The sequence below is a fragment of the Mytilus edulis genome, chromosome 1 (genome assembly GCF_963676685.1).
Source record: "Mytilus edulis chromosome 1, xbMytEdul2.2, whole genome shotgun sequence".
In the NCBI taxonomy this organism is placed as follows: domain Eukaryota; kingdom Metazoa; phylum Mollusca; class Bivalvia; order Mytilida; family Mytilidae; genus Mytilus; species Mytilus edulis.
In genome coordinates, this window is record NC_092344.1 from 2,707,844 (window position 1) to 2,779,358 (window position 71,515).

The following is a 71,515-nucleotide window of genomic DNA, read 5'->3' on the forward strand; positions in this document are numbered from 1 at the left end:
TTTGGTTTGAAATTTGTATTTAGTCTACCGTACGCGGAAAAAAAAGTAAAATCACCGAAATACTGTACTCCAAGGAAAATTCAAAACGGAAAGTCCCTATAATCAAATGGCAAATTCAAAAGCTCAAAGTTGAAACACATCAAACGAATGGAAAACAACACTGTCATATTCCTGACCTGGTACACACATGATCTTATATAGAAAATGGTGATTCAAACTTGGGTTTATAGCTAGCTAAACCTCTCACTTGTATTACAGTCGTATATAATTCCATTATATTAACAACGATGTGCGAACAAAATAGGTAAACATGTCAAAAATATAGGGGTACGACAGTTAGCAGTGTTGTAGTGTTAGTCACTATAAAAACCTACAAATATGTAACAAAGAAGCAAAAAAAAATCATACAGCAGGGGCGGATCCAGCCATTTTGAAAAGGGGGGTTCCTAACCCAGGATAAAAGGGGGGGGGGTCCAACTATATGTCCCCATTCAAATGCATTGATCGTCCAAAACAAAGGGGGAGGGGGGTTCCAACCCCCGGAAACCTCCCCCTGGATCCGCCACTGTACAGACAAAGCACATTGTCATATTTTGAGAAATTATAAAATACTGAAATATTGGATTCATATTGTAACTAATAAACCTCATATTGTATATGAAGTTTATAAACTTTTGTACGAAGATGAAAATAATGGTTAAGTTAATTGGGCGTCTAACGTAAAAAAATGGTTATGTAACCTTGGATTTTATGATGTATGGATTTCACAAGATACTAGTAAATTATCATTTGATTGTATAAAAACACGTATTAAAGATCAATTTTTACAAAGCTGGAATACAGCTTTAGAAGAATCAAGGAGGTTATATTAATATAACCTCCTTGGAAGAATGTAACAAACTTTGTATTTATAAACGATATAAACTAGTATTTGGTTTTGAAAAATACTTAGATTTTCATTGTAATGTATCTATGTTAACAAAACTGCGTAGCGGCACACTTAGATTAAATGTTGAAGTTGGTCGTTATCTAAATACTCAAAGAGAAAACAAAATTTGTATATGTTGCAATATGAATGTTTTAGAGAACGAATATCATTTTGTTTTATCATGTCCAGCGTATAGACCTGTGCGTATAGAACTTTTACCTTTATTCTACTGTTCTTGGCCAAATCGGCACAAGTTAGATAATTTATTACAAGCTCATTATAAATCTCTGACAATAAATTTAAATGCAGCTGGGAAAATTAGATCACATATATTGTCATAATATTATTGTATACTCTGTAACTACTGTTCTCTGCTGTTTTTTGTGTGTCATATATTGTATATATTTTTGTTTGCCATAGCATGTATATACATATGCTTCTTGCAAATAAAGTATTCATTCATTCATTCATTCATTCAAAAATGATAGTCAAGAAAACTAGTACAGAGCAGGGACTTTCTACCATATAATACAGAATAGATAGCAAGTCCCTGTACAGAGCCACGTCATATGTTTCAAAGTGGATACACAAAAAGGCATTATAGATACACCACGTTAGCAAGAATGAATGACAAGAATATAACAATTATCATGGATCAATAACAGGGGGTGTATGAAGAACGTCCGTACAGCACACGAGGCACGTCTGGGAAATTAATACACCCATGGAAGTATTATATTGTCAATATAATACTTCCATGTTAAACCACAGGAAATTAATATGGAAAAACTGCCCACTACGCCTTACCCCTAAACAGTATACACAAATATGTACAGCTCAGTTACATTGTAACACCGCTATCATTGTTGCAATGTAATTGGACATCCAAAAATTAATAAATGAATAACTAAAAATATTAATATAATAATAAAAAAAAAGATTAATTCTATTGATATTTTTATCAATACTATAAGTAATATCATTATAAATATTATTATTAATATCATCAAAATACTTATTAATATTATTATAATATTATATTATAAATATTAATTATATTTATTATATATCATTATTATTTATTATACATATTTATATTAATATGTTTATTATTATAATTATGTATTATTAATATTAATTTGTTTATTATTATAATTATATATTATTAATATTAATATGTTTATTATTATAATTATTATTAATATCATTATATATGCATATTACCAGAGACATATAATACAAGATATTCGCAACTCTAGTAATATCAGAGACATATAATACATTGTATTAATATAATATGTCTCTGATATTACTAATATGCATATTATCTTTCATTTTATTTTTAATATTATTGATATGATTTATTATTATTTTTGACATTATGAATATAATTATGATTGATTGATTGTTGGTTGTTTAACGTCCAGTGGCAAATAGTTCATGCATCTTCAGGACCACAATATTATAAAGAATATTATTATTTTTATTAATATCATCAATAATATTATTATTAATTAATGTTATCAATATCTTACTGTTATTGTTATAATTGTTTGCTGTATTGTTGTTATATATTTTTTATAATTTGTTTTCTGTGATTAATATTTCACAAATTAATCGTCATCTATAGAATATAGAAATCAATTATCTTGACTATGTCATCAGACACGTGAATATTTCAATGAAATATTACCAGTATGCAAAATTATCTTTTTCGGATCAAATTAGCTTATATAAACAAAACATCTATATAAAGCTTACAGATACTTGTAAATGTTTTTTTTTATCTCGACACTGTCGAAAAATAAAGCGTCGTATATCTCGACATAAGATTTGTGACGTCATCAAATTATGACAACAGCGAGCACCGACTCCATTCTATATCCGCCATTTTTTAAAAAGAAGCTTCAATGGGACGACATTATGACCGAAGACTTTGACATACATGCATGGATATATGTGCAAAATATGCATAAAATGTGAATAAATACAATAAGTGTGTCATACGAAAGGTGAGTTGTTTGTCTTTATGTAATAAAATGAGCCAAAACATTGTTCGAAGCGGGCGAAGCGGACATGACCTAGCGGCCATTCACTTGCTTTTGTTCTGGGCCCGATACGCAAACACTTCATATGATATACGTAATAGAAATGTAGGTCAATTGCTGTTTCAAATTTTTATTGAATTTTTCAGCAAATCTGTAATTATAATATTGTTAAACTTGTAACTTCCGGTTGCGATCTTCCGAAACGACGTTAGCGCCGGGATTGACGTGAGTTTTAGCGTGTCGTTTAATTGGACGTTTTCGGTCCTTTTTAAACTGAAATAGATTGAAAACAGATATGATAGAGCAATATAGTCAATTCCTTTGTTCTATCTCACAGATCTGTGTCATTGTCATGAAGTAAATACTGGCAAAATTGTAATCATATTATCATGGCAGCTGAAGTATGCTGCTGCACGATTCAATACACCTTATCGATATTTGTCCCTGTCATAATACAAAATATCTGACGCCACAATGGAAAAGTGATTGTTGTATGACGTCAATAGTTCAAGCGAGACAGATTTTCGGGTCAGCTGGGAATAGCGATAAGATGTATAGTTAACGCATCAATGTAAATATAACGGAATTTGATGAGACTGTCATCAAAGTGAGAGGGTAAGCGCTATAAAACCAGGTTTAATCCACCATTTTCTACATTTGAAAATACCTGTACCAAGTCAGGAATATGACAGTTCTTGTCCATTTGTTTTGATGTGTTTTGTTATTTGATTTTGCCATGTGATTATGGACTTTCCGAATTGATTTTCCTCTGAGTTCAGTATATTTGTGATTTTACTTTTTATGTATACACCTTATCACTATTTTGTAATCTGTCCCCGTTCCCCTGGAGAATCTGCCTTCTTGAACTATTGAAGTCGTACAACATGTACAACAATCACTTTTCTGTTGTGGCGTCTATATTTTCGGATATTTCGTATTATGACGTAATTAAATTACGGGAACCTTTGTGAATTCCAGTAATGGCGGACAAATATCGATAAGGTGTATTATAGATAAGATGCATTAGATGTATGATTCAATCATCAATTTAATTTAAGATTATTTATATTGTATTTATATTTTGGCACTGGTTTCTATGAATCCAGGTCCGTTCGCCCTGATACCTGTTCACCCTGATAACTGTTCGCCCAGGGTCAATTCGCCCGGATTTTTATTTTTTTTCTAATTGTTGTCCAGTTGCAAAATGTTAATTATTTGAACAGAATATGTTAAAGTTTGATGAAAAATTTACAGAATATTTGTATTGCCGCAACCAATTTTATTGTTCCCTTCATTATTTGCATAGTAGAATACTGGAATACAATGTATTAATTTATCTTAATTGATATTTGTTAACAAAATAATTGTTTTTAGTCCCACTATAACTGCATGATACATAATTTGATACTAGTCTCAGAATATGATAAATGAACTTGTTAATTCTTTTCATTTACAGTTCGTACATCATTGTTTTTATTAATTCCAAGCTGTCTAGTTTATCAAAACAAAATGTTTGTGTTTAGAATCTAATTATTAATCCATCAACAGACAAGTATCAATTGTATCACAACTATCAGTAAGAATTAATATGTCATTGAACAATTACCGATCCTAAACAAGCCATCAACTTTTAAATATTTCCATATGTTTTCATAAATTTCAACAATATATACCATATAAACATCTAAATAAGTTTATCCAACTTCAATGCCCTGAATATTAATAATTTTTTATTAGAGCGAACAGACTCTATGGGCGAACGAACTCAGGGCGAACGGACCCAGGTCGTACATGTAATTAGGGCGAACGGACCCGATACCGGTTTCTATGAAATGTAACAATAATTAAAAGTTATTGTTACATTTGAGTCTTATTTCTGGAAAGTAGGTTGTGTTGAGAACAGATAAGATACAAGTACCAATAAAATCTGTGTCTTCAGTAACGTTTTGTCATTGTTACATTAATGCACCTCAATGTATGCTGTGACCTACATTGTATCTAGGCTGTCACTAGTAATATTTAGAAAAATAGATAACATGTTTTAGTCTGACTTTGTGAAACTACAAAGACAGCCATCACAAACGAGTAGTGTATCAATGTTTGTGTGGGTTTTACAGATTACAGAGGGGTGGATTTAGGGGTGTGGGGGTAAGGGCCTGGGACTCCCTCTTTTGTGGAAAATTTCATTTCCTGTAATAGATTTTGAACCTGCAGTATCAATTGTTAACATGATGTTGTCAAATAATACATGAAATATATGGTGAGTCTTTAGTGCTTATGGTGAAGCTTGAAACCTTAAATTTACATGTATTAAAAAACCTGTTAACCAGTTTATGATTTGAAGAGCTTTTAAAATATCAGAACTGCTAAAAAAACTGAAGTCAATCCTGCTAAAAACCAGCCGGTCAATATTAGGATTATTATAGAAGGAATCATCTATTGGTACAAAATAATTTACATAGTAAACAATTAATTCCACTGTACTAGAATCATTTGTATGTTTGCTCTAAATGTGCATGAAATACTTGCAACTGGACAATAAGCAATTTTTGTCAAAAGTTGATTTTTATGTAACAGAATAAATTAACAATGTTGATAATCATTAACTACTGGCATTTAACAAACCCAAGTTAATAAATTACCATTTCATCAACTGTGTCCCCCATCATAGAATTGGCGTAAACTTTATTGATTTCATCTAGGACATACATGAATTAGCTCTAGGCGTTTAATAGTGGACACTTTTTGGCGAATATTTTAACAATTATTGGACACGTTTGTGGGTTATGAAATCAGACACGTTTGGGCAATATTGAATATATTACGGACACGTTTGAGGAACATAGACAAGTTTGGGGGAAGGTCATGTTTTAGGGTGTGTTACATACATCATGTACATATTTGCTATCACCTGGGCCTCTTCATCATTGTCGTATGAAAAGACATTTGGTTTCCGGACAATAACATTAGTTTAAGTGTATGGTTATTTAAGAAGGTTGGGATTCATTTTTAGGTAAAGATTGCATGAAATGCAATCAAAACCTTATGGGACTGACTTGAAATCTAAATCTTCCAAGGCTGATCACTACCTTTTTTGATACACAAAATATAGTGCATTGAATATAACATTCTATACATAGTATCCATGAACCTTTCCAGACATTTATCGATGTAATATATGCTCAGATATTCAAGGTACAAAATGATGTTTCACTCAACAAGAAAATTACATAACTTTTGCAAGGTGCAGGAATCTTATGTCTGTTCTAAAAATATGAATTATGTAATTGTTAACCTTCTCTTTAAAAATTGGAGTTATCTTCCTTTTTGTCCAGAATAGCTGTTAAATCAACAACAACGAATACAATATTTATAGAATAACTAATCGAAGAATTCAAATAGAGAAAAATATTCAATGAGTGACCGAAAAACACATTAATTCACGAATGCGCGTAGCGCATGAGTTAATTATCAGTGTTGTTCAGTCACGAATTGAATATTTTTCAATATTTGAATTCTTTAATTAGTTATTCTTTTTATTACATTGGAAAATGGCTTTTTTAGCTCACCTGGCCAGAAGGGCCAAGTGAGCTTTTCTCATCACTTGGCGTCCGGCGTCGTCCGGCGTCGTCCGTTGTCCGTCGTCGTTAACTTTTACAAAAATCTTCTCCTCTGAAACTACTGGGCCAAATTTAACCAAACTTGGCCACAATCATCATTGGGGAATCTAGTTTAAAAAATGTGTTCGGTTACCCGGCCAACCAACCAAGATGGCCGCCATGGCTAAAAATAGAACATAGGGGTAAAATGCAGTTTTTGGCTTATAACTCTGAAACCGAAGCATTTAGAGCAAATATGACAATGGGTTAAATTGTTTATTAAGTCAAGATCTATCTGCCCTGCAATTTTCAGACGAATCGGACAACCTGTTGTTGGGTTGCTGCCCCTGAATTGGCAATTTTAAGGAAATTTTGCCGTTATATGGTTTTTATCTTGAATATTATTATAGATAGAGATAAACTGTAAACAGCAATAATGTTCAGCAAAGTAAGATCTACAAATAAGTCAACATGACCGAAATGGTCAGTTGACCCATATAGGAGTTATTGCCCTTTATAGTCAATTTTTAACCATTTTTCGTAAATCTTAGTAATCTTTTACAAAAATCTTCTCCTCTGAAACTACTAGGCCAAATTTATCCAAACTTGGCCACAATTATCTTTGGGGTATCTAGTTTAAAAAATGTGTCCTGTGACCCGGCCAACCAACCAAGATGGCTGCCACGGCTAAAAATAGAACATAGGGGTAAAATGCAGTTTTTATACGACCGCAAATTTTGAAAAAATTTTCGTCGTATATTGCTATCACGTTGGCGTCGTCGTCGTCGTCGTCGTCGTCGTCGTCGTCGTCGTCCGGCGTCCGAATACTTTTAGTTTTCGCACTCTAACTTTAGTAAAAGTGAATGGAAATCTATGAAATTTTAACACAAGGTTTATGACCACAAAAGGAAGGTTGGTATTGATTTTGGGAGTTTTGGTCCCAATATTTTAGGAATTAGGGGCCAAAAAGGGCCCAAATAAGCATTTTCTTGGTTTTCGCACTATAACTTTAGTTTAAGTTAATAGAAATCTATGAAATTTTGACACAAGGTTTATGACCACAAAAGAACGGTTGGGATTGATTTTGGGAGTTTTGGTCTCAACAGTTTAGGAATTAGGGGCCAAGAAAGGGCCCAAATAAGCATTATTCTTGGTTTTCGCACAATAACAATAGTTTAAGTAAATAGAAATCAATGAAATTTAAACACAATGTTAATGACTACAAAAGGAAGGTTGGTATTGATTTTGGGAGTTTAGGTCCCAACAGTTTAGGAATTAGGGGCCAAAAAGGGACCCAAATAAGCATTTTTCTTGGTTTTCGCACCATAACGTTAGTATAAGTAAATAGAAATCTATGAAATTTAAACACAAGGTTTATGACCATAAAAGAAAGGTTGGGTTTGATTTTGGGAGTTTTGGTCCCAACATAATAAGGGGCCCAAAGGGTCCAAAATTAAACTTTTGTTTGATTTCATCAAAATTGAATAATTGGGGTTCTTTGATATGCTGAATCTAACTGTCATGACTGTGTATGTAGATTCTTAACTTTTGGTCCCGTTTTCAAATTGGTCTACATTAAGGTCCAAAGGGTCCAAAATTAAACTTAGTTTGATTTTGACAAAAAATGAATCAGTTAGGTTCTTTGATATGCTGAATCTAAAAATGTACTTAGATTCTTGATTATTGGCCCAGTTTTCAAGTTGGTCCAAATCGGGGTCCAAAATTAAAATTTGTTTGATTTCATCAAAAATTGAATAAATGGGGTTCTTTGATATACCAAATCTAACTGTGTATGTAGATTCTTCATTTTTGGTCCTGTTTTCAAATTGGTCTACACTAAAGTCCAAAGGGTCCAAAATTAAACTTAGTCTGATTTTAACAAAAATTGAAATCTTGAAGTTCTTTGATATGCTGAATCCAAAAATGTACTTAGATTTTTTATTATGGGCCCAGTTTTCAAGTTGGTCCAAATCAGGATCTAAAATTATTATATTAAGTATTGTGCAATAGCAAGTCTTTTCAATTGCACAGTATTGCGCAATGGCAAGAAATATCTAATTGCACAATATTGTGAAATATCAAATTTTTTTTTAATTAGAGTTATCTTTCTTTGTCCAGAATAGTAAGCAAGAAATATCTAATTGCAAAATATTGTGCAATAGCAAGATTTTTTTTTAATTGGAGTTATCTTTCTTTGTCCAGAATCAACTTAAATCTTTGTTATATACAATATACAATGTATATTCACTTTTTACTAGCAACTGATAAATTAAAATAATCTTTACCATTCAGTGATAACAAGCAGTTTTTTTACATCTTAATATTTTATGATGTATTTAAATGAGTAGTTATTGTTGCAAACTCCATTAGAAATTTTAATTGAGATTAGTTTTACTACCAACTGATAAATTAAAATAATCTTTACCATTCAGTGATAACAAGCAGTTTTTTTACATCTTAATATTTTATGATGTATTTAAATGAGTAGTTATTGTTGCAAACTCCATTAGAAATTTTAATTGAGATTAGTTTTGGAATAAGGGAAAGGGGGATGTGATTAAAAAAATTGGGTTCAATTTTTCTCATTTGAAATTTCATAAATAAAAAAGAAAATTTCTTCAAACATTTTTTTGAGAGGATTAATATTCAACAGCATAGTGAATTGCTCTAAGAGAAACAAAAATTTTAAGTTCATTAGAACACATTCATTCTGTGTCAGAAACCTATGCTGTGTCAACTATTTAATCACAATCCAAATTTAGAGCTGAATCCAGCTTGAATGTTGTGTCCATACTTGCCCTAACCGTTCAGGGTTCAACCTCTGCGGTCGTATAAAGCTACGCCCTGCGGAGCATCTGGTTGGCTTATAACTTAAAAACCAAAGCATTTAGAGCAAATCTGATAATTGGTAGAATTGTTTATCAGGTCAAGATTTATTTACCCTGAAATTTTCAGATGAATCTGACAACCCATTGTTGGGTTGCTGCCCCTGAATTGGTAATTTTAAGGAAATTTTACTGTTTTTATACGACCGCAAAATTTGAAAAAATTTTCGTCGTATATTGCTATCACGTTGGCGTCGGCGTGTCACGGAATATAAGTTCCTTCATAATATAAGTTCCAAAAGGAATAAATATTCTGGAATATTATTTCCACAGGAATATATATTACAGTATATGTTCCTAACGGAATAAATAGTATAGAATATTTGTTCCAACAGGAAAAGGTATTATGACATTGTTTATAATAAAGTTTCTAGTGGAACTTCTGTTAGGCGGAATAAATATACGTTGACAGCTCGGCGGCGTCGTCGTCGTCGTCCGAATACTTTTAGTTTTCGCACTCTAACTTTAGTAAAAGTGAATGGAAATCTATGAAATTTTAACACAAGGTTTATGACCACAAAGGGAAGGTTGGTATTGATTTTGGGAGTTTTGGTCCCAACATTTTAGGAATTAGGGGCCAAAAAGGGCCCAAATAAGCATTTTCTTGGTTTTCGCACTATAACTTTAGTTTAAGTTAATAGAAATCTATGAAATTTTGACACAAGGTTTATGACCACAAAAGAACGATTGGGATTGATTTTGGGAGTTTTGGTTTCAACAGTTTAGGAATTAGGGGCCAAAAAAGGGCCCAAATAAGCATTATTCTTGGTTTTCGCACAATTACTTTAGTTTAAGTAAATAGAAATCAATGAAATTTAAACACAATGTTAATGACTACAAAAGGAAGGTTGGTATTGATTTTAGGAGTTTAGGTCCCAACAGTTTAGGAATTAGGGGCCAAAAAGGGACCCAAATAAGCATTTTTCTTGGTTTTCGCACCATAACGTTAGTATAAGTAAATAGAAATCTATGAAATTTAAACACAAGGTTTATGACCATAAAAGGAAGGTTGGTATTGATTTTGGGAGTTTTAGTCCCAACAGAATAAGGGGCCCAAAGGTTCCAAAATTAAACTTTGTTTGATTTCATCAAAATTGAATAATTGGGGTTCTTTGATATGTCGAATCTAACTGTCATGACTGTGTATGTAGATTCTTAACTTTTGGTCCCGTTTTCAAATTGGTCTACATTAAGGTCCAAAGGGTCCAAAATTAAACTTAGTTGGATTTTGACAAAAAATGAATCAGTTAGGTTCTTTGATATGCTGAATCTAAAAATGTACTTAGATTCTTGATTATTGGCCCAGTTTTCAAGTTGGTCCAAATCGGGGTCCAAAATTAAACTTTGTTTGATTTCATCAAAAATTAAATAAATGGGGTTCTTTGATATACCAAATCTAACTGTGTATGTAGATTCTTCATTTTTGGTCCTGTTTTCAAATTGGTCTACACTAAAGTCCAAAGGGTCCAAAATTAAACTTAGTCTGATTTTAACAAAAATTGAAATCTTGGGGTTCTTTGATATGCTGAATCCAAAAATGTACTTAGATTTTTTATTATGGGCCCAGTTTTCAAGTTGGTCCAAATCAGGATCTAAAATTATTATATTAAGTATTGTGCAATAGCAAGTCTTTTCAATTGCACAGTATTGCACAATAGCAAGAAATATCTAATTGCACAATATTGTGAAATAGCAATTTTTTTTTAATTAGAGTTATCTTTCTTTGTCCAGAATAGTAAGCAAGAAATATCTAATTGCAAAATATTGTGCAATTGCAAGATTTTTTTTAATTGGAGTTATCTTTCTTTGTCCAGAATCAACTTAAATCTTTGTTATATACAATATACAATGTATATTCACTTTTTACTACCAACTGATAAATTAAAATAATCTTTACCATTCAGTGATAACAAGCAGTTTTTTTACATCTTAATATTTTATGATGTATTTAAATGAGTAGTTATTGTTGCAAACTCCATTAGAAATTTTAATTGAGATTAGTTTTGGAATAAGGGAAAGGGGGATGTGATTAAAAAAATTGGGTTCAATTTTTCTCATTTGAAATTTCATAAATAAAAAAGAAAATTTCTTCAAACATTTTTTTGAGAGGATTAATATTCAACAGCATAGTGAATTGCTCTAAGAGAAAACAAAAATTTTAAGTTCATTAGAACACATTCATTCTGTGTCAGAAACCTATGCTGTGTCAACTATTTAATCACAATCCAAATTTAGAGCTGAATCCAGCTTGAATGTTGTGTCCATACTTGCCCCAACCGTTCAGGGTTCAACCTCTGCGGTCGTATAAAGCTACGCCCTGCGGAGCATCTGGTTGGTTATTATCTTGAAAATTATTATAGATAGAAATAAACTGTAAACAGCAATAATGTTCAGCAAAGTAAGATTTACAAATAAGTCAACACGACCGAAATGGTCAGTTGACCCATATAGGAGTTATTGCCCTTTATAGTCAATTTTTAACCATTTTTCGTAAATCTTAGTAATCTTTTACAAAAATCTTCTCCTCTGAAACTGATGGGCCAAATTAATCCAAACTTATCCACAATCATCTTTGGGGTATCTAGTTTAAAAATGTGTCCGATGACCCGGTCATCCAACCAAGATGGCTGCCATGGCTAAAAATAGAACATAGGGGTAAAATGCAGTTTTTGGCTTATAACTCAAAAACCAAAGCATTTAGAGCAAATCTGACATGGGGTTAAATTGTTTATCAGGTCAAGATCTATCTACCCGAAATTTTCAGATGAATCGGACAACCCGCTGTTGGGTTGCTGCCCCTGAATTGGTAATTTTAAGGAAATTTTGCTGTTTTTGGTTATTGTCTTGAATATTATTATAGATAGAGATAAATTGTAAACAGCAATAATGTTCAGCAAAGTAAGATTTACAAATAAGTCAACATGACCGAAATGGTCAATTGACCCCCTAAGGAGTTATTGTCCTTTATAGTCAATTTTCAACAATTTTTATAAAATTTGTAAATTTTTACTAAAATTTTCCACTGAAACTACTGGGCCAAGTTCATTATAGATAGAGATAATTGTAAGCTGCAAGGATGTTCAGTAAAGTAAGATGTACAAACACATCACCATCATTAAAATACAATTTTGTCATGAATCCATCTGCTTCCTTTGTTTAATAGTCACATAGACCAAGGTGAGCGACACAGGCTCTTTAGAGCCTCTAGTTTAAAGAAATTAATGTAAAACATGAAAGATATATATGTTAACTTTTTTCTACGCATTCACAATTTGTTTTGATCTGCCGTTATCAACAACTTAACAACTCCTATTGTTGTATTAGGTCAGAGAGTGAAATAACCACGTGTGAAATTATCGGTTTTTATTATACGATTGCAAAATTTTTTTTTGCGTTTTATAATGGTATCATGACGTTGTCGTCGTTCGAAGACGCATTTAGTTTTTTCGGAAAATAACTTTAGATTTGATGAATAGATTTCTATAAATTTTTACCAGGATGTTCAATACCACTAAACATGACTAAAGGAAGGTTGGGATTGGTTTTGGGGGTTATGGTCCCAATAGTTTTCAAACATGTACAATAACTTGTGTTTTAGTGGATGAATCTCTCTGAAATTATACCACAAGTTTCCATACCATTAATGGATGGTTAGTATTGACTTTGGTTTTTTTTTGGCTAAAAATGTTTAGGAATTAGGGGCAAAAAAAAAGGGAATTAAGGGCATAAAAGGGGGAAACTGTTTTTTTCTGGTCAATGGACAATTAAGACAATTTAAAAGCATTGTAAGGGAGGTAATTCAAAAACAGTTAACATACAAAGTTTGGTATGTTCGGATTTACGTTCCTTACACTACTTGTAAATAATGTATAAAGAAATGTCAGGGACTTATTGCAAAAAAAGGAGGGGTGGTAGTAGTTTTCAATTTTTTTTTTTAAATTTCTCAAATTCCAAATTTTTGAAAAGTTTGAAGAAGAATTCTTTAATTGCACAATATTGCATAATAGATTTTCAAGATCTTGACATTTGTTTTGTGTCAGAAACTCATATTATGTCAAGAATTTGATCACAATCCAAATTCAGAGCTGTATCAAGCTTGAATGTTGTGTCCATACTTGCCCCAAATGTTCAGGGTTCGACTTCAAACATTAACTTACATTTAAGTGTATGAATCTCTCTGAAATTAAACCACAAGTTTCCATTCCATGGAGGGATGGTTAGTATTGACTTTGGGGGGTTATGGGCATAATGGCTCAAAATGTTTCGGAATTAGGGGCAAAAAAGGGGAACACCTAGGTATTTATGGTTAATGGACAATTAAGACAATCTAAAAGCAGTGTAAGGGAGGTAATTATAAAACATTTAACATACAATGTTGGGTATGTTTGGATTTTCCTCCCTTACACTACTTGTATATTATGTTTAAAGAAATGTTAGGTTTTGGACTAATTGCAAAACAAAAGGGGGGGGGGGTTAATTTTTTTTTCTTCAAATTTCTCAAATCCTAAATTTTTGAAAAGTTAAAAGAAGAAATCTTTAATTGCACAATATTGCACAATAGATTTGTAAGATCTTGACATTTGCTTTGTGTCAGAAACTCATTTTATGTCAAAAATTTGATTGCAATCCAAATTCAGAGCTGTATCAAGCTTGAATGTTGTGTCCATACTTGCCCCAAATGTTCAGGGTTCGACTTCTACTGTCGTATAAAGCTGTGCCTTGTGGAGCACCTGGTTATTGTTAATTTGGTATATATGTGAAAGAGCATTGAAGATGAAGATATGTTTCAAATTTCCAATTCATCTTCATCAGTATTAAATGTTGTTTTTAAAAGATTATAAATGTATTACAGTTGAATCAGTCAATAAATTGGTCATCTTTGTTTCACTTTAAATGTTAACATTTTTTTCCTTTTAATGGCTGAACACAAATTATGCATGTATAACAAATCTCTATCAAATTGCAGGTCACATTAATAAGGATTTATTGAGGTTAAAATATTCACTTGCAAGTGAATTTCTGCAGATATCTCAATTAACAACCATTCTTAACCTATCTTTAAAATTTTACAACAACCCAATACCAAATGTTTGTAAAATTCAATTTGACTTGTAAGATCTCCATATATACATGTATAGTCAATTGGTCCCTTTCTAATTGTAACATCTGAATGGTTATACATTTTTTGACAAATTTTTACCATGACTGTTGATTGAATAATCAATTGATCTTTTAGAGTTAATCAATTTACATTTAAATTTTACTTTTATTTTCTATTCATATATATTTTGGTCTCTAATAGTAAATTAAAAGTATGGAAATTAAAGGTTAAATTATTGCCCTTTTCAAAGTACAAATGTATTGTTATAAGTGTAAATAAAAGCAAATACAGGAGAGAAGCCTTATGCCACCTGGACACTGCCCTTTGCAATCATGAGGTGATAACATGTTTTGAAATATTTGTATATGTTCATGATGTTCTGCAGAGGTTTGTAACCTATTAATTGTGTAGATATGAACTTATCATACATATCTTATAATGTAAATTGTTTATTTTTAGATCAGATTATCTATAGTATCCTAGCAACAGAAATGGAGATTTGTTCAGCATTAACATAAAGATGATTGTGGAACCAGGGCCTCCTCCTGATATAGACATGGCTTCAGAGTTACCTCCCTTGTCAGTAGATACCATGTCACAGGTTAGTGTTATAGACATGGCTTCAGAGTTACCTCCCTTGTCAGTAGATACCATGTCACAGGTTAGTGTTATAGACATGGCTTCAGAGTTACCTCCCTTGTCAGTAGATACCATGTCACAGGTTAGTGTTATAGACATGGCTTCAGAGTTACCTCCCTTGTCAGTTGATACCATGTCACAGGTTAGTGTTATAGACATGGCTTCAGAGTTACCTCCCTTGTCAGTTGATACCATGTCACAGGTTAGTGGCCACAGACCACAATTAATTCCTCTATCAGTTCTTTATAACCTTTTGCATCATTAAAAAAATTGCACCATGCACTTTTGTCCAATTTTTTGTGTGTGTAATGTATTGTCCTAGTCCAAATATATATCCAAAATTCAGAAAGATTGAAGCAATCACTTTTACAAATTTAGCCAATACACATCCATACCCCTATTGACAAGTCAAGAGATGTTCCGAAAACTGTAAATATCACCTTTTTGCACTTGACCTAATCACTCATTCCATATCAAAATCAGTTAAAATACAACCTCCAAAAATTTATTTGACCTCTCTTCTTTCATTTCCACCCAAAAAGATTTAAGGAATGAGTGAGGAAAGGAAAGAAAAAAAATTAAGGAAAAATACACTCTAATTAAAAGGAACTATATTCGTGGACAACGAAAAGCGGGGTCATTAATTGTGGTCTTGGGCCAGTGTTATAGACATGGCTTCAGAGTTACCTCCCTTGTCAGTAGATACCATGTCACAGGTTAGTGTTATAGACATGGCTTCAGAGTTACCTCCCTTGTCAGTTGATACCATGTCACAGGTTAGTGTTATAGACATGGCTTCAGAGTTACCTCCCTTGTCAGTTGATACCATGTCACAGGTTAGTGTTATAGACATGGCTTCAGAGTTACCTCCCTTGTCAGTAGATACCATGTCACAGGTTAGTGTTATAGACATGGCTTCAGAATTACCTCCCTTGTCAGTTGATACCATGTCACAGGTTAGTGTTATAGACATGGCTTCAGAGTTACCTCCCTTGTCAGTTGATACCATGTCACAGGTTAGTGTTATAGACATGGCTTCAGAGTTACCTCCCTTGTCAGTAGATACCATGTCACAGGTTAGTGTTATAGACATGGCTTCAGAGTTACCTCCTTTGTCAGTAGATACCATGTCACAGGTTAGTGTTATAGATCAAGGGTCCCACTTGTCTAGCTGTTACAAGAAATTTTATGTTTCCATTATGTACCTAGAATTTTGATAGAACAGAGAATCGATAGGTAATGTTTCAAAGAGATTGCAACCAAAGAGCAGTAAACAGCCCAAGGCCACCAATGGGTCTTCAACACAACAAGAAAATCTAGCTCAGGGAGGCAATGTTCAGCTGGCCCTTAATCAAGAGTGTATACTTGTTCAGCAAAATCCAATATTTCTAAGGCAGTTTCTGTTTAGGTTCTTTACTGTCCCCTAATCAGGGGTCAACAGGACATGTTACCAATCTCATCAAACTGGATTCTGCTGTGTAAGTTATCCTGTTTTGTAGTTTAATTAATTTAGAAAAAAAACAAAAAAACACCAATAAAATGTTAGTTACTCATATTGAAAAGAAGATGTGGTATTAATGTCAATGAGCCAACTCTCCACAAGAGAACAAATGACACTGAAATTAACAACTATAGGTCACTGTACAGCATTTAACAATGCTCAAAGCCCATACTGCTATTTTGTATATCCTTCATCATTAGAGATTACCTGATGATTAAAATCCAATGAAATAAGTTATACTATTACACTCTAAGTTGTCGAGTACTATTTATATTTCACTTTGTTTTTATTTATAGAAATTTTGTTAGAGAGAACTATCTATTAAAGTTGTACAAAATGTACTGTATTTTAATTGATTGAAAAATTAAATCAAATAAATGGAGTTATTGCCCTTAAAATTAGGGGATTTGTTCCCTTTATTGTGATTGTGAAATCTATAACAGTCATATCAGGTACAGTGAAAAAAAGAAATATCACACAGACTGGCTAGACAGAACGTTCAAGTAAATAAAAAAAGATAGAAATGATCGGTTTACACCTGATAAGAGTACATTTTGACATTACTATACTATATATGCAATTTTAAGATTGATAAGTGAAAAGTTTTTAGATAATCAGTGCACCTATTATTCTACTGAAGCATTATTGTCTTATTTATTTATTTTTCATTTGTTTATTACGTTATGTTTAACAAAATTGTAATTAATTTGTGCCCTTTAAAAGGCATCTTTATTGGTCAACAAAATTGTCAGAATCTGTATTGTCATACACACATGATTTGTACCAAATTTGAGCTTACCTGACCCTCCAGTAATGGCCATGTGAGCCACTACCATCCACTATTGTTTTATGTCATTAACTTCTTTGTTTCTACAAAATCAAAATTTTAAATGTGATAGAAAAAACAGTAGCAATTAACTGTTTTTAAAGGAGTTATGCTCAAAGAAATGTAATTAAATGGAAAATTGCATTGTACATGTTGTAAGTATTCTAACACCATCATTTCTTTTCTCATAGTTATGCAAATTATATCACTGGTTGATACAGCATGTACAGTGAAAGTATGGTTGATTATATGAATATGAAGGAAGTATTTGAGGTTAGCTGAAATACTTTATTTGAATGAGTTGTTATTTTACAGATCCAGTTGACAGAATTTATTCCCCACTTAGTTTGTCTAGTCACAGGAAGGGAACAACCATACTTTGGTAAAAATCAGTACAAACCTGTCTGGTGGCCTGATGGAGTGGCATGGACAACTCCAGACGAAGAATCAGATAATACTTTAGCATTACAGGTATTAACAATAGCTTTAGATATGTGAACATGCTTTACTGAGTGATGTGTTTTGCTTCAAAATACATTTTATTAATATACTTGGCAAATAAACATGATAAATAAAAGTATAAGATGAAAATCATGAATAATTGCATTATCTATAGACTCCTTGCAAAGACCTTCATCACATACATTGTCAACTCATAGTTCTCGTACACTATTATTCAGATATCACACACTGTCAGCTTATTATTCAGCTATCACACACTGTCACCATATTATTCAGGCCAAAAAAAAATATATGTCTGTTTCCTGCTTCCAAGGCAAATAAATCAGGGTCGGTTTTTTTTTTTGCACTCCCTGTCAGATTTGCAGTCGGTTAAATGTCATGTTTGGTTAGGGTCCTGTATCCCAAAATGATTTAATCCCTTTAAAGAAGCTTTAATTGAATAATCCTCCCAGTGCTGACATTTTTTAAACCTTAATTGTAGCACATTTGTGCTGGGAGCAGCCATTTTGATTGTTTGGGCATAGTAAAATACGGATCTGGATCGGACCGGAAACGATTTTTTTCCGGATTTGAATAAAAAGATCTAGGGTCAGGGGGTTTGAGTCAGGGTCAGTCGGGAAACAGGAAACATACATATATTTTTTTTTTGCCTCAGCTATCACACACTGTCAGCATATTATTCAGCTATCACAAGCATATTATTCAGCTATCACACACTGTCAGCATATTATTCAGATATCACACACTGTCAGCTTATTATTCAGATATCACACATTGTCAGCTTATTAATCAGATATCACACCTTGTCAGTATATTATTCAGATATCTCATATTGTCAGTATATTATTCAGATATCACACACTGTCAGCATATTATTCAGATATCACACACTGTCAGCATATTATTCAGATATCACACAATGTCGGCTTATTATTCAGATATCACACAATGTCAGCTTATTCATATATCACACATTGCCAGCTTATTATTCAGATATCACACATTGCCAGCTTTTTATTCAGATATCACACAATATCAGCATATTATTCAGATATCACACATTGTCAGCATATTATTCAGATATCACAAATTGTCAGCTTATTATTCAGATATCACACACTGTCAGCATATTATTCTGATATCACACAATGTCATCTTATTATTTAGATATCACACATTGTCAGCTTATTATTCAGATATCACATTGTCAGCTTATTATTATATATCACACATTGTCAGCATATTATTCAGATATCAAACATTCCCAGCTTATAATTTTGATATCACACATTGTCAACATATTATTCAGATATCACAAATTGTCGGCTTATCACACATTGTCAGTATATTATTCAGATTTCATCACTTGGCGTCCGTCGTCGTCGTCGTCGTTAACAATTTTTCAAACATCTTCTCCTCTGAAACTACTGAATGGATTTGAATGAAACTTAGCATGATTGTTCCTTAGAGTATCCTGCACAAAGTGTGTGCTTTGATTTTTGATCCGTCAAAAAACATGGCCGCCGTTACTTAAAATAGAACATAGGGGTCAAATGCAGTTTTTGGCTTATATCTCAAAAACGAAAGCATTTAGAGCAAATCTGACATGGGGTAAAAATGTTCATTAGGTCAAGATCTATCAGCCCTGAAATTTTCAGACGAATCAAACAAACCATTGTTGGGTTGCTGCCACTTAATTGGTAATTTTAAGGAAATTTTGCAGTTTTTGGTCATTATCTTGAATATTATTATAGATAAAGATAAACTGTAAACAGCAAAAATGATCAGCAAAGTAAGATCTACAAATAAGTTAATATGACCAAAATTGTCAATTGACCCTTAAGGGGTTATTGTCCTTTAATGACAACTAGAACACACCCGCGAAATCGCGGGCATTCAGAGCGTAGTTTAAAGTATGTAAAGTGTTGTTGGAAGAATTTTGTAAAATATTGAATGACTGGAGAATTTCAGAAAAAGTATCATAAGTCATATATAGGTTGTTTGGGACAGGAAAATGCTTTTTTTTTTATCCCTCCTCCTTTATTTCCAAAATTCCCAATTTTTGGTTTTCTATCAATTTCAATATGAACATAGTTTTCATTTAGTATGTTATGAACTTTTAAGTAAGAAGCCTGTAATTCAGTGGTTGTCGTTTGTTTATGTGTTACATATTTGTTTTTCGTTCACATTTTGTACATAAATAAGGCCGCTAGTTTTCTGGTTTGAATTGTTTTACATTGTCAGTTCGGAGCCTTTTGAAGCTGAGTATGCGGTATGGGTTTTGCTCGTTGTCGAAGGTCGTACGGTGACCTGTAGTTGTTAATTTCTGTGTCATATTGGTCTCTTGTGGAGAGTTGTCTTAACATGGCAATCATACCACATCTTCTTTTTTTTTGTAATCAATGAATTTTGTAAAAGATTTAATGACTGGAGAATTTTAGAAAAGGTATCAAAAGTTCACATGAATATTTTTAGCGCTTATCTGTATATTATGAACATTCATTACTATATAAATATAGTGTATTTACTTTCAATTCTAAGTTTACTAATCGATCCATGGTGGTCATTGATATAGTATACAGACCCTCTCTATTTAATAAACTCTGTGACCGCCGTGGATAGTAAACTTGAAAATGATAGAAGATAGAATTCTGAAAATACACTTCATTCTTTGTATATGTATGTTCAAAGTATACAGAAAAACGCAAACCGGAAGTCTAATCTGACTTAAAATTTTGTCCAATGACGGGACAATATCCGGATGCCTTTTTTCTCGTTTTTCTCCCAAAATAACTCAATCTGAATAATCATATGAATGGATGACAAATGCAACTATGCACTGTACCTATAGGACACAGAGGCGTGTTGATTAATTTATTGTGGAAAGGAGAGAAGCGACACCAAAAATGAGGTCTTCTCGTTTAATAGTATAGATTTTTCACAATTTGTTCATCATATTTGCTAACTTTAAAAAATCTTCTCCTCTGAAATTGTTGAATGGATTTGGATGAAACTTAGCATGATTGTTCCTTAGATTATCCTGCACAAAGTGTGTGCTTCGATTTTTGATCCGTCAAAAAACATGGCCGCCGTTACTTAAAATAGAACATAGGGGTCAAATGCAGTTTTTGGCTTATATCTCAAAAACGAAAGCATTTAGAGCAAATCTGACATGGGGTAAAAATGTTCATTAGGTCAAGATCTATCAGCCCTGAAATTTTCAGACAAACCATTGTTGGGTTGCTGCCACTTAATTGGTAATTTTAAGGAAATTTTGCAGTTTTTGGTCATTATCTTGAATATTATTATAGATACAGATAAACTGTTAAAGCAAAAATGTTAAGCAAAGTAAGATCTACAAATAAGTCAATTTGACCAAAATTGTCAATTGACCTCTTAAGGAGTTATTGCCCTTTAAAGACTTTTTTCACAATTTGTTCATCATGTTGACTTACTTTAAAAAATCTTCTCCTTTGAAACTGCTGTATCAATTTCAGCCAAACTTAGGCTAAATGAGTTTTAGAGTTTCAGAGTATCTAGTATAAATTTTATATTTCATTTCCTTGTATGTCAAGAAACATAGCTCCTATGGCTAAAATAGAACATAGGAGAAAATGATTTTTTTTTTTGCTTTTGAAGAAAATAGGACGATTCAAAGAACATTTAAATAAATTGAAAAGCCAAAATAATCATTGATATGAGATTAAACCAAAAAAATTCAGGTGAGCGATTCAGGCTCTTGAGAGCCTCTTGTTCAGATATCATACACTATGAGCAAATTATTCAGATATCACACATTGTCAGCTTATTATTCAGATATCACACATTGTCAGCATATTATTCAGATATCAAACATTGTCATCTAATTATTCAGATATCACACATTGCCAGCTTATTATTCAGATATCAAACATTGTCAGCGTATTATTCAGATATCACACATTGTCAGCATATTATTTGGATGTCACACAATGTCAGTATATTATTCAGATATCACACATTGTCAGTATATTATTCAGATACCATACACTGTGAGCATATTATTCAGATATCACACATTATCAGAATATTATTCAGATATCACAAATTGTCAGCTTATCACACATTGTCAGTATATTATTCAGATACCATACACTGTCAGCATATTATTCAGATATCACACATTTTCAGTATATTATTCAGATATCATACACTGGGAGCATTTTATTCAGATATCACAGATTTTCAGTTTATTATTCAAAAATGACACATTGTCAGTTTATTATTAAGATATTACACATTGTAAGCTTATTATTCAGATATCATTCATTGTCAGCTTATTATTCAGATATCACACATTGTCAGCTTATTATTTAGATATCACACATTGTCATCCTATTATTCAGATATCACACATTGCAGAGCTCCAGATAAGCTGCATATTTGTGTAATCATGCAATAAGAATAATTGAAAACCCAATGCAATTGCCCATTGCAGAGTTTTAAAACCCAATTCATGCAAAGAAAAACCCAATAATTTGTCAAAACCATGAGTTCTTAACGCTTTTAGTTGCTATCATGTGGGTTATTTACCCTTATCTATTACATAGTCGTTGTGTAAATCTATTTTTGTTATATTAAAAATCGGAAAATGTCCTTTCGTTCTAAAAATAAATTGATGAAAGGGTCTATGTTGAAATGTTCCATTGCTTAAAGGTACGGTACACGTGGTGAGGAAAACATCTCGATCTTCTCTGTCTTTATCCTATTATGTAGCCATGTCGTCATAATTCTTTTTGTACTTCTCAGGACTTAACATAACACTTAGCAATGAATTAAAACGAAAGTAAATTTCCGGTAAAAATATTGAATAGAAGCATGTTTTAGTTTTCTTTTGAGAGGATTATGATGATAACAAGACTCAGCTAGTGTTGTCAGAAAGTGTCCCTTGAACGCATGGGGTCGTGCAATGGCGCGTCCAGGCGTGTTTGTGTGCCTTAACGATAACAGGGTTAGAACTTGTGAAAACTTAATCAATTGGAAACATGAAAGGCCAAATCACTTATGAAGTCAGCATCGGAATCCAAAAGTTCTAATAAGGGACAAGTACATCCAGATTTATGTAAATAAAATTAGGCAAAAACATTGTTTATTTTTAGTTCAAGAGTATATATAGTATATATTTCAATTTAGTTGATGAGTGAACACACACATTCAATATCGTGATAATGAAAAAAAACAATACATTAAGGGCATACGATACAGTTACAGGGAAGGTAATGACGTTGCTAACGTAAAATGATATTTTCACGACGTCAAACTACGACATATCGGGAAAAGATGCATTTTTCGACTGATTTTTAGCTCACCTGGCCTAAAAGGCCATGTGAGCTTTTCTCATCACTTGGCGTCCGTCGTCGTCGTCGTCGTCGTCTGTCTTCGTTAACAATTTTTCAAACATCTTCTCCTCTGAAACTACTGAATGGATTTGAATGAAACTTAACATGATTGTTCCTTAGTATATCCTGCACAAAATGTGCGCTTTGATTTTTGATCCGTCAAAAAACATGGCCACCGTTACTTAAAATAGAACATAGGGGTCAAATGCAGTTTTTGGCTTATATCTCAAAAACGAAAGCATTTAGAGCAAATCTGACATGGGGTTAAAATGTTCATTAGGTCAAGATCTATCAGCCCTGAAATTTTCAGATGAATCAAACAAACCATTGTTGGGTTGCTGCCACTTAATTGGTAATTTTAAGGAAATTTTGCAGTTTTTGGTCATTATCTTGAATATTATTATAGATAAAGATAAACTGTAAACAGCAAAAAAGATCAGCAAAGTAAGATCTACAAATAAGTTAATAATATGACCAAAATTGTCAATTGACCCCTTAAGGGGTTATTGTCCTTTAATGACAATTTTTCACAATTTGTTCATCATATTTGCTAACTTTAAAAAATCTTCTCCTCTGTAACTACTGAATGGATTTGGTTAAAACTTAGCATGGTTGTTCCTTAGATTATCCTGCACAAAGTGTGTGCTTTGATTTTTGATCCGTCAAAAAACATGGCCGCCGTTACTTAAAATAGAACATAGGGGTCAAATGCAGTTTTTGGCTTATATCTCAAAAACGAAAGCATTAAGAGCAAATCTGACAGGAGTAAAAATGTTCATTAGGTCAATATCTATCAGCCCTGAAATTTTCAGATGATTCAAACATCCAATTGTTGGGTTGCTGCCACTTAATTGGTAATTTTAAGGAAATTTTGCACTTTTTGGTCATTATCTTGAATATTATTATAGATAAAGATAAACTGTAAACAGCAAAAAAGATCAGCAAAGTAAGATCTACAAATAAGTTAATATGACCAAAATTGTCAATTGACCCCTTAAGGGGTTATTGTCCTTTAATGACAATTTTTCACAATTTGTTCATCATATTTGCTAACTTTAAAAAATCTTCTCCTCTGAAACTACTGAATGGATTTGGTTTAAACTTAGCATGGTTGTTCCTTAGATTATCCTGCACAAAGTGTGTGCTTTGATTTTTGATCCTTTAAAAAACATGGCCACCGTTACTTAAAATAGAACATAGGGGTCAAATGCAGTTTTTGGCTTATATCTAAAAAACGAAAGCATTAAGAGCAAATCTGACATGGAGTAAAAATGTTCATTAGGTCAATATCTATCAGCCCTGAAATTTTCAGATGAATCAAACATCCAATTGTTGGGTTGCTGCCACTTAATTGGTAATTTTAAGGAAATTTTGCAGTTTTTTGTCATTTTCTTGAATATTATTATAGATAAAGATAAACTGTAAACAGCAAATATGATCAGCAAAGTAAGATCTACAAATAAGTCAATTTGACCAAAATTGTCAATTGACCTCTTTAGGAGTTATTGCCCTTTAAAGACTTTTTTCACAATTTGTTCATCATGTTGACTTACTTTAAAAAATCTTCTCTTATGAAACTGCTGTATCAATTTCAGCCAAACTTAGGCTAAATGAGTTTCAGAGTTTCAGAGTATCTAGTATAAATTTTATATTTCATTTCCTTGTATGTCAAGAAACATAGCTCCTATGGCTAAAATAGAACATAGGAGAAAATGATTTTTTTTTGCTTTTGAAGAAAATAGGACGATTCAAAGAACATTTAAATAAATTGAAAAGCCAAAATAATCATTGATGAGAGATTAAACCAAAAAAATTCAGGTGAGCGATTCAGGCTCTTGAGAGCCTCTTGTTATCATTCAAACTGATTTAATTTGAAAACGAGTGCATGGACCCCTATTTTTTAAAACAGCAATTTGTTTCATTTTGCAAGGAGATTATGTGACCCAAATTTTATAAAACTGTAAATAGCGCAATTTTTTTAATTTTGATAAACATGCAGCAAAAAATGACGTTTTTTCCTCTATTCATGAACATTTGATAAATATGAGTTATTTCTGAATAAAAATTGCATAATTTTTTAATGATACTTTTAAAATACAGAAATTATCGATTATTTAACAAAAAACAATCGTGTTTATCGTTTAAAACAAAAAAGTTAAGTCTTTCTTTCGAAAAAGAAAATACGGACACAAATCAGAATTTTGAGCAAATATACAAAATTTCGACCTCATTTTACTCAAAAAGTAGCACATTAAGGTATATTTTTTATTACATATTTGATTTAATCAAGTAAAAAATAGCCTATATGCAAATTTTCATCAACTTGTAAATACAGGTTCAAAACTGTATCGTATGCCCTTAAGGAGCTTGGTGGTGAAAAACCCAATTTGATATTTGCTTGAGGGGTGACTTGGAATTAATAATGCAATTGAAAAACTATTTCACTCAATAAAATAAAAAATGGAGGGGTAAAAACTCCAATTTGTGAATTCTTATCTGGAGCTCTGCACATTGTCAGCATATTATTCAGATATCACACATTGTCAGCTTATTATTCAGATATCACACATTGTCAACTTATTATTCAGATATCACACATCAGCATATTAATCATATTTTGTACACTTTCAACATTTTATTCAGATATCAAACATCAGAATATTATTCAGATCTTGTACACTTTCATCATTTTATTTAAGACTCTTGCATTGCCTGTATATTATTCAGATCTTGTACACTTTCAGCATTTTATTTAGATATCAAACATTGTCAGCATATTATTCAGATCTTGTACACCTTCAGCATTTTATTTAGATATCAAACATTGCCTGTATATTATTCAGATCTTGTACACCTTCAGCATTTTATTTAGATATCAAACATTGCCTGTATATTATTCAGATCTTGTACACTTTCATCATTTTATTTAGATATCAAACATTGTCAGCATATTATTCAGATCTTGTACACCTTCAGCATTTTATTTAGATATCAAACATTGTCAGCATATTATTCAGATCTTGTACACCTTCAGCATTTTATTCAGATATCAAACATTGCCTGTATATTATTCAGATCTTGTACACTTTCATCATTTTATTTAGATATCAAACATTGCCTGTATATTATTCAGATCTTGTACACCTTCATCATTTTATTTAGATATCAAACATTGTCTGCATATTATTCAGATCTTGTACACCTTCATCATTTTATTTAGATATCAAACATTGCCTGTATATAATTCAGATCTTGTACACCTTCATCATTTTATTTAGATATCAAACATTGCCTGCATATTGTTCAGATCTTGTACACTTTCATCATTTTATTTAGATATCAAACATTGCCTGTATATTGTTCAGATCTTGTACACTTTCATCATTTTATTTAGATATCAAACATTGTCAGCATATTATTAAAATCCTTTGCACTGTCAGAATGTTATTTAGATGAGCATATCTATTTTTTTTGTAGATACAAGCCCAGGAATTAAGAGCAGTTGTAAGAAGTTGTTATAAACATCTGGGCCAGGAAAGTTTATTGGGAGGGGCTTCTGAACCGTCAGAGATAACCAAGGTAAAAAGTATAAACATCTGGGCCAGGAAAGTTTATTGGGAGGGGCTTCTGCACTGTCAGAGATAACAAAGGTAAAAGTATAAACATCTGGGCAAGGTAAGTTTATTGGGAGGGGCTTCTGAACTGTTAGAGATAACCAAGATAAAAGTATAAACATCCTGGCCAGGAAAGTTTATTGGGAGGGGCTTCTGCACTGTCAGAGATAACAAAGGTAAAAGTATAAACATCTGGGCAAGGAAAGTTTATTGGGAGGGGCTTCTGAACCGTCAGAGATAACCAAGGTAAAAAGTATAAACATCTGGGCCAGGAAAGTTTATTGGGAGAGGCTTCTGAACCGTCAGAGATAACCAAGGTAAAAGTATAAACATCTGGGCCAGGTAAGTTTATTGGGAGGGGCTTCTGAACTGTTAGAGATAACCAAGATAAAAGTATAAACATCCTGGCCAGGAAAGTTTATTGGGAGGGGCTTCTGCACTGTCAGAGATAACAAAGGTAAAAGTATAAACATCTGGGCAAGGAAAGTTTATTGGGAGGGGCTTCTGCACTGTCAGAGATAACAAAGGTAAAAGTATAAACATCTGGGCAAGGAAAGTTTATTGGGAGGGGCTTCTGAACCGTCAGAGATAACCAAGGTAAAAGTATAAACATCTGGGCCAGGAAAGTTTATTGGGAGAGAGTTCTGAACTGTTAGAGATAACCAAGATAAAAGTATAAACATCCTGGCCAGGAAAGTTTATTGGGAGGGGCTTCTGCACTGTCAGAGATAACAAAGGTAAAAGTATAAACATCTGGGCAAGGAAAGTTTATTGGGAGGGGCTTCTGCACTGTCAGAGATAACCAAGGTAAAAGTATAAACATCTGGGCCAGGAAAGTTTATTGGGAGGGGCTTCTGCACCGTCAGAGATAACCAAGGTAAAAGTATAAACATCTGGGCCAGGAAAGTTTATTGGGAGAGGCTTCTGAACCGTCAGAGATAACCAAGGTAAAAGTATAAACATCTGGGCCAGGTAAGTTTATTGGGAGGGGCTTCTGCACTGTCAGAGATAACAAAGGTAAAAGTATAAACATCTGGGCCAGGAAAGTTTATTGGGAGGGGCTTCTGCACCGTCAGAGATAACAAAGGTAAAAGTATAAACATCCTGGCCAGGAAAGATTATTGGGAGGGGCTTCTGCACTGTCAGAGATAACCAAAATAAAAGTATAAACATCCTGGCCAGGAAAGTTTATTGGGAGGGGCTTCTGCAATGTCAGAGATAACCAAAATAAAAGTATAAACATCCTGGCCAGGAAAGTTTATTGGGAGGGGCTTCTGAACCGTCAGAGATAACAAAGGTAAAAGTATAAACATCTGGGCCAGGAAAGTTTATTGGGAGGGGCTTCTGCACTGTCAGAGATAACAAAGGTAAAAGTATAAACATCTGGGCCAGGAAAGTTTATTGGGAGGGGCTTCTGCACCGTCAGAGATAACAAAGGTAAAAGTATAAACATCTGGGCCAGGAAAGTTTATTGGGAGGGGCTTCTGCACCGTCAGAGATAACAAAGGTAAAAGTATAAACATCCTGGCCAGGAAAGTTTATTGGGAGGGGCTTCTGCACTGTCAGAGATAACCAAAATAAAAGTATAAACATCCTGGCCAGGAAAGTATTGGGAGGGGCTTCTGAACCGTCAGAGATAACAAAGGTAAAAGTATAAACATCTGGGCCAGGTAAGTTTATTGGGAGGGGCTTCTGCACCGTCAGAGATAACCAAGGTAAAAGTATAAACATCTGGGCCAGGAAAGTTTATTGGGAGGGGCTTCTGCACCGTCAGAGATAACCAAGGTAAAAGTATAAACATCTGGGCCAGGTAAGTTTATTGGGGGGGGCTTCTGCACCGTCAGAGATAACAAAGGTAAAAGTATAAACATCTGGGCCAGGTAAGTTTATTGAGAGGGGCTTCTGCACTGTCAGAGATAACCAAAATAAAAGTATAAACATCCTGGCCAGGTAAGTTTATTGGGAGGGGCTTCTGCACCGTCAGAGATAACAAAGGTAAAAGTATAAACATCCTGGCCAGGAAAGTTTATTGGGAGGGGCTTCTGCACTGTCAGAGATAACCAAAATAAAAGTATAAACATCCTGGCCAGGAAAGTTTATTGGGAGGGGCTTCTGCAATGTCAGAGATAACAAAGGTAAAAGTATAAACATCTGGGCCAGGTAAGTTTATTGGGAGGGGCTTCTGCACCGTCAGAGATAACCAAGGTAAAAGTATAAACATCTGGGCCAGGAAAGTTTATTGGGAGGGGCTTCTGCACCGTCAGAGATAACCAAGGTAAAAGTATAAACATCTGGGCCAGGTAAGTTTATTGGGAGGGGCTTCTGCACCGTCAGAGATAACAAAGGTAAAAGTATAAACATCTGGGCCAGGTAAGTTTATTGGGAGGGGCTTCTGCACTGTCAGAGATAACAAAGGTAAAAGTATAAACATCTGGGCCAGGTAAGTTTATTGGGAGGGGCTTCTGCACTGTCAGAGATAACCAAAATAAAAGTATAAACATCCTGGCCAGGTAAGTTTATTGGGAGGGGCTTCTGCACTGTCAGAGATAACCAAAATAAAAGTATAAACATCCTGGCCAGGAAAGTTTATTGGGAGGGGCTTCTGCACCGTCAGAGATAACAAAGGTAAAAGTATAAACATCTGGGCCAGGAAAGTTTATTGGGAGGGGCTTCTGCACTGTCAGAGATAACCAAAATAAAAGTATAAACATCCTGGCCAGGAAAGTTTATTGGGAGGGGCTTCTGCACCGTCAGAGATAACAAAGGTAAAAGTATAAACATCTGGGCCAGGAAAGTTTATTGGGAGGGGCTTCTGAACCGTCAGAGATAACCAAGGTAACAGTATTGCCAGATATTTAACTACTGAGTAATTTCATGAATTCTGAACTGACAGCTGATCATAATGTCATCCTTCTTTATAAACTGGCTCAAAAGCTGGAAAGAATTATCATAATTTATTATATTACTGTTGTTTGATTACTTTTTATTATACGACCGCAAAAATTTTAATTTTTCGTCGTATATTGCTATCACGTTGGTGTCGTCGTCGTCGTCCGAATACTTTTAGTTTTCGCACTCTAACTTTAGTAAAAGTGAATAGAAATCGATGAAATTTTGACACAAGGTTTATGACCACAAAAGGAAGGTTGGGATTGATTTTGGAAGTTTTGGTCCCAACATTTTAGGAATTAGGGGCCAAAAAGGGCCCAAATAAGCATTTTCGTGGTTTTCGCACTATAACTTTAGTTTAAGTGAATAGAAATCTATGAATTTTGACATAAGGTTTATGACCACAAAACTTGAAAAGGAAGGTTGGGATTGATTTTGGGAGTTTTGGTTCCAACAGTTTAGGAATTAGGGGCCAAAAAAGGGCTCAAATAAGCATTATTCTTGGTTTTCGCACAATAACTTAAGTATAAGTAAATAGAAATCTATGAAATTTAAACACAAGGTTTATGACCATAAAAGGAAGGTTGGGTTTGATTTTGGGAGTTTTGGGTCCAACAGTTTAGGAATAAGGGGCCCAAAGGGTCTAAAATTGAACTTTGTTTTTTTTCATCAAAAATTGAATAATTGGGGTTCTTTGATATGCTAAATCTAACTGTGTATGTAGATTCTTAATTTTTGGTCCCGTTTTCAAATTGGTCTACATTAAGGTCCAAAGGGTCCAAAATTAAACTTAGTTTGATTCTAACAAAAATTGAATCCTTTGGGTTCTTTAATATGTTGAATCTAGAAATGTATTTAGATTTTTTATTATTGGCCCAGTTTTCAAGTTGGTCCAAATTGGGGTCCAAAATTAAATTTTGTTTGATTTCATCAAAAATTGAAGAATTGGGGTTATTGATATATGCCAAATCTAACTGTGTATGTAGATTCTTAATTTTTGGTCCCGTTTTCAAATTGGTCTACATTAAAGTCCAAAGGGTCCAAAATTAAACTAAATTTGATTTTAACAAAAATTGAATTCTTGGGCTTTTTTGATATGCTGAATCTAAACATATACTTAGATTTTTGTTTATGGGACCAGTTTTCAAGTTGGTTCAAATCAGGATCCAAAATTATTATATTTGTACATAAGTATTGTGCAATAGCAAGAAATTTTCAATTGCACAGTATTCAGCAATAGCAAGAAATCTTCAATTGCACAGTATTGTGCAATAGAAAGAAATTTTCAATTGCTCAGTATTGCGCAATAGCAATAAATCTTCAATTGCACAGTATTGTGCAATAGCAAATATTTTCAATTGCACAGTATTGCGCAATAGCCAGAAATATCTAATTGCACAATATTGTGCAATAGCAAGAAATTTTCAATTGATTGGAGTTATCTTTCTTTGTCCAGAATAGTAGTTGAGTCAACTTAAATCATTGTTTTATACAATATACAATGTATATTCACTTTTACTACCAACTGATAAATTAAAACAGTCTTTACCATTCAGTGATAACAAGCACCTTTTGTTACATTTTAATATTTAATGATGTACTTAAATGAGTAGTTATTGTTGCAAACTCCATTAAAAATTTGAATTGAGATCAGTTTTGGAAAAGGGAAAGGGGGATGTGAAAAAAAAAATGGTGGGGGGGGGGGGTTAAATTTTTCTCATTTCAGATTTCATAAATAAAAAGAAAATTTCTTCAAACATTTTTTTGAGAGGATTAATATTCAACAGCATAGTGAATTGCTCAAAGGCAAAAAAAAATTTTTAAAGTTCATTAGACCACATTCATTCTGTGTCAGAAACCTATGCTGTGTCAACTATTTAATCACAATCCAAATTTAGAGCTGTATCCAGCTTGAATGTTGTGTCCATACTTGCCCCAACTGTTCAGGGTTCAAACTCTGCGGTCGTATAAAGCTGCGCCCTGCGGAGCATCTGGTTATTTCTCATTGTTTGAAGCTGGACATAGCTTTTTTTATTGTAGCCCCACATTGCATATTCATATATTGTAGCCCCACATTGCATATTCATATATTGTAGCTCTTTATTGCCATTTAACTGTAAACCAGGATTTATTTGAATGTGGAATCATTTTGAATTGGGGAATACAGATTAGAAATTCACAGTGAAGTTAACCTGACTAAATAGTGTTACACACATGGCTAAGGTTAATTTTACTCCCAAACATGGCTACCTATATATTGTTGGGTTACTTATGATTATACATTTCTTATCAATTTTCCAGAATTCAAAATTATTCAAAATTCAATCAATTCCATGTTTGTAGCTCAACATTGATATTGCCTTCTAAAAGTATCTCCATCTTGCCTTTTCACAGTAGCTCCACCTCACCGTTTCACAGTAAGCATACATTGCTTTCTCATAGTTCAAAATTACATCCAACTGATTCCAACAATAGCCCAAAATTGCCTGCTCACAGTAGCTCCACTTTTCCTTACCACGTAAGCTTCACATTTTTACACTCAATAATAAATTTGGAACTATGCCATTCTTTACATAATGATATATTATAATCTTTAACAAAAGTGGACTATTGTACAGTACATATGTGTTGACATACATTTTGCATGGTAAAAAAATCAGAATAAGTCAACATTAACAATTTTTATCACACAAAAATAGCCAGACATTTTTTGTATTATCTGTTATGAGGGTTAGCTTCAATTTTAACTCCCTTTCATTAGTGGCTAATAAATTAATGTCAAATGATAGGCTTGATAGTACAAACTTCCATTATATGTTAGTTACTATTGTAGGATGAGGTGGTAGAATCTCCTGCTAGTCAAGAAACCAGTCTGCCTGATACTGGAGGTAACAAATGTTAGGCCAAGTAGGCATTATAATTAGTACAGTAAAATCTCTGATAACTGGTCATTGAAATTTTCTTTGATTTTTAAATCAAGTGGCCCATAAGGCTTTGTGAGCTATTTCAAGTAGGTCATCAAAATGGCCACCATTGCTAAAAATAGAACATTAAAGTAAAACACATTTATTGTCTTATATCTTTGAAACTATCTTAGAGGCGTTGTGGTTCTTTAGTGAGGATTATTGACATATTTTCATGTTTTGCCAATTATCTCTATAACTATACCAGATATCAAAAACTGTATGCAGCAAAAAAGATCATCAATGCAGGATCTCCAAAAACACCATTGTGATCAAAACCATTGTGTGTGACTACTTGTGTAGTTTTGGCCCTTAAATCTACATTTTGACTAAGACTATGAAATATAGATAAAAACTAAACAATAAAAAGTATCAGCAAAACTGCATATTTTTTTAGTGATCTTGAAATTTATGATATACATTTTGATAATAGACAATATGTTGAAAAAGGTATCAAAGATTTTTCAGTTAGAAGGAATTCTGCTTTAAGTGAACTAGTATCAAGGCAAGGCTTGGATTGCACTGGTAGCCAGTTTATACAATTTATTATAAAATAATTTTTTTTTTACCTTTTGGGGAACAATTTATTTACAGAATAAACATGTTGTAGTTAACGTAGGGGTCAGTTTTCACAGATTTTACTGTTTGAATTTATTCAGCATAATTATCAGACATATCCAGCTGTTTATTGCTTATTTTTGATTTTAATGTCACACAGCATATAAAGATATTGGTGAAAAGTAAATAAGACAGCAAGCCACCAACACAAGTATACATAAAGAAAAAAACATGAAAATATTAGGTAGAAAAATTATATTCACCCAAATCTAGACATCTTTCAAATAATTTTACAAATGACGGCGATCTTTAACTCACACTAAAAGTAGAAAAAATAATCCAACAATGCATTTGATTACTATAATTCAAAATGTCATCATCTACAATGAAATCAGGCCGATGAAAAAAATTTGTGCTACAAAGTAATACAAACAGGAGCTAATGGAGATATTATCAAAAAGAACTCCAAAAACAAGATCCTCCATTTTTATGCCTGTAAAAACTAAAGCTGCGTCTGTTATAATCAGATCTTGATAGTTGTTGTTTCTGTACAAAAGTATTCACACATTTTTTCTAAGCATTTGTAATGCTACAAATCTTACCTGATAGGATTCATTGATGTAGTTTTTGTTTTGAATTAATTGAGTATATTTTCATTGATATTTTCTACTTTTGAAGGTGGTTGTCAAGAAAGTGTTGAAGACCCTATATGGATATGTTTTCTGTGTGCTCAACAATTCGCTGATCAGGAGGAATTAATGACTCACCAAGACAAGTGTGAAGAAGAGGCTGAGAAGGAGGAGTCTAAGCCCCCACCTCCTCCTCCTCCTCCTCCTTGTCGTCCTCCCACACCTCCAGTGAGAAAGTTAAGACCACGTCGTACTAAACCAACACACATAGTTATACAGCCTCAAACAGCACAATATCAAGTCCAGCCAGTTAAATTAGTCTGCCATAGGAGGAGACGATTTACACCAGAACCTTATGTTCCTCCAAAAACAGAGGATTTTCTTAAAGCTCTTAATTTATACGACAAACCAAAGGAACCTCCAAGAGTTGTAACCCCTGTCTCAGATATTGATAGTGATTGTGAAATAATTGACGTCACATATGATGAATCTGCTGTACAAACACCCAGAACTCCCAAATCATTAATGTCACAGTTGAGTAGAGACACACATAACAGTTGTAGAAAACGACACTTAAGTTTTACTCAGGCATTGGAACTTCCTGAGGGTTATAGCTCAGAAGACTCCGAGAGTGAAACTGAAAGTGGATCTCAGAAGAACAAATTGAAAACTCCACTTGGAACTTTACTTTGTGGCGTTGATTTAACTTCCCCATTAGGGCAGAGGGTTAAGAAACATTGGAAGATTGATACTAATTATACAATCATAAGTGGAGATAAAATAGAACAGTTTTGTTCTGGACCAATGAAAAATGATTTTGTGGAAAAATTACGCCACAGAGGAGAATCTTCATACCCAATTGTATTCAATAAAAAGAACCGAAGGCATATGTCTAAACATAAACATTCATATAAATTTAACTCAGGACAAAGAAAGGAATTCATGATGCGTTTAAAAACTGGACTTACAAAAAGAAGCAGAAAATTATTGGAGGACATAGTAAAATGTTGTGTTAAACTTGACCGAGTGAAACCAGGAGTGATAAGGAGATGGTTAAGGCCTAAGCCCCCTCCACCCTATCCGTATGCATACATCCGTAGAATGTATGAACAGGAACATCCTATTATTAAGAAAATAGTACAGAAACCCAAACCTGGACCTAAATATGCCAAATTAAAACAAATAACTGATGGTCTGCGCAAACTAAACAGGCCTCACAATCTTCTTCCAAATCAGCGAATGTTTTCTAAAGTAGTTCATAACCCAGATGGTTCTACTAGTATGAGAATGGTTTACCAACATCCCACTTCCCAAGTTAGACCTCAGTTTGGTAATGTGCCAGGTAATCGGAGAAAACAAACATTTAATCAAAGTACAGTGCGGCAGATAGATCCCGATGACATTGAGATAATTGAACTGTCATCTTCTGATGAGGAGGGAGATAAAATACCTCAGCAACCTCCTCAGACAGCTTCACTTCCTCCCAAAGGGATGACCACATTTAAAAACATAACTGGGGTGGCAACAAGTCCTCAGATAGCAAGGAGGATGGCAGTTCCTAACTCACAAAAGCTATTCAGGTCACATCAGCAGCATTCGCCGGGTATGATGTCACCAAGAATGAATTTTTACCCAAGACTTCAGCAGCAAGTCTCAAGGCCTATAAGTCCTTCAAATACAAGAGAAAGAATATTTCAAGGTGTAAGAGGAATATTAAGTCCGTCATCATTACAAAATAAATCTCATACTGCTATACATTCCTCACCTCCGGGCGCAAGTACTTGTAAAGAACTAATGCAAAATTCCAAGCCTGTATCAGGTTTTGTAAATAGAGCAATGTTTAAAGAGACACCACAGATCCTTAGAACCTCTCAGAATAGTCCATCCAAATCAATCAACAAAAATTCACCAAAAGCAGCAGGTTTTCCTGGTTATGTACGAATGGACTACACAGTCCCTGCTGATTCCACTACTAGTTCTGTAGGTGCAAGCTTTAATGTTAAGTATACTAATGGATCCCCTGTCATATCTAAAACTATGGTCCAACCTGTACCGACCAACAGGTCACCATTAATTACACAGCCAAAACCACGAGATCCTATAATGGAGTCAGATGTCATTGTTATTGATGATGAGGATTGATTGTAATTAATTATTTATTTATCATAGTCATGCTGGTATTCATGTAAATTGTCTTTGTTTCTGAAAACATCATGTTCTATCATTCTATAGCAAAAACTATAGCAAAAAATGTTTTGCATCTAAGATTTTTGTATGTTAGTTCTGTATACTTTAATTTCTGATTTAAGCAATATACCTTGATGCAATTTGAACATGATCAATAAGGCATTCATTTAGCAAGTCATATTAGACTTCTTCTCTATGTGCAAAATTAGAATGTTCAGACATTAGTTTGTTTAAATTATCATCTAAAGAAAGCAGCATATAATTGTAGGATAATGCATGATTATTGGTTAAAATTTTCCTTATTAGATATTTATGACGTATAAAAATGCTTCTTTTGGTAATTTTATTGGGTCTTAAAGCTTTTACAGAATCACATTTTGTATGAAGTACAGAATAGCTTCAAACTAAATATCCTGCTTTCAACTCTGTCCAACCTCAAAAAATTAAAGAAGCATTAATTCTTATAACATTTCTATGCTACAACCATGAAATGAGGAATTTAATCTAGCCTTTTTTTCTTTTTTTTAATAATAATATTTAAATGTTGTCATGAAGAGTACATGCAGTCATAGAAAATGATTAGTGCTCAAGCTTGCAAGAAAATAATAAATTGTAAGAAGGACATATATTCACCAATATTCATGCAATATTCCTTTTATTGTAAAGTAAAGATAGAAAAACTGAGTACTCATATTTGTGTCACTGTTGAAGGTTTATTTGCACTAGTGCAATACAATGCATTATTACATTCTTAATTCTGGTACTAATCTGTATGAAATATGTTGTTGCTGTACTATGAATTATTGAATATAGATTCTTCCACTGCATTGAATGGGATACAATATTTCTGCTCTTGAAACAGCTCCTTGGAGCCTTTAGTTTGATATGTTCATTCCTGACTGACTTGTTAAAAGAATGCCTCAGATTCTATTTGTGGCCAAAATCTTGTATTTCGTCATTTAAAAATTATTGAAATTTTTTATACAAACGCAAAAAAATTTTGCATTCGTATAATGGTATGATGTGACGGCAATGTTGTCGTCGTCTGAAGACACATTTGGTGTTCGGACAATAACTTTAGTTTAAGTGAATGGATCTCTATGAAATTTAATAAGAAGGTTCAATACCACAAAAGGAAGGTTGGGATTGATTTTGGGGATGATGTTCCCAACCGTTTTGGAATTTAGGGGCCCTAAAAGGGCCCAAGATAAGTATTTTTCTACTTTTTAGCTCACCTGGACCTGGTCCCAAAGGGCCAAGTGAGATTTTCTCATCACTTGGCGTCCTTCGTCTGTAAACTTTTACAAAAATCTTCTCCTCTGAAACTATTGGGCCAAATTTAACCAAACTTGGACAAAATCATCATTGGGGTATCTAGTTTATAAAATGTGTCCGATGTCCCAGCCAACCAACCAAAATGGCCGCCATGGCTAAAAATAGAACATAGGGGTAAAATGTAGATTTTGGCTTATATCCCTGAAACCAAAGCATTTAGGGCAAATCTGAAATGGGGTAAAAAAATTTATCAAGTCAAGATCTATCTGCCCTTAAATTTTCAGATGAATCAGACAACCAGTTGTAGGGTTGCTGCGCCTGACTTTGTAATTTTAAGGAAATTTTGCTGTTTTTGGTTATTATTCAGAATATTATTATAGATAGCGATAAACTATAAACAACAATAATTTTTAGCAAAGTAAGATCTACAAATAAGTCAACATGACTAAAATGGTCAGTTGACCCCTTTAGGAGTTATTGCCCTTTATAGTCAATTTTAACAATTTTAACAAAACTGTTCAGGGTTTCGACCTCTGCAGTAGTATAAAGCTGCGCCCTGTGGAGCATCTTGTTTAGGGTGCTATAAACAGTTTCGTACTAAAAACTAGGGGTATTTCCCCAGTGAGATTTACATACTGATGGAATTCCCTGCTATTTATATACCACTAAATGAAAAAGTTGATTGTTTTTTATGTTCAATGTGAAAAACATATATTGAAGTTCAATTAAAATGCCACTTTTGTCAAGATTTAAAAAAAAAAAAATGTTTTTGTGACTTCCTACTATATGGGAGGCAACTCCATAAACAGCTGATTTTCACCTGTTGCAAAAAGCACTTTGATTTGTCAGGTAAGATAGCTCCTTTCGGAGCAGGCGAACGTAGGCTGAAACTACATTTTCTTAAATCAGCCGGATAAGCTCTTCGAAATGCATATTATAAGAAATCTCAAATATATGCACAGGTTACTGATCCGTGTGTCCAAAGGTGGTCTGTTTTTAAGGTTTTTTAGGGGGGAAAATGCCTAATTTCCAGCTGATAACTTGTACCAATTTGCATGTTTAAACAAGAGATGTTGGATTTTTTTTTATTTATTCAGAAAGTTCATAGAACTATCTTTCCATTGATGTATAGATATCTATATAACTATGAAATCTGACTTCTGCATGATGGGTCCACTATTACATGCCCTGTTACAGAATGACGTCACGTAAAAAACTGTTGATTGCACTCTAATGGTTATAAATGATCAAATTTAATATAATTAATTTATTAGCCAAAGAAGTAATTTAACAGCAATATGTGCTTGAAGAAAACTTTATATAGAAATTACTAGTCCAAATAATTATGACGTCTGGAAAGGCTATTTAATTTTTTTGCTTCGGCGCCTTCCCAGTACAGACTAAGAAATGACCAATAATGCATATAATATTCTTTAAGAAGTCAAATTCATATAAAGGCAGCCATGGTTACAAATTTTATAATCAGAACTTTGAAATTCTAGAGCTTTATTTGATGATGATAGCACTTTTAAATGATAAAATTAATGTGACTGGGGATTAGATATCTTGATTAGACCATTTAGTTTCTGAATAATGATCAAAATTTCTTTCAATGAATTTGCTTCTACATGGTTGTTTAACAACCTTGACCACCCATAAAGGTCTTGCACATTTGGCAATTCACGTATCAATTATGTCATCCAGTATGTTTCAAAAGTAAAAATTCTATAAAAATGAAATTTCATATGGGCATTAATAGCAAAATATCATTTGAGAACAGATTGGAAGTAAAAGGATTCACAAACTTATATTGATTTCTTTTCTCTTTTTCTGAAAAAATGTATCACACTTTTATTTGTTTAAATTGTACATACACATTGTATAACCTTATTAAAACCTCTTTTCATAGTGCTAATTTTATTTGAGAAACAAAAAGGTACAGATTTATTGCTAAAAGGGTGTGTCTTATACTAGAACAGTATTCCTTCTAGCAACTGTATTCCTTCTAGCAACTGTGGTCAAATTTAATTGGCTAACATGATGGACCTTTTTTTTGGTTACATCTTATGAGAAGCCAGTTAGGTTTTATAAACTTTATAGGAGGTCCAAAATGAAGTCTGTTCTGTACTTAACTTATTGCCTGTAATCACAATTTTTAACTTATGTATGTCCTTCAATCTGCTAAAATTCTATTCGTATTTACTTTTTGGTCTTGGAAAACTATTATGCCTTATAGATTTTATGAAGGAACCTTCAAATATTGAATTTATTCAGGGTTAGTAGTTACGCATTATAAACTTTTGTATATATTTAGTGTATTTAAGTTAAGTGATGTTTATATATCTTTTAAGATGAATTTATTGCAGCATTTTGTATGTAGTTATTTTTTTGCAAAATTTATATTCATAGAGTTTAATGACAATTTTTGTTATCAGAATCTGAATCTAAAAATCATTTGATTCATGGTAAGATTGTGTAGAGCAAACCCTATTTTCAATTAATGTCTTACTAAGACAAAACTTAGGCTTGCCATTTTGTCAGCAAATAGTAGTGTTTCAAAGCTTTATATTTACAGCTGATTGCATTGAGTGTGTAGGTAAAAGTATTATTTTTGGTTAGCTTGCTTGTTAGCTGAACCTTGAAGTCATAATTAGGTGAGGAAACTATCATCCTCTAAGAGTATACTAGTCTGACAGATAACCAATATATCTGTCTGTAGGACTAGACTACTTCGAAAAGGCAGATAGTTTACCTTACCTAATAATGACTTCACTATTCAGCTAGCAAGCAAGCTAGCCAAAGATATAACCTTTACCCACACACTCAATGCAATCGGATGTAAGAAGTAAGAAAAGCTTTACATTCTATATTTAATATGTAGCTCTTTTAAGAACCCATCAATCTATGTCCACATTACCTCAGTGGCCAGGTGGTCTAAGTAACTAATGTATCACTAGCCTGTCAGTACTGACCACTGTTTATAGTTTGAATCTGGTACCTGGTAGGTACATTTGACTCCAATCTTAATTTATTGTTGGATTTGGTGAAGTCTAGATATGGTTTGTTTTTGCAGCAGGTGATTTCAGTCTTGTTTGTGTACACAGCAGCATTTTCAATGGAGGATATCAATTTTATGTAATTAGTTACTTTTGTTTTCAACCAGTTTTCTGTGGTCTTCCAAGGTTTCTGGAATTTTGATGTGCAGATAAAAGATTTGCACCACTTTTTGTGAACATATATTTTTAGAAATTTTGTAAGTTTAAAACCTTGTTTTTTGTCGAGCCTGCAACTTTTGTTGCAGAAAGCTCGACATAGGGATAGTGATCCGGCGGCGGCTACGGCGGCGGCGGCGTTAGCTCACTTCTTAAAAGCTTTATATTTTAGAAGGTAGAAGACCTGGATACTTCATACTTTGTATATAGATGCTTCATGCTACGAAGTTTCCGTCAGTCACATGTCCAATGTCCTTGACCTCATTTTCATGGTTCAGTGACCACTTGAAAAAAAAGTTTAAATTTTTTGTAATGTTGAATTCTCTCTTATTATAAGTAATAGGATAACTATATTTGATATGTGCGTACCTTGCAAGGTCCTCATGTCTGTCAGACAGTTTTCACTTGACCTCGACCTCATTTCATGGATCAGTGAACAAGGTTAAGTTTTGGTGGTCAAGTCCATATCTCAGATACTATAAGCAATAGGGCTAGTATATTCCGTGTATGGAAGGACTGTAAGGTGTACATGCCCAACTGGCAGGTGTCATCTGACCTTGACCTCATTTTCATGGTTCAGTGGTTATAGTTAAATTTTTGTGTTTTGCTCTGTTTTTCTCATACTATATGCAATAGGTCTACTATATTTGTTGTATGGAATGATTGTAAGGTGTACATATCTAGCGGGCAGATGTCATGTGACCCTGACCTCATTTTCATGGTTCAGTGGTCAAAGTTAAGTTTTTGAGTTTTGGTCTTTTTATCTAATACTATATGCCATAGGTCAACTATATTTGGTGTATGGAAATATTTTATGATCTTTATGTCAGTCACGCAGGTTTTATTTGACCCTGACCTCATTTTCACGGTTCATTGCACAGTGTTAAGTTTTTGTGTTTTGGTCTATTTTTCTTGTAACTATAAGTAATGGGTCAACTATATATGTTGTATAGAAGCATTGTTAGCTGAACATGTCTGCTTGGCATGTTTCATCTGACCTTGACCTCATTTTCAAGGTTCATTGGTCTTTGTTTAGTTATCTTGGTTAATGTTAAGTTTATGTGACAGTTGTAATAAAGCTTAGCTTTACACCTAGGACTATCAACATAATATCAATGATTAGTATAGAAGGCGAGACATTTCAGCGTGTGCACTCTTGTCTTACTTTTGAGAATTTATAGAAATAAATAGTGTGAAGTTACCTTTGAACATGAAGTTGAACTCTAGTGTGAACATTTGTAGCTTGACATTGGCCTCAATGTATTGAAGATGAGGAGCAGCAATTAAGGTGCTTTGTTTTTGTGTTGGGTTTATTAAGAACATATATAAAAGAAATGAAGAGGATGTTAGCTATTACATACCAAAACATTTTGCAGTGTCATGAATAAATATTAAATATCCTTTTTATTTGAATTACCTTTCTATATTTTCAACTAAAGGTTCCTGTAAGTATATGAAATAGATGTGTTATTACTATTTATATTATTTCAAATTACAAACTGTAAGCTTTCCATTCCCTCTTTTAGAGTCTGGCAAGTTTTCATAAAGACAAATTTCTGGCTACATTCTTTTTTCTATTCATCAGATTGTTATAAAGCAAAACATTATCAGATGAAAAAGAATATAGAAGTCCAATGATTATATTTTCATACATCATACCTGTAAAATTTTCATGAAGTAGGTCGATTTTTCAATGAAAAATGTTCATTTTTTGATTTGATTCAAATCATATATATTTTTGTACAGATACATTTATGTATAAAATATTGATCAAGATTCATATTTTGTATTCACTTTCTGTGTCTTTATTGAAGTCAGAAAAGGTATGAAATATTGATCAAATTCACATTTTGTATTCACTTTCTGTATGTCTTTATTGAAGTCAGAAAAGGTATAAAATATTGATCAAGATTCACATTTTGTATTCACTTTCTGTATGTCTTTATTGAAGTCAGAAAAGGTATAATAAACTGCATATTAGAAAAGAATCTATATATTATTTATTTACTATAGCAGGAAACTTTTTGGTCCTACACTTAATTACTGTCTCTCAGAATCTATATATTATTTATTTACTATAGCAGGAAACTTCTTGGTCCTATACTTAATTACTGTCTCTCAGAATCTATATATTATTTATTTACTATAGCAGGAAACTTCTTGGTCCTATACTTAATTACTGTCTCTCAGAATCTATATATTATTTATTTACTATAGCAGGAAACTTCTTGGTCTTTCTATATATTGTTTATTTACTATAGCAGGAAACTTTTTGGTCCTACACTTTATTACTGTCTCTCAGAATGTTACAATTATCTTATATTTACAAATGTATGTTCTTGGGCAGAGTATGATCTGTTAACATATGTTATCTGTTCATTGTTTCTTTTGTAAGCAATGTTAAAGATAAAAATAAAAGGAATGTGGTATGACTGCCGATGAGACCACTCTCCACCAGACCAAATAAGTCTTCATTGGGTCATGTGCCCTTAATGAATTTAAGTAGCTGTATTATTTGTTTCAAAGGTGTATGAAAACAAATTCGATTAGCCAACCTAGGCTAGTTTTGTCATGCATTAGGCTGTTGGTGGTTTTCCCATTTCAATCTTTTAACATTTTGTCGTGTCTTGGTCTGTTATAGTTTTTTTCTATTCTATTCTTTATTTACCTAAAACAATACAGTTTATCGGTATAATATGCATAAATATACAGTTTACAAGTTGTGTAGCATTAACATACACATAAATAACAAACGTCAGAAATATCAGTTACATATTATACAGTTTGTGAGTTTCAGACTACATATAATAAACATAGATCTTAAATATTATTCCGGCACTTAAATGCATAGAGTAAGTACTTTCCTAAATTACAGAGTTCCTTAGTGTTTTCAACAGAAAACAATTGTACTAATTTATAAGTTGATGGTCTAGTCCAATAATATTTCTTGATAAACTTTTTACGTATATCATTATAATTTGTACATTGTAAAATAAAATGAAATTCATCCTCTACTACATTTTTATACGACCGCAAAATTTGAAAAAATTTTCGTCGTATATTGCTATCACGTTGGCGTCGTCGTCTGCAAATAAGCATTTTCTTGGTTTTCGCACTATAACTTTAGTTTAAGTTAATAGAAATCTATGAAATTTTGACACAAAGTTTATGACCACAAAAGAAAGGTTGGGATTGATTTTGGGAGTTTTGGTTCCAACAGTTTAGGAATTAGGGGCCAAAAAAAGGGCCCAAATAAGCATTATTCTTGGTTTTCGCACAATAACTTTAGTTTAAGTAAATAGAAATCAATGAAATTTAAACACAATGTTTATGACCACAAAAGGAAGGTTGGTATTGATTTTGGGAGTTGAGGTCCCAACAGTTTAGGAATTAGGGGCCAAAAAGGGACCCAAATAAGCATTTTTCTTGGTTTTCGCACCATAACTTTAGTATAAGTAAATAGAAATGTATGAAATTTAAACACAAGGTTTATGACCATAAAAGGAAGGTTGGTATTGATTTTGGGAGTTTTGGTCCCAACAGTTTAGGAATAAAGGGCCCAAAGGGTCCAAAATTAAACTTTGTTTGATTTCATCAAAAATTGAATAATTGGGGTTCTTTGATATGCCGAATCTAACTGTGTATGTAGATTCTTAATTTTTATTCCCGTTTTCAAATTGGTCTACATTAAGGTCCAAAGGGTCTAAAATTAAACTAAGTTTGATTTTAACAAAAATTGAATCCTTGGGGTTCTTTGATATGCTGAATCTAAAAATGTACTTAGATTTTTGATTATTGGCCCAGTTTTCAAGTTGGTCCAAATCGGGGTCCAAAATTAAACTTTGTTTGATTTCATCAAAAATTGAATAATTGGGGTTCTTTGATATGCCAAATCTAACTGTGTATGTAGATTCTTAATTGTTGGTCCCGTTTTAAAATTGGTCTACATTAAAGTCCAAAGGGTCCAAAATTAAACTAAGTTTGATTTTAACAAAAATTGAATTCTTGGGCCTCTTTGATATGCTGAATCTAAACATGTACTTAGATTTTTGATTATGGGCCCAGTTTTCAAGTTGGTCCAAATCAGGATCCAAAATTATTATATTAAGTATTGTGCAATAGCAAGAAATTTTCAATTGCACAGTATTCAGCAATAGCAAGAAATCTTCAATTGCACAGTATTGTGCAATAGCAAATATTTTCAATTGCACAGTATTGCACAATAGCAAGAAATATCTAATTGCACAATATTGTGCAATAGCAAGAAATTCCAATTGGATTTCAATTGGAGTTATCTTTCTTTGTCCAGAATAGTAGTTGAATCAACTTAAATCATTGTTTTATACAATATACAATGTATATTCAACTTTACTACCAACTGATAGATTAAAACAATCTTTACCATTCAGTAATAACAAGCACTTTTTTTACATTTTAATATTTTATGATGTATTTAAATGAGTAGTTATTGTTGCAAACTTCATTAGAAATTTGAATTGAGATCAGTTTTGAAATAAGGGAAAGGGGGATGTGAAAAAAAAATTGGGGGGTCAATTTTTTTCATTTCAGATTTCATAAATAAAAAGAAAATTTCTTCAAACATTTTTTTGAGAGGATTAATATTCAACAGCATAGTGAATTGCTCAAAGGCAAAAATTTTTGTTTAAGTTCATTAGACCACATTCATTCTGTGTCAGAAACCTATGCTGTGTCAACTATATAATCACAATCCAAATTTAGAGCTGAATCCAGCTTGAATGTTGTGTCCATACTTGCCCCAACCGTTCAGGGTTCAACCTCTGCGGTCGTATAATGCTGCGCCCTGCGAAGCAACTGGTTATCACATATAATACACATTCTACTATTTCTACTTATTCCATAAAAACGACCAGTTTCAATGCATAGATTATGTGAGGATAGGCGAATTCTCGTTATCCATTTACGAGCTATTACAGGAATACATTTTTGTAAATAAAATTGTAATTCTACATTTGACACAATATACTTATATAATCTACACTTTGGTGATGTTTCAAGCGTGAAATGCAACTCTTGTTTAGCTTGATCATATATTCGTTGTTTGGTTAATTGTAAAAATGAACTATCCAAACAAAGTACCCATTGGTTGTCCCAATAATAATTCATACCAAGATCATATAAAATTGTTTTAATACAAGTTGCCCAGTTTTTACATTTATTGCTATTTGCTACTAGTTCTTTGTAACAAGACTTTATAATACAATTTTCACTATCGTGAATTTTAGTCCATAATTTGAGCATCTTAAAATTTCGCTCATATAACAATGGAAATCTTCCTAATTCATAATATACCAGTACATTAGAAGTGGACCTCTTGACACCTAGTAATGTTTTACAATAGTCCAAATGAACTTTTTCTACATTTGGTGCTCTATGAACACCCCAAACTTCACAACCATACATTAAAATACTACATACATAAGTGTCAAATAAACTTATAGAAGTAACAGTGTTCAGGTATACAGATAATAAAATTGAGAATGGAAATGGGGAATGTGTCAAAGAGACAACAACCCGACCATAGAAAAAACAACAGCAGAAGGTCACTAACAGGTCTTCAATGTAGCGAGACATTTCCGCACCCGGAGGCGTCCTTCAGCTGGCCCCTAAACAAATATATACTAGTTCAGTGATAATGAACGCCATACTAATTTCCGAATTGTACACAAGAAACTAAAATTAAAAAAATACAAGACTAACAAAGGCCAAAGTCTCCTGACTTGGGACAGGGGCAAAAATGCGGCGGGGTTAAACATGTTTATGAGATCTCAACCCTCTTCCTATACCTCTAGCCAATGTAGAAAAGTAAATGCATAACAATACGCACATTTAAAATTCAATTCAAGAGAAGTCCGAGTCTGAAGTCAGAAGATGTAACCAAAGAAAATAAACAAAATGACAATAATACATAAATAACAACAGACTACTAGCAGTTAACTGACATGCCAGCTCCAGACTTCAATTAAACTGATTGAAAGATTATGATTTCATCATATGAATATCAGGCACAATCCTTCCCGTTAGGGGTTTAGTATCATACCATCATAACATATATGAGAAGAACATAACCCGTGTCATGCCAACAACTGTTTTTTTTAATAAATGTGTTTAGTTCCGATGCAAAGACCCTATAAGTGAATCAATATTAACGCCAAAATAAGCAATCTTTAGTGACCTGACAACAGTATCGTAACTATATCCCTTCTTGATAAGTCTATTTAAAGGTTTTGTTAGTTTCTGAGGTGAATACTGACATTTTTGTGCTTTATAAAGAATATTTCCATAAAAAATTGGATGTGAAATACCTGAACGTATAAGAAGTCTGCATGTTGAGCTATATCAAGTTACGAATGATGTCCTTATACCGATGATAAAAATTAGTAAATGTTTTGACTAGTTTGTGATATCGAAAACCCTGGTGTATTAATTTTTCAGTAATACATAAATTTCTCTCGTTAAAATCTAAAACATTGTTACATACACGAGCGAATCGTACAAGTTGAGATATATGAACACCGTAAGATGGTGACAATGGAACGTCACCATATAAAAATGGATAATTAACGATAGGAAATGAAAAATCATCTTTTTTATCTTAAATTTTAGTATTAAGCTTTCCGTTAGTGATATAGATATCAAGATCGAGGACAGGGCAGTGGTCATTGTTAGTATTAGCTTTATTTAAAGTAAGTTCAACAGGATAAATTTCTTTAGCATACATACTGAAGTCGTCATTATTGAGAGCCAAAATGTCATCCAAATATCTAAAAGTATTATTAAATTTGTTTATGAGATGCCTTTTTCCTCATACTAAACATAGCTTTCCTGCCTTGTTCAGCACAGTGGTTTTGAGTAATATAAAATTTACAATTATAATGAAATAACACACCCAGATAACAAAAATGATCTACAATATCTAATGGTTTACCATTATAAATCCATGTCTCAGTAAGACTAATTTTCCCACCTTTACGAAAAACTACTATCTTTATGGGTTATGTTCATTGATTTTAGCCAAGCTTAGTTAAAGTGGGCCTAGAAAGGCCAATGAGCTTTCTCATCAACTGGTGTCCGTTGTCGTCCGTTTACGGGCCTGGATGGCCAAGTGGTCAAAATAGTTCTACCTACTATAATAACACTAAGATTGTGTGTTCGAACCGCTCCTTTGTGGGTGCATTCGACTACAATCTTAATTGACTAGGATGGTCAGTGTTCATATCGATGGTCTGGTTTTCTCCGGGCACTCAGGCTTCCTCTGCCAATAAAAACTGTCTATCATCCGTTTACAAAAATCTACCCCAAACTTCTGGGCTTAATTTAACTAAGCTTGGCTAAAATCATCATTGTGATATCTAGTTGTAAATGAGTCTTGATGACCTGCCCAAATCAACACGGCTGACATGGCAAATTAACCGAAACATAGTATAGGTGCAAAATGCAATTTCGTTTATTACTCTATTAGTATCTTGAAAACCATTAGAAAAAGAGAAAACTTGAAAGGTTCAGAAATGATTAGAATGTTTAAATCTACCTTTTGTCCATTTATATCAAAACTGTCAGATGACTTCTAACTAGATTTGTTGTTCTATCTTGTAATCTTGTATACTATAAAAGATGCGGAGAAAAATGGAATAGCAAATACGGCCATCAAGAAAAAATCGGAAAATAAGTTGACTTCTATTATTGGAATTATTCCCTCTAAAGATTTTTATACGACCGCAAAATTTTTTGTCGTCCGAAGACACATTTGGTGTGCAGACAATAACTTTAGTTAAAGTAAATAGATCTCTATGAAATTTTACTGTATTTCATCAACAACGTCACGTCACAACCAGGACAACGTGTAGTAACAAAGGTCAAACTTTTTATGAATTTAAACTTGTTATGTCTTCAAATTGGTAATTTATATACCATGTTTATTAAATGTTATTAATTAAGCTCATTTTCCCTTTCTAATTCCTTAAAATGTCCATGTCTTACCGCCTGGACTACGCTATCAAATTCTGGTTTGGAAAGCTACTTATTACGTTAAAATATTCCCTTAGGTTTGAAGTTTGTTTGAATGAACTTCAAAACCACTAATTTTAGAAGATGGGTGAGATTAGGGAGTTAAAAGATCACCAAAAACGCCAAAAGCAGGAAAAAATACGATTTTTGGCCATTGTTTCTCAGCATTTTTAAAATAGCGTGCGCCTTCGTGACCCGGAGAAAATTATGGGGATTAAGACAGCCAAAACAGTTCTCATGACATTGGAATAAAAAAAATTCCTGGGTCACGTTGGCGCAGGTACTTAAAAACTAAAAATTCGTTGTCCGGAACACCTACAAAGTGAACAATAATAACAGAAAGTTGAACACGCTCACCTCATTCAGTTGCTAAAACTAGTGGTTTTGAAGTTCATCCAAACAAACTTCAAACCTAAGGGAATATTTTAACGTAATAAGTAGCTTTCCAAAACAGAATTTGATAAATGAGAAAATAGGGGGGCCAAAAACAAACCTTACCGTACCTTGTCCTCTCATAATACTCATGAAACTTTAACCGCAAACTGAACCTAAATGTTGACGACGCCGGAATCTAGGAGAGCTGTATCGCTTTCGCGACATAAATGTCACAGGCTCGCAAAAACGAGCTATTGTATCCACGAAATGCCTTTACAAAGCAGGAGGTGTGGGCTTCGTCTTTTTTTTTTTTTTAAATATTTTAATTCACATTTGCTCTACTGTTCCTTTGAATGTTGTGGATCTAAAGATTTCCTAGACGTCACATGTAGCGCTTCTGTGTGACATTTTGTTGGGCCCATGGTAAAAGTTGGATTGTTAGAATCCTGCTTCCTGTTTGTGGGACATGTTTATGGGTACACGTTTTAGCTCACCTTTGTGGGCCATGTGATATGTTGCCACCACTTGGCGTCCGTCGTCTGTCGTCGTCGGTCGTTAACGTTTACATGGGTCTATTCCGCTGAAACTGTAGCTCTCATTGCAACCCAGACCACAATAATTATTAGGGTAACTAGTTTTAAATCGTTTTTTCGCCGATGATTTCGCATGTTAACAGTCATGGCCGACATGGCTTAAAATAGAACATAGGAGGTAAAATCCAACTTGTGTGGCTTATATCTTGAAAAAACACTATTAGATATAAAAAAAAAAATCTGACGGGCAAATATTTCAGTATAAGATCTATCTTCAGTTTATGTTAACTGTCAGACGATTTCTCATAGGAGTTGCCGTTAAATAACGAATTTTATGAAATAAAAGTCGTATTTGCCTATTATCTTGAAAACTATACAGAAACTTAAAATAGCGAAAATGATCAGCAACATCTACAACATATATGAAATGAAGGTATGTAGTATGGTTGTCAACTAGACAACTCTCTTAAAAACTGAATGACATACAAGGTAACAATAATAGGCCAACGAGCCAAACCAATACCGCACAGTAAACATTAACCACGAAATGACCAATGTAAAACAATTCAGATAGACAACTGCCTGTCTATATACGAAATAATAAACAATGAATAAATATGTTATATATAGGCCTACAGCAATATGTAAAAGTGCATATAAGTTTATTTACAACCACTGTGTCGATGCCACTGCTGATGAAACGAATTATCATTGATGGTCATAATGATAAATTATCCCCGGCTTAGTATATATCTAGGATTTTGATTGGTTAACGCACGTCGTTACAAAACCCATAGCCCCTGGGTGTTGCTAACCCATATCCCCGGACGTTGCTAACCATTATCTCGGGGATCTTCATGCACGTTTTCCTTCGTTCCATGATTGCTCCTTGTGAAATATTGAATTCTGTAGATTATCCATGATGTTTGTAATTAAATATTTCATTCATTAATGAGTTTGTCCTATTATGCCGATCATTTACACTCATTTCATTAAATGTCTCTTGACTGCCACATTTTCAAGGAATGGGACTACTGGCCTAGCTATGCAAATGACCCACGTTGACGTCAAACCGTCTATGACGTAGCTCTTACAACATTGAGCGCCAAATTTGACTTAATCCAGTTTCTCTGTCTCCGTATTGAAAACGTCTTATATTTGACTACCTGTAGGGTTCTACCAGTACCATGTACATCCTTCGGCTACGCCTCATGGTGTACTGGGGTACTTCAGGGTGTTAAAATATCCATATCTACGGATATGAACGTAGATAACTTATATTAACTGTTTACAAACCTTAGATGAATTTTGGCAAAACTTTTAGGACTTTTTGGTCCTCAATGTTCTTCAACTTCGTACTTTATTTGGCCTTTTTAATTTGTTTGATTCAAACATAACTAATGAGTCTTTTAATAGACGAAACGCGGCGTCTGACGCAAATACCTAAATTTCAATGGTATCTATGATGAGTATTTCCACAACGTAACGTTATAAATGTTCCCGTACTTTTGCATTCCCATTGTTGACGTCAACTTCCGCCCAAACGTTGTTTACGTTAGTTTCAAGACGTTGAGATGTGTTTTGAAGATTTGTATACAAAACTAAGAAGATACCAGGGAGATCTAGAAGCATGAAGCAACTTATAATTTCATGAAAGGTAAAAAAACACGGCACCACACTTTTGCATGACTTAAAATATTTCCACATCAAGTATTTAAGATTAAACTGAACGTGACAGACCCCCTATTTCAAAATAAGCGTCACCTACAATAAAATTGAGAAAGGAAATGGGGAATGGGTCAAAGCGACAACAACCCGACCATAGAGCAGACAACAGCCGAAGACTACCAATGGGTCTTCAATGTAGCGAGAAACTCCCGCACCCGTAGGTGTCCTTCACCTGGCCCCTTAAAACATATGTATACTAGTACAGTGATAATACACCTTATCGCTATTCCCGGCTGACCCGTCCGCTTGAACTTTTGACGTCAACAACAATCACTTTTCCATTGTGGCGTCAGACATTTTGTTTTATGACGTCAAAATTTTACGGGAACCTGTGTGATTTCCAGCAATGGCGGACAAATAGCGATAAGGTGTATGGACGTCATACTAAACTCAGAATTATACACAAGAAACTAATATTAAAAATCATACAAGACTAACAAAGGCCAGAGGCTCCTGACTTGGGACAGGCGCAAAAATGCGGCTGGGTTAAACATGTTTGTGAGATCTCAACCCTCCCCCTATACCTCTAGCCAATGTAGAAAAATAAACGCATAACAATACGCACATTAAAATTCAGTTCAAGAGAAGTCCGAGTCCGATGTCAGAAGATGTAACAAAAGAAAATAAATAACATGACAATAATACATAAATAACAACAGACTACTAGCAGTTACTGTCCAGACCTCAATTAAACTGATTGAAAGATTATGTTTTCATCATATGAATATCAGGCACAATCCCTCCCGTTAGGGGTTTAGTATCATACTATCATAAAGTATATGAGAAGAACATAACCCGTGTCATGCCAACAACTGTTTTTTTTAAATAAATGTGTTTAGTTTCGATGCAAAGACCCTATAAGTGAATCAATATTAAAGCCAAAATATGCAATCTTTAATGACCTGACAACAGTATCGTAACTATATCCCTTCTTAATAAGTCTGTTTAAAGGTTTTGTAAGCTTTTGAGGTGAATACTGACATTTTTGTGCTTTGTAAAGAATATTACCATAAAAGATTGGATGTGAAATACCTGAACGTATAAGATGTCTACATGTTGAGTTATATTTACGAATTATTTCCTTATACCGATGATTTATAAAATTTAATATTGTTTTGACTAGTTTGTGATATCGAAAACCCTGGTGTTATAATTTTTCAGTAATACATAAATTTCTTTTTGTAACAAATTCAGTTACATTCGCTTTTAAACGCCCATTTGTGAGACGTATTATGGTATACCGTTGTCCGTCTGTCCTTCCTTCTGTCCGTCCGTCCATCTGTCCCATGGTCCGTCGTCAACAATTATTGGGGACAATATCTCAAAAAAACGATTGAACCAACTCGCATGAAACTTTGGTGAATTGTTTATATCTTTTGACGTTAGCTCCCTTTCGTTTTTTTTTTTTTTTATAATTTTTAGATTTTAAGAAATTTTTTTTCAAAAGGGGGATTTTCCAGTTTTCGGACAAAAACTCAAACACACTAATAGTTTATATTTATTGATATGAGCTCCCTCTTGATTTTTTATAAATTTTAAATTTTTCGTTTCTGAGTTTTGGGGTTTTATTCATTAAAAATAGGGTGATTTTCCAGTTTTCGGACAATATCTCAATAATGTTTTCAGCAAATTTTATGAAACTTTTATGAATTGTTTATATCTAGACATAAGCTCCCTTTCGATTTTTATAAGTTTTAGATTTTACGTTTCGGAGTTATGGGGTTTTATTCATTAAAAAGTTGTGATTTTCCAATTTTCGGACAATGCTTTGAGCAGTTATCATGAAACTTTGATGACTGGTCTATATATAGAGGTGAATACATAGCCTTTCCCATATTGGCCCGGGTATCATCCCGAGACGAAGTCGAGGTGCTGATATTGGTCGAGGCCATGTATTAATCGCTTTATCATATACTTCCGACAATTTGTTTTATGTAAGGCAAATTAACAAAATGAAATAACTTAGACAGTCAAAATCTTTACAAAGAAGTCAAATTATGCATCCAACATAATATACACTATAATTGTCCAACAATAGCATCACTACCTATATACATTTATGGTAACATAAATCCTGCAAAATCCATGATAAACTATCATCATTTTGAAAATCTATATCATTTGATTTAGCCATGTTCACATCTGTTTTTTTCAAGAACAGTTGGTTCTGTACAAAAATATTTACCACTGAATCCAATACACCTTATCGCTATTTGTCCGACATAAATGGACTTCACAAAAGTTTCCGTAAAACGTTGACGTCATAATAAAAAAAACCATCTGACGCCACGATGGAAAAGTAAACAAACGATTCCAGAAATACCGGAAGTAACTTGCACGAGAGGCACTATTATGGGTTTTGTGCACGAGATGCATCTGATATAAGTTATCAGCCAGGGTGGGAAACTATGGCTTGTGTACTTCCGTTCATTACACATATGCAAAATCTATCATATAAATGCTAAGTATATGATAAACTTTAGTACCTTTTTTTTTAAACCGACAGTATAACCTAAGTAAAAGTGGGGGCTTTCGGTCTGCTATGTTGGATGTAAATGCTCAATCAAATTGTAGATATTAAATTAGATAACTCGTGTAGGTAGAATGTCCCATTCTTTGTGCATTTCTAACTGAAGTCATAAAACAATCGTTTTTTACTAACTCTAAATTTTTAAGATTAAAATCCAAACTAGTGTTAATTCCGATTAACCGTAAAAATTTAGGCCCGATCCTAAATTCTCGGTATGATAAAAGAACAGTATAAAAAAGAAGATGTGGTATGATTGCCAATGAGACAACTCTCCACAAGAGACCAAATGCATGACACATAAATTAACAGCTACTAGTATAGATGACCGTACAGCCTTCAATAATGACCAAAGCCCATCCGCATAGTCAGCTATAAAAGGCCCCGAAATGACAAATGCTTTTATTGCTAACATGATATCATATAGTGTTCAAATAATGCATGGAATATTTGGCACTGGACGTATGTCTCTTGTTCGTGTGTCTTTAGTGATGTTCAAAACCTAAAATGTATAAAAACCTGATAACTAGTTTATGGTATTTTAAAAGAGTTTTTAAACTATCAGAACTGTTGAAAGTAGCCTGGAAGTCAATTCTGCTGGAAAAAAAAACATGCAATATTTGGATGAATATAAAAGGAATCAACGGAGCTAACTAGTACAAAATACATAGTAAACAATTAATTCAACAGTACAAGAATTATATGTATGTTTGCTCAAAATGCGCATGAAATACTTGCAACTGGACAATAATCAATTTCAGTCAAAAGTCAATTCATATGTTGCAGATTAAATTTGCAATACTTTTTTATGCTAATCATACACAACTGGCACTGAACAAACTACAAATGAGCACTTCCTCAACTGTGTCCCCCATCATAGAATTGCCGTAAACTTTATTGATTTGGGACATGCATGTATTAGCTCTAAAAGACGTGAGACGTTCTGGCGTGTAATAGTGGGCACGTTTTGGCGAAAAACAATTAGCGGACACGTTTAGGGGGTTATGAAATTGGACACGTTTGGGGAATATTGAATATTACGGACACGTTTCGGGAGAACAGACACGTTTGGGGGAACCAGACACGTTTGGGGGAAGGACACGTTTGGGAGTGTTACAAAAGAGGGACGAAAGATACCAAAGGGACAGTCAAACTAATAAATCTAAAACAAACTGACAACGCCATGGCTAAAAATGAAAAAGACAAACAGAAAAACAATAGTAAACTTGACACAACATGGAAAACTAAAAAATAAACAACACGAACCCCACCAAAAACTAGGGGTGATCTCAGGTGCTCCGGAAGGGTAAGCAGATCCTGCTCCACATGTGGCACCCGTCTTGTTGGTTATGTGATTACAAATCCGGTAAATAGTCTAATTGGGTAGGTCACATTCATGAAAGGGAAGGGGATTGTAGTTACGACGTAAGGAACATATCCGATATCATTTGTGAAACGGTTATTCCATAACGGTCAACCAACTCGTGATGGCGCCCGTAAAATTTACGAAGGGATGATTTCAACTTCACCATTTGGAACTCTTGGTTTAATAGTTTCCTTGTGAGCAGCAACCCTCTATCAAGAAAATCATGATAGGAAATGCAAGCACGGGAATATCGTATCAATTGGGAGATATATACCCCGTATGCAGGTGCTGCTGGAATGTTGCTACTTAGAAATGGAAAGTTCACAATTGGAAAGCTGAAATCATCTCTTTTGTCGTAAAGTTTTGTTTTCAACCGACCCTCATTGTCAATTTCTAGATGTAAGTCTAGATATGAAGCCGACAAGTTTTTGATTAATTTCTGATATGACATTGAAAAATAATTAAACTTTATTCTTTGAAAAAGCGACGGGTGTAATGGCAGATCCAGAATTTTTCATAGGTGGAGGCCCACTGGCTGTCTAAGAAGGGTCCCGCCCCGGTCATGCTTCAGCGATTCCCCCTATATTATGGGGACGAAGTCCCCTATTACAGTAGAAAATTCAATTAAAAAAAAAAAAAAAAAAAAAAAAAAATCGGGAAAGTTTCCCGAACTTTTCATTCATTGTACTAATGAACTCAAAATCGTTCAAGTTTTTTTTGTCGCGTTTTTGAATTTCCTGATCGGCGCAGAAATCTACTTACGTTTCCGGTCTTGTTTACATGAGACTTTGAATAAAATGTATTCTAAGAAAGGAACTAATACAAATTCATTTAAAAAAAATGTTTATTATTAAAAAAACGTTACCTGATGACAGCGTTTCTTTGTTTACATTGAATATGACGTCATAACTTAAATAACGTCACAACTAAAATCCCTAACAACAGAACCAAAATCGGAAACGTTACGGTATTTCCGTTTCTCTTTTTAACATTGCTGATTTAAAAAAAAATCATAGACTTCGTCCCCACTCAGAGGTAATTCCTGCCTCATATTATCAACCAAGTCTTTCCCAGAAAAGGAAGTATATATTTGTATATAGTTTTAATTGTAAATTGGTGAATGTTTTAAAATGTAAATAGCTTTGAAAAGACTAGCGGTGTTGCCCGATACTGAAGTTTTCGCGGGACAATACACATTCATTTACGAATTCGGGATTCTACTGCTTGAGAGAAGAAGAAGAAATGCAAACTCTTTGTTGTGAACTCATAGGAAAACGTGAAAGACTATAAAACCATATTCACATCCAACATCCATTTACAACGTTTTTGCGAAAACTTCAGTAATCAGCTAGTCTTCTCAAAACTGTTTACATTTAAAACATTCTCAAATTTACAAATTAAAAATATATACTAAAACATAGCTATTGAGAAGACCCAATGACAGAAGTTAACAACTACAGGTCACCGTACGGCATTCAACATTGCAAAACCATTACCGCAAAGTCAGCTATAAAAGTCCCCGAAATGACAAATTTTTCAACACCAGTTTTGTTTATCATTCTTTTTAATGTTTAATTTTTCGCTGAAATTTTTATACCCGCGAGCCTCCTTAAAACGAGCAAACTAACGTCCTGATTTATGTACTAAACTATGTTTGGCTGTAAAGTCTGTTTTGCAAGTTATGTTGTAAACCAAGTCACTGTGAGTTTCGTATCACATTCGTTTATCATACTAATAAACAGTTCATTATGAAACGATTTTTGTTCTATCCGGCGGTCGCAGCGTAAACTATTTGTATATTGCTTTATATTTTAGAAAGTAGAAGACCTGGATGCTTGTACGCATATACCTTACAGTGTCGGATCCAGATGAGGGGGGCGTAGAGGGCGTAAGTCCCTTTTTTGCACTTATTTTTTTTATTTACTACTGTAAAATGATAAATCAGACTAGATTTCGTTGACTTTTTCATATCCCTGATATGTTTGCGACAATTAGGAGATAACTGTATTGTATTTTAAGCTCCGACGGCATCAATTGGGGATTTGATGGTCGCAAATTCAGTTTACTGGCGACGCGTTAGCGGAGAAAGTAAACGGGTATTTGCGACCATCAAATCCCAATTTGATGCCGTTGGAGCTTAAAATACAATATTGTTATCTCCATGCTAATAAAACTGACAGAAAACAACGTTAAAACATGAATTTAAAATCTGTCATATGCCGTCTGCGCTTGCGCGTACGTTCCATAGCATCAATTGTCAATTGATGCCATGTAAGAAAGTGACGTTATCCCATCAAAATGAACGTTACAAAAGCGTTCAAAGCGACACATGATGGAACAAGGACGTATTGACTCCTATTTCACAATTCCACTCAGCAGAAGGCAATACTCTATTACACCCACAAGATAAAAAAAGTTTCACAGCTTGAGCTATAACATTTACCTACGAAAACATATTTAACCCCCACACCCCAGGCCATTAATAACATTGCTGAATAATGATTCCGAGTCAGTAAACTCTAGATAGATGAATAATCTAAGGTACGGACCATTTGATTTTCGGGGGGGGGGGGGGGGGGGGGCACAGACTAGTATTTTAGGGAGAAAATATTTTGGTCCCGATTTTTGCCTTAAAAGTATCCTGGTCGTACCTGGGTTGAAAACAAAAGTCTTGCCCAATGTTTTGCTATTACTAAAAAAATCTTCCAACAGAATTATTTAGCATCTATTAATGTAGAAAAAAACGGGCGTAATTTTGTATGTCCATAAAAACATTGAACTTGACTATGACATAATCATTGACGATTCTCTTGACGAAATAAGAGGAAGATGGTTAACCCTTTGGCGTTGACGAAAGATATGTACAGAAGTCATCACAAGAAAACTCAAGAAATAATTTTGAGGAATCATTTTTTTTTATTCAATAATGTTAGTACATCAATGTATGATCAGATACATCTTGGGTGCGAATCACAAATTCGCATTGCCTTCTTCAGTTTCTAGTTGTGTACTCTATTTCTTAGTTAGGGAGAATACGGCATAAAAAAAATGTTTAACCCTAACACTCTGACTATAAAATATAACATGCCCAAAGTCAAGAACCGTTAAATTAGTCATTTACCACTTATTTTATGTTTTTGAACACAAAAAAGGTTAATAAAAAATATTCTACACCACCACTTTGAAAAATGCTGGATTCGCCCCTGCCTTTTGTGACGAAGTTTCCGTCATTCACATGTCAATTGCCCTTGATCCTGGATTCGCCCCTGCCTTATGTGACGAAGTTTACGTCATTCATATGTCAATTGCCCTTGATCCTGGATTCGCCCCTGCCTTATGTGACGAAGTTTACGTCATTCATATGTCAATTGACCTTGATCTCATTTTCATGGTTCAACGACTGCTTGAAAACAATCATACTTTTTTTGTCATGTGAATTTCTCACTTATCATGAGTAATAGGATAACTATACGTGTATTTGGTATATATGTTCCGTGCAACGACTACGTGTCTGTCAGACAGAGTTCACCTGACCTCGACCTCATTTCATGAATCAGTGATCAATGTTAAATTATGAGTACCGTTTCTAAAATATCATGAGCAGTAGGTCAACTATATTTTGTGTATGAGATGACTGTAACAGTAAGAGACACCCGGAAGCGTACGAATAAGGATTTCGGTGTTCAGTGATTCAGTTCACTAGACGACGTTGTCAATACGTAATGGCGGCCACTGTTTGACGTTATTTTGTTACTAAATACTAATAGCAATAGGTCAGCTATATTTGGTATATTGGACAATTGTAAGGTTCTTGTCTGTCTGGCAGGTATTATCTCATTCTGACCGTGACCTCATTTTAAGGGTTCATTGGTCAATGTTTAGTTTTTGAACTATAAGCAGTAGGTCAACTATATTTTGTGTATTGGATGATTGTAAAGTGTACAATTCTGGCAGGATTCATCTGACCTATACATGTATGCTGTTCATTGTCCAATGATAAGTTTTGTGTGTTTGTCAAGCAATAGTTTAACTTATTAATATGTATGAAATGGTTGTAAGGTTTACATGTCCGCCTAGTTGGAATCACCAGACCTTGGCCTCATTTTAATGGTTGACCTCATTTTAATGCTTTAATTGTCAACGTTTTTGTGTTTCGGTCTGTTTTTAAAATATTATTAGCAATAGATACAGCTATACTTGGTGTTTGGAATAATTGTAATGGGTACATGTCAGTCTGGCAGGTTTTTATCTTACTTTGGTTTGGCCTGTTTTTTGCAATTAGCATACGCGATAGGTCAACTATAATCAAGAAATAATTGATGTAAGCTATACTTTATTGAATTTTGAACATGGTAGGCATTATATTCGTGATTATTTTTGTCCGAGCGATAATGATGCGTCTGTGAAACCCAAATTTGGTAGTACTAAATGTGATAAGATGGTCCGTCCTTTCACGCGCATTCGTGAATTAATGTGTTGTTCGGTCACTCGTTGAATATTTTTCTCTATTTGAATTCTTCAATTAGTTATTCTATAAATATCCCACAAAAAGCGTTGAATGCAAACGATATGAACCTATGGCTATGAAGTCTTATAATAATAGAACTAACACTGTACCGAGGTAAATGATTGCCAAATTGGTCTAATACCTACATAATGTTATTTCTTATCAAAACTAGAAGTCAAATTATACGTTTTGTAATTTTTGTTATTTTAAAAATCGTATTTTCACCCGAAAATTAAAAAAAATCAATATTAGAACTTCAATGTTCAATAAGGGACGACATCAAAAGATCGATGTAGGATAAAAAACTTAAATCGAATAGTTTGGGGGTGGGGGGGGTCAACATAGCTGCAAGTTTTGTTAATCTAAAATCGATTTTACATATATCTATATAGGTAAATCAATTTTTCCCAAATTAAGTTAAGAAGGGGGGTAGGGGGGTCAGCGAAAAAACTATGTGAATTAAGTTTTTTATCCTACATTGAACTTTTGATGTCGTCCCTAACATGGTATTGTCTACCTCTCCAATTTGGTCAGATTCTTTTAATCTTATGTATTGGCTTTAAAAAATGAATGGTTTTCATTGGATACTTTAACAGCTTATCCTATTCGTTATATTTTATGATAAATTTAATTGGATTTCAAACTTGTGTATTGCTAGTATATTTGAAGCCTTTCGTACTATTGCGGTCACCACGTGATATATTTATTAATCAGTAACTGCTGATCGTTTATCATTGAAATTAACCCTCCAACATCTAAAAATTAAAGAAAATGAACAGTTTTAATACGACTCCTCCAATATATACACATGCTGTGTGTTGAACATCCCCATGATGCATCTGAAAAGAATATTAATGTACTAAGTCCACGATTATATATTCGAGCATCACGTGGTGTCACGTATTCTACCTCGCGCACGGGTCTAATTTTAGATTCAAAAGGATTCCCAAATTATATTTAGATCTAAACTAAAATAAAATAAAAATTTGATAATTTTGATATTTTTGTATACCATCTCAAAGATTGAAACAGGTGCATGTTCGTGTTAATTTCCACCGTCACGGAAATTCTCTGGGCATGGGATGGGGTTCACCTTTCTTCTACACAATCAATTGAAAAGCAGACATTCCTAGCTCTGTCGTCTATATGTGTATCCTACTTATACGCTAGCTAAATCCGATATCGACATTTCCTTCATTGCACAAATTGATGGTGATTATCAAGGTAAGTTTTTTTGCAGCCTGCACAAACCAAAATAAAACATTCTTCGAAAAAAATCAAAATCATCGGAATACATGAATAAATGTATGTAGCAGAATATCAACTCCTCTTTCTCTCCGTTTGACCACTTTTCCTGATCAGTGACGGGACAACATACCGAGCAATTTCTGAGCCAGACTGCTTTGAATGTCAATGGCAGATACAAAAGTACAATTTCAGTGAATTCAAACGCCTATAAACCGTTCCAAAAATTAACGGGCTCGTCCGGGATTCGAACCCGGGACCTCTCGCACCCAAAGCGAGAATCATACCCCTAGACCAACGAGCCGCTTGATAGTTAGAGTTACATTTTCCGTATTTAACTATAGAATAAAATTATTCTCCATACGTGGCAAAGGAGTTTACCTGCCAAGATACACATTCGAAATTCTAAGTTGACTAGAAATTCACCTTACATTGGTCGAGATCAACCAAAGAAAAACCAACAAAAATTCAAACGATAACTGTTGTATTTGTGCATGTATTTTTTCTCCTACTGAATACTGTTAAATGCATTCTAATTGACGTTCGAATTAGCGGTGTATTTTCTTTGAATATCCCATCGACTGGTATTGAAAACAGTTTTGAGATTCGCCACGCATTGACAATATGAGGCAAAAATTGGGCTCGTCCGGGATTCGAACCCGGGACCTCTCGCACCCTAAGCGAGAATCATACCCCTAGACCAACGAGCCTGTATAGCTGACTTATGTTTAAATAATAGTTATAAAATTCAGAAATGACATCGCTTGTTGCTATTTTCGTGTTGCCTTGGGTTATACGTTTGGCCTCTCTTGCTTTGTTACCTTTGAAATCAGGACGGTAAGTTATTAAAAGTCACCTGCTTTAAAGAACTTTGTCTTAGGTTCTTAGTGTAGACGATTTCAAACATTTTAATAAGAAGTGATATGTTCAATTTAACATGAACGACATGCGTCGGCTGCAAAAGAACACCGAATGAGTAATATCTCTAGGCACTATAATAAGCACAGTTCACGATGATCCGGATTACCCAAAAATTAATATGTTTCCGCTGGGGCTCGAACCCAGGACCTTCCGCGTGTGAAGCGGACGTGATTACCACTACACTACGGAAACAGTTGAAGTTAGTGCGAAGTTTTCCATATTTCAAGCAACGTCCGATTAAAAAATGGTGCAATCAAGATGAATAACACCCGTTTCCGCATGAAACAGGTGCATGTTCGTGTTAATTTCCACCGTCACGGAAATTCTCTGGGCATGGGATGGGGTTCACCTTTCTTCTACACAATCAATTGAAAAGCAGACATTCCTAGCTCTGTCGTCTATATGTGTATCCTACTTATACGCTAGCTAAATCCGATATCGACATTTCCTTCATTGCACAAATTGATGGTGATTATCAAGGTAAGTTTTTTTGCAGCCTGCACAAACCAAAATAAAACATTCTTCGAAAAAAATCAAAATCATCGGAATACATGAATAAATGTATGTAGCAGAATATCAACTCCTCTTTCTCTCCGTTTGACCACTTTTCCTGATCAGTGACGGGACAACATACCGAGCAATTTCTGAGCCAGACTGCTTTGAATGTCAATGGCAGATACAAAAGTACAATTTCAGTGAATTCAAACGCCTATAAACCGTTCCAAAAATTAACGGGCTCGTCCGGGATTCGAACCCGGGACCTCTCGCACCCAAAGCGAGAATCATACCCCTAGACCAACGAGCCGCTTGATAGTTAGAGTTACATTTTCCGTATTTAACTATAGAATAAAATTATTCTCCATACGTGGCAAAGGAGTTTACCTGCCAAGATACACATTCGAAATTCTAAGTTGACTAGAAATTCACCTTACATTGGTCGAGATCAACCAAAGAAAAACCAACAAAAATTCAAACGATAACTGTTGTATTTGTGCATGTATTTTTTCTCCTACTGAATACTGTTAAATGCATTCTAATTGACGTTCGAATTAGCGGTGTATTTTCTTTGAATATCCCATCGACTGGTATTGAAAACAGTTTTGAGATTCGCCACGCATTGACAATATGAGGCAAAAATTGGGCTCGTCCGGGATTCGAACCCGGGACCTCTCGCACCCTAAGCGAGAATCATACCCCTAGACCAACGAGCCTGTATAGCTGACTTATGTTTAAATAATAGTTATAAAATTCAGAAATGACATCGCTTGTTGCTATTTTCGTGTTGCCTTGGGTTATACGTTTGGCCTCTCTTGCTTTGTTACCTTTGAAATCAGGACGGTAAGTTATTAAAAGTCACCTGCTTTAAAGAACTTTGTCTTAGGTTCTTAGTGTAGACGATTTCAAACATTTTAATAAGAAGTGATATGTTCAATTTAACATGAACGACATGCGTCGGCTGCAAAAGAACACCGAATGAGTAATATCTCTAGGCACTATAATAAGCACAGTTCACGATGATCCGGATTACCCAAAAATTAATATGTTTCCGCTGGGGCTCGAACCCAGGACCTTCCGCGTGTGAAGCGGACGTGATTACCACTACACTACGGAAACAGTTGAAGTTAGTGCGAAGTTTTCCATATTTCAAGCAACGTCCGATTAAAAAATGGTGCAATCAAGATGAATAACACCCGTTTCCGCATGAAACAGGTGCATGTTCGTGTTAATTTCCACCGTCACGGAAATTCTCTGGGCATGGGATGGGGTTCACCTTTCTTCTACACAATCAATTGAAAAGCAGACATTCCTAGCTCTGTCGTCTATATGTGTATCCTACTTATACGCTAGCTAAATCCGATATCGACATTTCCTTCATTGCACAAATTGATGGTGATTATCAAGGTAAGTTTTTTTGCAGCCTGCACAAACCAAAATAAAACATTCTTCGAAAAAAATCAAAATCATCGGAATACATGAATAAATGTATGTAGCAGAATATCAACTCCTCTTTCTCTCCGTTTGACCACTTTTCCTGATCAGTGACGGGACAACATACCGAGCAATTTCTGAGCCAGACTGCTTTGAATGTCAATGGCAGATACAAAAGTACAATTTCAGTGAATTCAAACGCCTATAAACCGTTCCAAAAATTAACGGGCTCGTCCGGGATTCGAACCCGGGACCTCTCGCACCCAAAGCGAGAATCATACCCCTAGACCAACGAGCCGCTTGATAGTTAGAGTTACATTTTCCGTATTTAACTATAGAATAAAATTATTCTCCATACGTGGCAAAGGAGTTTACCTGCCAAGATACACATTCGAAATTCTAAGTTGACTAGAAATTCACCTTACATTGGTCGAGATCAACCAAAGAAAAACCAACAAAAATTCAAACGATAACTGTTGTATTTGTGCATGTATTTTTTTCTCCTACTGAATACTGTTAAATGCATTCTAATTGACGTTCGAATTAGCGGTGTATTTTCTTTGAATATCCCATCGACTGGTATTGAAAACAGTTTTGAGATTCGCCACGCATTGACAATATGAGGCAAAAATTGGGCTCGTCCGGGATTCGAACCCGGGACCTCTCGCACCCTAAGCGAGAATCATACCCCTAGACCAACGAGCCTGTATAGCTGACTTATGTTTAAATAATAGTTATAAAATTCAGAAATGACATCGCTTGTTGCTATTTTCGTGTTGCCTTGGGTTATACGTTTGGCCTCTCTTGCTTTGTTACCTTTGAAATCAGGACGGTAAGTTATTAAAAGTCACCTGCTTTAAAGAACTTTGTCTTAGGTTCTTAGTGTAGACGATTTCAAACATTTTAATAAGAAGTGATATGTTCAATTTAACATGAACGACATGCGTCGGCTGCAAAAGAACACCGAATGAGTAATATCTCTAGGCACTATAATAAGCACAGTTCACGATGATCCGGATTACCCAAAAATTAATATGTTTCCGCTGGGGCTCGAACCCAGGACCTTCCGCGTGTGAAGCGGACGTGATTACCACTACACTACGGAAACAGTTGAAGTTAGTGCGAAGTTTTCCATATTTCAAGCAACGTCCGATTAAAAAATGGTGCAATCAAGATGAATAACACCCGTTTCCGCATGAAACAGGTGCATGTTCGTATTAATTTCCACCGTCACGGAAATTCTCTGGGCATGGGATGGGGTTCACCTTTCTTCTACACAATCAATTGAAAAGCAGACATTCCTAGCTCTGTCGTCTATATGTGTATCCTACTTATACGCTAGCTAAATCCGATATCGACATTTCCTTCATTGCACAAATTGATGGTGATTATCAAGGTAAGTTTTTTTGCAGCCTGCACAAACCAAAATAAAACATTCTTCGAAAAAAATCAAAATCATCGGAATACATGAATAAATGTATGTAGCAGAATATCAACTCCTCTTTCTCTCCGTTTGACCACTTTTCCTGATCAGTGACGGGACAACATACCGAGCAATTTCTGAGCCAGACTGCTTTGAATGTCAATGGCAGATACAAAAGTACAATTTCAGTGAATTCAAACGCCTATAAACCGTTCCAAAAATTAACGGGCTCGTCCGGGATTCGAACCCGGGACCTCTCGCACCCAAAGCGAGAATCATACCCCTAGACCAACGAGCCGCTTGATAGTTAGAGTTACATTTTCCGTATTTAACTATAGAATAAAATTATTCTCCATACGTGGCAAAGGAGTTTACCTGCCAAGATACATATTCGAAATTCTAAGTTGACTAGAAATTCACCTTACATTGGTCGAGATCAACCAAAGAAAAACCAACAAAAATTCAAACGATAACTGTTGTATTTGTGCATGTATTTTTTTCTCCTACTGAATACTGTTAAATGCATTCTAATTGACGTTCGAATTAGCGGTGTATTTTCTTTGAATATCCCATCGACTGGTATTGAAAACAGTTTTGAGATTCGCCACGCATTGACAATATGAGGCAAAAATTGGGCTCGTCCGGGATTCGAACCCGGGACCTCTCGCACCCTAAGCGAGAATCATACCCCTAGACCAACGAGCCTGTATAGCTGACTTATGTTTAAATAATAGTTATAAAATTCAGAAATGACATCGCTTGTTGCTATTTTCGTGTTGCCTTGGGTTATACGTTTGGCCTCTCTTGCTTTGTTACCTTTGAAATCAGGACGGTAAGTTATTAAAAGTCACCTGCTTTAAAGAACTTTGTCTTAGGTTCTTAGTGTAGACGATTTCAAACATTTTAATAAGAAGTGATATGTTCAATTTAACATGAACGACATGCGTCGGCTGCAAAAGAACACCGAATGAGTAATATCTCTAGGCACTATAATAAGCACAGTTCACGATGATCCGGATTACCCAAAAATTAATATGTTTCCGCTGGGGCTCGAACCCAGGACCTTCCGCGTGTGAAGCGGACGTGATTACCACTACACTACGGAAACAGTTGAAGTTAGTGCGAAGTTTTCCATATTTCAAGCAACGTCCGATTAAAAAATGGTGCAATCAAGATGAATAACACCCGTTTCCGCATGAAACAGGTGCATGTTCGTATTAATTTCCACCGTCACGGAAATTCTCTGGGCATGGGATGGGGTTCACCTTTCTTCTACACAATCAATTGAAAAGCAGACATTCCTAGCTCTGTCGTCTATATGTGTATCCTACTTATACGCTAGCTAAATCCGATATCGACATTTCCTTCATTGCACAAATTGATGGTGATTATCAAGGTAAGTTTTTTTGCAGCCTGCACAAACCAAAATAAAACATTCTTCGAAAAAAATCAAAATCATCGGAATACATGAATAAATGTATGTAGCAGAATATCAACTCCTCTTTCTCTCCGTTTGACCACTTTTCCTGATCAGTGACGGGACAACATACCGAGCAATTTCTGAGCCAGACTGCTTTGAATGTCAATGGCAGATACAAAAGTACAATTTCAGTGAATTCAAACGCCTATAAACCGTTCCAAAAATTAACGGGCTCGTCCGGGATTCGAACCCGGGACCTCTCGCACCCAAAGCGAGAATCATACCCCTAGACCAACGAGCCGCTTGATAGTTAGAGTTACATTTTCCGTATTTAACTATAGAATAAAATTATTCTCCATACGTGGCAAAGGAGTTTACCTGCCAAGATACATATTCGAAATTCTAAGTTGACTAGAAATTCACCTTACATTGGTCGAGATCAACCAAAGAAAAACCAACAAAAATTCAAACGATAACTGTTGTATTTGTGCATGTATTTTTTTCTCCTACTGAATACTGTTAAATGCATTCTAATTGACGTTCGAATTAGCGGTGTATTTTCTTTGAATATCCCATCGACTGGTATTGAAAACAGTTTTGAGATTCGCCACGCATTGACAATATGAGGCAAAAATTGGGCTCGTCCGGGATTCGAACCCGGGACCTCTCGCACCCTAAGCGAGAATCATACCCCTAGACCAACGAGCCTGTATAGCTGACTTATGTTTAAATAATAGTTATAAAATTCAGAAATGACATCGCTTGTTGCTATTTTCGTGTTGCCTTGGGTTATACGTTTGGCCTCTCTTGCTTTGTTACCTTTGAAATCAGGACGGTAAGTTATTAAAAGTCACCTGCTTTAAAGAACTTTGTCTTAGGTTCTTAGTGTAGACGATTTCAAACATTTTAATAAGAAGTGATATGTTCAATTTAACATGAACGACATGCGTCGGCTGCAAAAGAACACCGAATGAGTAATATCTCTAGGCACTATAATAAGCACAGTTCACGATGATCCGGATTACCCAAAAATTAATATGTTTCCGCTGGGGCTCGAACCCAGGACCTTCCGCGTGTGAAGCGGACGTGATTACCACTACACTACGGAAACAGTTGAAGTTAGTGCGAAGTTTTCCATATTTCAAGCAACGTCCGATTAAAAAATGGTGCAATCAAGATGAATAACACCCGTTTCCGCATGAAACAGGTGCATGTTCGTATTAATTTCCACCGTCACGGAAATTCTCTGGGCATGGGATGGGGTTCACCTTTCTTCTACACAATCAATTGAAAAGCAGACATTCCTAGCTCTGTCGTCTATATGTGTATCCTACTTATACGCTAGCTAAATCCGATATCGACATTTCCTTCATTGCACAAATTGATGGTGATTATCAAGGTAAGTTTTTTTGCAGCCTGCACAAACCAAAATAAAACATTCTTCGAAAAAAATCAAAATCATCGGAATACATGAATAAATGTATGTAGCAGAATATCAACTCCTCTTTCTCTCCGTTTGACCACTTTTCCTGATCAGTGACGGGACAACATACCGAGCAATTTCTGAGCCAGACTGCTTTGAATGTCAATGGCAGATACAAAAGTACAATTTCAGTGAATTCAAACGCCTATAAACCGTTCCAAAAATTAACGGGCTCGTCCGGGATTCGAACCCGGGACCTCTCGCACCCAAAGCGAGAATCATACCCCTAGACCAACGAGCCGCTTGATAGTTAGAGTTACATTTTCCGTATTTAACTATAGAATAAAATTATTCTCCATACGTGGCAAAGGAGTTTACCTGCCAAGATACATATTCGAAATTCTAAGTTGACTAGAAATTCACCTTACATTGGTCGAGATCAACCAAAGAAAAACCAACAAAAATTCAAACGATAACTGTTGTATTTGTGCATGTATTTTTTTCTCCTACTGAATACTGTTAAATGCATTCTAATTGACGTTCGAATTAGCGGTGTATTTTCTTTGAATATCCCATCGACTGGTATTGAAAACAGTTTTGAGATTCGCCACGCATTGACAATATGAGGCAAAAATTGGGCTCGTCCGGGATTCGAACCCGGGACCTCTCGCACCCTAAGCGAGAATCATACCCCTAGACCAACGAGCCTGTATAGCTGACTTATGTTTAAATAATAGTTATAAAATTCAGAAATGACATCGCTTGTTGCTATTTTCGTGTTGCCTTGGGTTATACGTTTGGCCTCTCTTGCTTTGTTACCTTTGAAATCAGGACGGTAAGTTATTAAAAGTCACCTGCTTTAAAGAACTTTGTCTTAGGTTCTTAGTGTAGACGATTTCAAACATTTTAATAAGAAGTGATATGTTCAATTTAACATGAACGACATGCGTCGGCTGCAAAAGAACACCGAATGAGTAATATCTCTAGGCACTATAATAAGCACAGTTCACGATGATCCGGATTACCCAAAAATTAATATGTTTCCGCTGGGGCTCGAACCCAGGACCTTCCGCGTGTGAAGCGGACGTGATTACCACTACACTACGGAAACAGTTGAAGTTAGTGCGAAGTTTTCCATATTTCAAGCAACGTCCGATTAAAAAATGGTGCAATCAAGATGAATAACACCCGTTTCCGCATGAAACAGGTGCATGTTCGTATTAATTTCCACCGTCACGGAAATTCTCTGGGCATGGGATGGGGTTCACCTTTCTTCTACACAATCAATTGAAAAGCAGACATTCCTAGCTCTGTCGTCTATATGTGTATCCTACTTATACGCTAGCTAAATCCGATATCGACATTTCCTTCATTGCACAAATTGATGGTGATTATCAAGGTAAGTTTTTTTGCAGCCTGCACAAACCAAAATAAAACATTCTTCGAAAAAAATCAAAATCATCGGAATACATGAATAAATGTATGTAGCAGAATATCAACTCCTCTTTCTCTCCGTTTGACCACTTTTCCTGATCAGTGACGGGACAACATACCGAGCAATTTCTGAGCCAGACTGCTTTGAATGTCAATGGCAGATACAAAAGTACAATTTCAGTGAATTCAAACGCCTATAAACCGTTCCAAAAATTAACGGGCTCGTCCGGGATTCGAACCCGGGACCTCTCGCACCCAAAGCGAGAATCATACCCCTAGACCAACGAGCCGCTTGATAGTTAGAGTTACATTTTCCGTATTTAACTATAGAATAAAATTATTCTCCATACGTGGCAAAGGAGTTTACCTGCCAAGATACATATTCGAAATTCTAAGTTGACTAGAAATTCACCTTACATTGGTCGAGATCAACCAAAGAAAAACCAACAAAAATTCAAACGATAACTGTTGTATTTGTGCATGTATTTTTTTCTCCTACTGAATACTGTTAAATGCATTCTAATTGACGTTCGAATTAGCGGTGTATTTTCTTTGAATATCCCATCGACTGGTATTGAAAACAGTTTTGAGATTCGCCACGCATTGACAATATGAGGCAAAAATTGGGCTCGTCCGGGATTCGAACCCGGGACCTCTCGCACCCTAAGCGAGAATCATACCCCTAGACCAACGAGCCTGTATAGCTGACTTATGTTTAAATAATAGTTATAAAATTCAGAAATGACATCGCTTGTTGCTATTTTCGTGTTGCCTTGGGTTATACGTTTGGCCTCTCTTGCTTTGTTACCTTTGAAATCAGGACGGTAAGTTATTAAAAGTCACCTGCTTTAAAGAACTTTGTCTTAGGTTCTTAGTGTAGACGATTTCAAACATTTTAATAAGAAGTGATATGTTCAATTTAACATGAACGACATGCGTCGGCTGCAAAAGAACACCGAATGAGTAATATCTCTAGGCACTATAATAAGCACAGTTCACGATGATCCGGATTACCCAAAAATTAATATGTTTCCGCTGGGGCTCGAACCCAGGACCTTCCGCGTGTGAAGCGGACGTGATTACCACTACACTACGGAAACAGTTGAAGTTAGTGCGAAGTTTTCCATATTTCAAGCAACGTCCGATTAAAAAATGGTGCAATCAAGATGAATAACACCCGTTTCCGCATGAAACAGGTGCATGTTCGTATTAATTTCCACCGTCACGGAAATTCTCTGGGCATGGGATGGGGTTCACCTTTCTTCTACACAATCAATTGAAAAGCAGACATTCCTAGCTCTGTCGTCTATATGTGTATCCTACTTATACGCTAGCTAAATCCGATATCGACATTTCCTTCATTGCACAAATTGATGGTGATTATCAAGGTAAGTTTTTTTGCAGCCTGCACAAACCAAAATAAAACATTCTTCGAAAAAAATCAAAATCATCGGAATACATGAATAAATGTATGTAGCAGAATATCAACTCCTCTTTCTCTCCGTTTGACCACTTTTCCTGATCAGTGACGGGACAACATACCGAGCAATTTCTGAGCCAGACTGCTTTGAATGTCAATGGCAGATACAAAAGTACAATTTCAGTGAATTCAAACGCCTATAAACCGTTCCAAAAATTAACGGGCTCGTCCGGGATTCGAACCCGGGACCTCTCGCACCCAAAGCGAGAATCATACCCCTAGACCAACGAGCCGCTTGATAGTTAGAGTTACATTTTCCGTATTTAACTATAGAATAAAATTATTCTCCATACGTGGCAAAGGAGTTTACCTGCCAAGATACATATTCGAAATTCTAAGTTGACTAGAAATTCACCTTACATTGGTCGAGATCAACCAAAGAAAAACCAACAAAAATTCAAACGATAACTGTTGTATTTGTGCATGTATTTTTTTCTCCTACTGAATACTGTTAAATGCATTCT

General features: G+C 34.4%; 1 protein-coding gene, 2 long non-coding RNA genes and 22 other non-coding genes across 28 annotated transcripts; 3 read left to right on the plus strand and 22 right to left on the minus strand.

Moving 5' to 3' along the window:
- The first annotated feature begins 2,802 nt into the window (after positions 1-2,802).
- On the plus strand, positions 2,803-36,962 carry LOC139521677 (uncharacterized). Of its 4 annotated transcripts, XM_071315202.1 has the most exons (6): positions 2,803-2,940; positions 15,021-15,162; positions 17,843-17,998; positions 26,845-26,946; positions 32,704-32,758; positions 34,070-36,962. In XM_071315202.1, the coding sequence occupies exons 2-6, from the start codon at positions 15,082-15,084 to the stop codon at positions 36,160-36,162; spliced, it is 2,487 nt and encodes an 828-aa protein (XP_071171303.1). In that variant the 5' UTR covers positions 2,803-2,940; positions 15,021-15,081; the 3' UTR covers positions 36,163-36,962. The 4 variants fall into 4 exon arrangements, with proteins under 4 accessions (XP_071171303.1, XP_071171293.1, XP_071171313.1 ...); XM_071315192.1 differs by lacking the exons at positions 2,803-2,940; positions 15,021-15,162 and adding an exon at positions 15,866-16,216; XM_071315212.1 differs by lacking the exons at positions 2,803-2,940; positions 15,021-15,162 and adding an exon at positions 16,228-16,276.
- Positions 36,963-41,853: 4,891 nt separating this feature from the next.
- LOC139521693 (uncharacterized) lies at positions 41,854-42,682 on the plus strand. The gene is made up of 2 exons (XR_011664052.1): positions 41,854-42,450; positions 42,586-42,682. It is a non-coding gene; the product is annotated as an uncharacterized lncRNA (long non-coding RNA).
- Positions 42,683-51,180: 8,498 nt separating this feature from the next.
- LOC139521492 (uncharacterized) lies at positions 51,181-57,218 on the plus strand. Its single transcript, XR_011664037.1, has 2 exons — positions 51,181-51,305; positions 57,085-57,218. It is a non-coding gene; the product is annotated as an uncharacterized lncRNA (long non-coding RNA).
- Positions 57,219-61,253: 4,035 nt separating this feature from the next.
- Positions 61,254-61,325, minus strand: Trnap-ugg (transfer RNA proline (anticodon UGG)). Its single transcript has one exon. It is a non-coding gene; the product is annotated as a tRNA-Pro (tRNA).
- Positions 61,326-61,659: 334 nt separating this feature from the next.
- Trnap-agg (transfer RNA proline (anticodon AGG)) lies at positions 61,660-61,731 on the minus strand. Its single transcript has one exon. It is a non-coding gene; the product is annotated as a tRNA-Pro (tRNA).
- A 330-nt stretch (positions 61,732-62,061) lies between these two features.
- On the minus strand, positions 62,062-62,134 carry Trnav-cac (transfer RNA valine (anticodon CAC)). The gene has a single exon. It is a non-coding gene; the product is annotated as a tRNA-Val (tRNA).
- Positions 62,135-62,675: 541 nt separating this feature from the next.
- Trnap-ugg (transfer RNA proline (anticodon UGG)) lies at positions 62,676-62,747 on the minus strand. Its single transcript has one exon. It is a non-coding gene; the product is annotated as a tRNA-Pro (tRNA).
- A 334-nt stretch (positions 62,748-63,081) lies between these two features.
- On the minus strand, positions 63,082-63,153 carry Trnap-agg (transfer RNA proline (anticodon AGG)). The gene has a single exon. It is a non-coding gene; the product is annotated as a tRNA-Pro (tRNA).
- Positions 63,154-63,483: 330 nt separating this feature from the next.
- Trnav-cac (transfer RNA valine (anticodon CAC)) lies at positions 63,484-63,556 on the minus strand. Its single transcript has one exon. It is a non-coding gene; the product is annotated as a tRNA-Val (tRNA).
- Positions 63,557-64,097: 541 nt separating this feature from the next.
- Trnap-ugg (transfer RNA proline (anticodon UGG)) lies at positions 64,098-64,169 on the minus strand. Its single transcript has one exon. It is a non-coding gene; the product is annotated as a tRNA-Pro (tRNA).
- A 335-nt stretch (positions 64,170-64,504) lies between these two features.
- On the minus strand, positions 64,505-64,576 carry Trnap-agg (transfer RNA proline (anticodon AGG)). The gene has a single exon. It is a non-coding gene; the product is annotated as a tRNA-Pro (tRNA).
- A 330-nt stretch (positions 64,577-64,906) lies between these two features.
- On the minus strand, positions 64,907-64,979 carry Trnav-cac (transfer RNA valine (anticodon CAC)). The gene has a single exon. It is a non-coding gene; the product is annotated as a tRNA-Val (tRNA).
- Positions 64,980-65,520: 541 nt separating this feature from the next.
- On the minus strand, positions 65,521-65,592 carry Trnap-ugg (transfer RNA proline (anticodon UGG)). The gene has a single exon. It is a non-coding gene; the product is annotated as a tRNA-Pro (tRNA).
- A 335-nt stretch (positions 65,593-65,927) lies between these two features.
- On the minus strand, positions 65,928-65,999 carry Trnap-agg (transfer RNA proline (anticodon AGG)). The gene has a single exon. It is a non-coding gene; the product is annotated as a tRNA-Pro (tRNA).
- A 330-nt stretch (positions 66,000-66,329) lies between these two features.
- Positions 66,330-66,402, minus strand: Trnav-cac (transfer RNA valine (anticodon CAC)). Its single transcript has one exon. It is a non-coding gene; the product is annotated as a tRNA-Val (tRNA).
- A 541-nt stretch (positions 66,403-66,943) lies between these two features.
- On the minus strand, positions 66,944-67,015 carry Trnap-ugg (transfer RNA proline (anticodon UGG)). Its single transcript has one exon. It is a non-coding gene; the product is annotated as a tRNA-Pro (tRNA).
- A 335-nt stretch (positions 67,016-67,350) lies between these two features.
- Positions 67,351-67,422, minus strand: Trnap-agg (transfer RNA proline (anticodon AGG)). The gene has a single exon. It is a non-coding gene; the product is annotated as a tRNA-Pro (tRNA).
- A 330-nt stretch (positions 67,423-67,752) lies between these two features.
- Trnav-cac (transfer RNA valine (anticodon CAC)) lies at positions 67,753-67,825 on the minus strand. The gene has a single exon. It is a non-coding gene; the product is annotated as a tRNA-Val (tRNA).
- Positions 67,826-68,366: 541 nt separating this feature from the next.
- On the minus strand, positions 68,367-68,438 carry Trnap-ugg (transfer RNA proline (anticodon UGG)). The gene has a single exon. It is a non-coding gene; the product is annotated as a tRNA-Pro (tRNA).
- A 335-nt stretch (positions 68,439-68,773) lies between these two features.
- Trnap-agg (transfer RNA proline (anticodon AGG)) lies at positions 68,774-68,845 on the minus strand. The gene has a single exon. It is a non-coding gene; the product is annotated as a tRNA-Pro (tRNA).
- Positions 68,846-69,175: 330 nt separating this feature from the next.
- On the minus strand, positions 69,176-69,248 carry Trnav-cac (transfer RNA valine (anticodon CAC)). The gene has a single exon. It is a non-coding gene; the product is annotated as a tRNA-Val (tRNA).
- A 541-nt stretch (positions 69,249-69,789) lies between these two features.
- Trnap-ugg (transfer RNA proline (anticodon UGG)) lies at positions 69,790-69,861 on the minus strand. Its single transcript has one exon. It is a non-coding gene; the product is annotated as a tRNA-Pro (tRNA).
- A 335-nt stretch (positions 69,862-70,196) lies between these two features.
- Positions 70,197-70,268, minus strand: Trnap-agg (transfer RNA proline (anticodon AGG)). The gene has a single exon. It is a non-coding gene; the product is annotated as a tRNA-Pro (tRNA).
- Positions 70,269-70,598: 330 nt separating this feature from the next.
- Trnav-cac (transfer RNA valine (anticodon CAC)) lies at positions 70,599-70,671 on the minus strand. Its single transcript has one exon. It is a non-coding gene; the product is annotated as a tRNA-Val (tRNA).
- Positions 70,672-71,212: 541 nt separating this feature from the next.
- On the minus strand, positions 71,213-71,284 carry Trnap-ugg (transfer RNA proline (anticodon UGG)). Its single transcript has one exon. It is a non-coding gene; the product is annotated as a tRNA-Pro (tRNA).
- Positions 71,285-71,515: the final 231 nt, after the last annotated feature.

Coding starts and splice junctions, on each gene's coding strand:
- LOC139521677 (XM_071315192.1), top strand. CDS start 15,872: ATGGCTTCAGAGTTACCTCCCTTGTCAGTAGATACCATGTCACAGGTT. Junction 16,217..17,842: donor CAGTTGATACCATGTCACAG/GTTAGTGTTATA, acceptor GTTATTTTACAG/ATCCAGTTGACAGAATTTAT. Junction 17,999..26,844: donor ATAATACTTTAGCATTACAG/GTATTAACAATA, acceptor TTTTTTTTGTAG/ATACAAGCCCAGGAATTAAG.